The sequence below is a fragment of the Apus apus genome, chromosome 6 (genome assembly GCF_020740795.1).
Source record: "Apus apus isolate bApuApu2 chromosome 6, bApuApu2.pri.cur, whole genome shotgun sequence".
Taxonomy (NCBI): domain Eukaryota; kingdom Metazoa; phylum Chordata; class Aves; order Apodiformes; family Apodidae; genus Apus; species Apus apus.
This window is the reverse complement of record NC_067287.1, coordinates 34,360,960-34,421,907: the sequence shown is the minus strand read 5'-3', so window position 1 is coordinate 34,421,907 and position 60,948 is coordinate 34,360,960. Positions and strand designations below refer to the sequence as shown.

Sequence of the window (60,948 nt, the reverse complement as noted above, 5' to 3'; positions counted from 1 at the left end):
CAGAGCTCTCTGGCATGGTAATACAGCTGTGCCTTTGGGTATTCAGGTTTTGTTTGAAATTACTTTTAAAACCTGTCAGATGGTAATTGTTTAGAGGAATAAAATGAAGAAATCACAATGATGCTCTTGATCTCCTTCAGGCAACAAAACATTTTGGCTCCCATCTCTGAGGGAAAATTGGAAAGTTTGAAAACTTCATTTTCAAATGAATAGTTTGAATTTTTCTGTTGGCATTGATGCTAACATATGCACTGTGTGGATGCCAAGTATTCTGCATGTCAGGGTATCAGCACTAATTTTGGGAAACAGGACTCTTCCAAAGGAGGACCCTAGGGAGTTAGTTGTAATTTAAAACTTCTCTTTATTTCAGCGGTGTTGGGTATGACATGGAAGGCCAACGATGACAGAGGCAATGCTGCAGGATGGAATGAATTGTCTGGCCCACAGGACTATTGGAGGAAGCACCATGCTCCAGCCTGTGAAGGTATGACTGACAAAAATTCTTGACCTTGGGAAATACCTGAAGTGAGTTCCGTGAATGAGATGCCATTGGCAGCGCTTCGTTCCTTCCATGACCTCATTGCATGGAAAAGGCTGACCTAGGGTAGGTAAAACTGGAAAACAGTTGTTGATGGTGTTGGATCTGTGTTGGAGTATTTGCTGAATTTGTTGTTCAGTTTTTTTGCTGGGCAGTAGAGGTACAAAGTAGGTTATGTGAGCCTAAGGGAACAGTTCCTGATGCTTGATGCAGGGACAGCGAAGAAGTCAGGGAAAACTGACTCTTAAAATCTCCTATTTTGAAATCCAAGCAGGTTTTGCTAACCTGCTGTATTTGATCTCAGTATCTGCTCTGTCATTCAAGTTCTGATTTCTTCTTCTATAGTGAAAAATACACTGTTTTCATGGAAACTTATATTGCTTCTGAAGAAGACCATAGCTAGTCTTCTAAACCTTTGTAAGTGGGTATTAATGGCATTACAGGACTCAAATGGAAAATAAATAGAGACATGCCACAGTTTGGCACAGGAAATGAACTGAAGCTTACAATTATTTAGTTCCCAAAATTTGCTCAGGAAATTGAACTTTGTTATGACGTCTGTTTTTTTCGAAGCCCATTTTGCGAAACAAGCATAGCACACAGAGAAGACTAGTGACTATTTTGGTCAGGAATGCTTGAAAAAAACATCTGTTTTCACAGGCTTTTATTAGAGCTGGTATACCAAGAGCCTGGATTTGTGTGGCTGAGGAGACATCTTTCAGCTATATTTTCTGAGGCAAGCATGGGATATAGTTCTGTTTTTGCCAGAGTGGGTGTTATGAATTCATGGAACTTAAAGGTAGAGCGAGATCTGGAAAAGCATTTTTATAATGGCTGTCATTCAGGCACCTAAAAATAAGATATCCAGGTTCAGTCTACAGCCTATTGTTTGTGTGTTTTCTTTTTACTTCTTTCTTGAATGAACTAGGAATGTCTTTGTTTGGTAAGGCTATTATTTCACTGTAACTCTGTACACAAAGAAGTACTTAGAAATATCTGCTCTGAATTAGCTTTTTATTTAACAATTAAATGCCTATTTTTTTAATGATGAACATAGCAACTTCAGTTAACCTTACGATTTCTATAGCAGAGTTGAAGTACTTGAATTACATCACTGCCTTCCTCCTTAGATCATTTCAAGTTGACGTTTCCATTTGTATAGTCTCTCCTCGTATTTATTTTTTATCTGAGCTTCCAGTTTATTAACATCTGTACCACTTCACAGTGCCACAGGGTGCTATTAGACAACCAGGTTACAAGGATGGAATCTAGCAGACAGATTTCAAATTCCTCACCCTTAGAAACAGAGCTCCAGGTACCAGGGAGACACATTCCTCCTCATTCTTCCAGACTCCTAAGTCTTTTATACTTGGTACCTCATCTTTATTCCAGACACCAGCACAGCAGACAAGCAAAGGAATTGTGAACTCTTTTCATACACGGCTTATCTTCCCTCACCGGTGTCTGCTGTTTATATCATACATAAATTTGTTGTTATAGCCTCATGGAATGGTTTGGGTTGGATGGGACCATTAAGATCACTGAGCACCAACCCCCCTGCATGGCAGGGACACCTCCCACTAGACCAGGTTGCTTCAAGCCCTATCCAACGTGGCCTTGAAGGCTTCCAGGGATGGGGCAGCCACAGCTTCCCAACCTGTGCTGGTGCCTTGCCACCCTCACTGAAAATGATTTCTTCCTAAGGACATAATGGTGCAGTGTTGTAATCCTGCAATGTACAAACCAACAGTTTTCCTCTGAAAGAAAATACAATCCTGGCTTGGCTCAGAGCAGGGCTCGAGCACATCTCCTAGGGTGATCAGCACCAGGCAGCCTGTGTCTGACAGGATGTTGTTTTGCCCTTCCTGCATTTAGAGTGGGGTGTGATGTACCAGAAGGGGATTCAGGTTGTCACCACCTCACAGTGACACTGTGACACTTGTGCACAGAGGGTGACAGCTGTCAAGCACAGGAACTGCTTCACTCCCCTGGCAGCTGAGCCCAGCCAGCACCTGCCCTGCTTGTCCTGGCGAATGCACTGAGCTGTTCACAGCAAGTTCCTCAGTTACTCCAGAGGAGCTGAAGAGCCCTTGTTCCACCTACTTGCTTCCTCATCCTCAAGTGCCTTGAGCTACAATGCCTGGAAATCTAGACAGGGAGCTTCACGTCTTGTAGGAGATGAGATTGAAGATTTATAGTGTGAGCTATCAAATGATGAAAGAGGTGGTAGAGTGGTTCCTCCTCCTGCTATTTTGTAAAATCTCGTCTTACACTTCAGACTGTGAGAGCAGTCTGTTTTGTTCCAGATCAGCCACAACATTTCGTGTGCAAATGACCTTTTTGCTTAAGTGAGGTAAATGGATCATATATATCTGTTTAAGATTCAACTGATTTAATTTTTGGTTTAGTTTTTGAACTGACCTTGTAGTCCTGAGGACATGAAATTTTATTAAACTTAAAATATGAAGCAGTGCAGCAAAGAAGGTTACACTGTAGTTATCATTAATGCCTGGTACACATTAATTGGCATCAAATACTGGTACGACGAATCACAAACATGTCATGGTTGGAAAGGACCTCTGAGATCACCGAGTCCAAACACTAACAACAACAAAAGAACAAAAAAACCCCAACCCTCCCAGAAAAAAACCTTCAACCACCCACAAAAAACTCCCATAACCTCAGTCATTAGAGCTTGCCGTGAAGTGCCACACGTGCAACGTTTCTTGAACACCTCCAGGGATGGTGACTCCACCACCGCCCTGGGCAGCTGTTTCAGTGCCTGACCACTCTTTCAGAATAGAAATTCTTCCTAATATCCAGTCTAAATCTCTCCTGGCACAACTTGAGACTATTTCCTCTGGTCCTGTCATTATTTACTTGGGACAAGAGGCCAACACCCTCGTCCCTACACCCTCCTTTCAGGTAGTTGTAGGGGGCAATGAGGTCGCCCCTCAGCTTCTTTTTCTTCAGATTAAACATTTCCAGTTTCCTCAGCCTGTCCTCATATAACTTGCTCTCCAGACCCTTCTCCAGCCTCATTGCTCTGCTCTGGACATGCTCCAGCACCTCAATGTCCCTCTTACAGTGAGGGGCCCAGAACTGAACACAGCACTCGAGGTGCTGCCTCACCAGTGCAGAGCAGAGGGGCACAACCACTTCCGTGCTCCTGCTGGCCACGCTGTTCCTGATGCAGGCCAGGATGATGTTGGCCTTCTTGGCCACCTGGGCTACTGATGGCTTATGTTATGCCAGGTGTCAACCCGCACCTTCAGGTCCTTTCTGCTGAAGTGTTAGGGACTGGACACATTTCTCATGACTTTCTGAGTCATTAATTCCATGTGCTGTGGGCATCTCTGGGTCTCCCAATGTGTGAGGAGCTGGCTTCGTTCCTTGTCCCATACTTTTTAGGTGCATCATGAAATTGAATTTCTAACAAAAGAGCTTGGGAATGTATTTTTGAGTATCAGAAAATACAGCCTCAGTAGCAAGCTCTTCTGGGAGTATTTCTTGATGTATCATTAAGGTCTGCACCCTGTGTGTGTTATGTGGTGATTGCTTGTAGGGAAAAAAAGATGTTCATAAATAATGTTGTGCACAGTTCATACGAGTAGATAATGCTGGAAATTAAACCATGATATAATTTCTTTATATGATTCTCAGTGGTGCACTGGGAATATATGGTTTCCTAAATCATACCTGAGCATCTCCAAAGGGTACATTATTCAATGTTTCATATTTCTCTGGCTGTGCAAAAACCCAGGACATGTCCTTACAAATGCAGCCTCAGTGAATTATTTTTATTTTTTTTAATATCCATAGTTTTATGCTGCATTATTTTCAATTTGTTTTCAGTATAAATAATAATAAAGAAAACACTGTTTTCTTTATTATCACTTTCCTTTTGTTAGCTTCCTTGTTCAGACAAACAACTGAGCCAGCATCATGGGAACAGTAGTAAACAAATAATAATATTAATAATAATAAAGCCTCTGTTCTTGTCAGCACACTAGTTAGCTCTGTACAATACCTTCAGCAGGCTTGGCTAGAAGGAAAGTTGATTATACATTTGCTAGCAGAATTTTCTTCTTTTTCAGGCTGAATGTTATTTTTCATTTAAGACAAGTGAGTTTCAAAAAAGGTTTTATTTCCACTCGTTTGCCCAGTATTGATTTAGGAAAAGAAAGCCCTGTTACGAAAGAAATGCAAATGGCTGAAGAAAGTCTCTCAGTATTTTGCCAAAGAATTACAAGTGTGCCAGACTGACACCTTGGAGACCAGATGTGACACACTGCATGAGCCAAAGCAGTGTGAGATACCTGCCTGTTCAGCTGCTTCAAGTAGGACCAGCAGTGATGGCTTCGAACGTGTCATCTCAAATCATCCATCAGACCCACCTGGCCCACCCATGACCTCCCACCAAGACATCTTTCCCTGCTGCCATCAAAGGAGATGTTGTGATGTGAATACATTTTTACTTACAACTGAGAGGAGGTAAACTTGGGTGGTTTTTTTGGTGTTTTTTTTTTTTCCCCTCTAAATTTAAATTTAATTTCTGTTCCTGCTTTTGCTTTTCCTTTTTAACACAGAATTATGACATAATAATTAGTAAAATGCTCAGGGCTGTCTCTAGCTCTCTAGCTTCCTCTCAGAACACCACCACAGGACATCAGAGGGATAAAATGAAATCATTTTAGCTGCAGTATTCCTGTATCTGACCAGAATATAAAGAAAAGATTATTTCTGATGAAGATGAATAGAATCATAGGATTGTGGGTTGGGTTGGAAATGACCTTAGAGATCTGACCCCGTCAGTGTCCCACAGGTACAGACCACTAAAGGAACAGGATGTGCAGTGGATGGCAAGTTTTCCAATCATCTTTCTCTTTGCTTCTTTTTGCTTGCACCAGTGGTCTCTCTCCTGTCAGGTGCGTGCTGGTAGGCACTGAAATGTGCTGTTTCAGTGGGATTGTGGTGAGAGTGACAATGTGTGGTCCTGATTCTAAGGGAGGACAGCCAGCCTTAATGCCATCTGAGGTCTAGGGGTGCTGCTGACACCTGTGCAAGCTCAGAAGAGAAGGCAAATCACTCTCTACTTGTACCTTTCACTTTTTTTGAGTAGTTGCATGGATTCTATGACTCAAGTCACAGAATCACAGAATTATGGAGGCTGGAAAAGACCTCCGAGATCATCAAGTCCAGCCTATGACCTAACCCCACCACATCAGCTAGACCATGGCACTAAGTGCCACATCCAGTCAATGCCAAGTTTCCAACCATCTTTTTTTCCTTCTATGAATAAACAGCCTTTTAAGAACAGTGTTTTTTTTTCCTTGGAAAATAACTGTCTTTGTTCCAGGTATGTGTTTGCACAGCCATCACTGCTGCACTCGCTGGACTAAATAGGAAATTTTTCATAGTTCAGTGGAAAGCAATTTCAAATGCAGTCCTGCTTCCATAGATGCTCTAAACATCCATTTTGATCAGTTAAAAAACATGGTTGCTTTTACTAAAAGCAGTGTCTGGGATGATTTTGTTTGGATTGTTCAACACGGTTGGTGTTGAAAACAGGAATGTCAGCATTCGAAAGATGGGCCTTAGGCACTAAGATTTTTTTAATAGCAAGCACAATTCTCATTAACAGGCAATTTTAAAAAGCAGTAACATTCATTTTTTGGACTATTAAGCATATAGAGTGTTTATATTTCCAGCAAAGAATGAACTAATGGAAAATAAAATTCTGTCATGCACTAGTGCCACAGCATTGCAACATAATGTATGTGAGGCTGATTACAATTCAGCCTTTCGACAGGATTATACATGATCAAAGCCTCTGGAGTAAGAACTATGTAGCTTAAATGACTGAAAACAATTTTAATGTTTAAGTTAGTCTTCTCTCTTGTTGTTTCAAAGCAAAGCTTGTTTCTTGTTCATGATGTGTTAAACTAAAAAAGCCTGTTTATCCCTTCCTAATTCCAGGCAGATGTGTTGACTGTCACATCCATTCCGTACGCAGCCAACTTAGGTGTGAGTTGCCAGTAGGATTAACCAGAGCAGCCTAAAATTATCATCCCTTTTTGATGTCTCAGTAGCAGATCAGTGCCAGGGCACAGAAAGGCAAAATGCTGTTCCTTGAAGCCAAGTCCCAGACAGGACCATCTCCCACAGGCAGCTGGAGCTTCCCTAAGGAGGAGGGATGAACACGTCCATGCAGACTTGGCTTTCCATGCTCACCTTCCCCTGACCATGAGAGAGTGACAATCACTCCAGAAGGCCTGGTGTGTGGTTATCCACCAAGGTCAGCACATCTCAAACAGTCAAACACCTCCTGTAGGACTCTTTCAGATGTTATCTTGATGATTTTAAGTCAGTAAAATGTCTTCTGAATTTTTATGACCGTGGGCACAATGCCAAACAAAAGTCTGTCCTCTTGAAAAAACTATTAATGAGGTAATGAGGTAACACTGAACCTTTGATTTAATTGTTTATCAGTATCCAAGGAAGACCTAGGAAATCACGAGCAGTCTTTTGGTTTTGGTACAGAACTCATGAAAGCAATCTCGCTCTCTTGCTTTTCCTAGGACCTAATATAAATTAGATATTGCTGTAGCCATGTTCAATATCTAAGAACTTTCTGGAGGGCCTGGTACAGAATGTTGCTTAATGCTCTGAACTCAAATGAGGGGCTTCACGAGGGTCAGAACATGTTCCTTTCTGCAACTACTTTCACCATTACATTGATTAATTTTTTTTCAAGAAACCATGTTCTGTTTTTTTTGGCAAACTAAACATGTTACTTGCTGCTGCTTCTTTGACTCCTACCAAAGGCAGCAGAGCAGAGCCCCAGTTTTCTCTTAGCTTTCTATTGCAGACACAGATGTGCAGGAGTTCTGACTTGACAGGTGCAGCACTGAGCTCTGGCCTCCATCCTGCCCTCCCTTCAAAGAGACATGGAAAGGAGCAGGGTCACTGCTCCACTGTACCTCGTGCTTACAGCTCGGCCATGGAGAGAATTACTGCAGTGCCAGGTCACTGCCTGCCCTCAGTGCCCCTCATCCTGCACATCTGCTTTTGCACCATCAGCAGATGTGGCCGAGGAAAGACACAGAACCCAACCCAGCAGGAAACCTGTTTGGAAGTGATAGTAGTAGAAAAAAACAACACACAGAGGGACTGGTGAATAACTTGACTTCCTTGAAGAGCTAATACTGCCTTCAGGAAAAATTTCAAAAGCAAAATGAATAGTATCACTAGACATACCAAAAAATGGTGTGTCCTCTCCTTTTGTCCCCTTCCTTTTTTTTCCCCTCCCAATTTCTTCCAACACTGGATGGGGGCAAATACAAAGTATTCTGGCCATAATATCCATTAATTGTCTTGTCAACGCTTTTAGAAATAGACAACTTTTGTTTGTTTGTTTGTTTTCCTTGTTAGGAAATTATTTGTTGTCAGAGGCCCCCAAGTCTTCCTAAAAATAAATTTGTTCTATATATAGTTACCCAAAAATAGAATAGAAAAGGACTGTTCTGTTTTAGAACTGTTATAAAATACCTGATCTCAAAAATCTACCACCATCAGAGTACTTTAGCTGCCTTTTAGCAAGAAATTATGCTTAAACTTAGGGAGTAGAGAGACCAGCTCTCTAAATTAACACTTCAAAGGTGTTAGCTGATGTAAAAAGGCACAGAATTTGCACAACACTTAACCCGCGTGTTTTCCTGCCTTCTTTCTTTGGAAAGCATTAGAGGAAAGTGTTGAACAAGCAACTTTTGACACTGAGTGTTGCAAAATATCTCTGCAGAACATTCAACTCCGAAAAGCTTCCAGCCCATTGATATGCATCACTTGGAAACTGTGGACTGCCCTGGAGGCAACTGCACAACATCTGCTGTGAACACATGAAATCCTGCTCCCACTGAAAAGTCAGCTCGACACTTGGTTTAATGGAGCCCAGATCTCAATTTGGTCAGTGGGGTCAGGTACAGCCTGGACAATCAACAGCATAAAAATCAGCAAGTCAGCAAACTTCTGGTATGAGAAACATGAAAGATTCAGGCACAGAAATGAATGCTACAATTAAAAAAAAAGTAAATTAAAAAACCTGGCCCTCAGTGTTGTCACAGCAACAGAGTATTTACAGCTAATCAGGCCATACACCCCAAAATAACTTTAATGAGCCTGCCAATGCTTGCAACATGCACTAAGTTTAAAAAAATGCATTTAAAATTGTCTAATTTCTTTTTCTGAAGACCCCCAAGATCCTGAATAAAAAACCAATTTAGTGAATGCCTGAATAAAACAGTTAAATTTTCTAGCTGAAGACAGGCAACACTACTGAGCAGCCTTTCTTCAGCTTCTTGTACAATAGCAATGAACCTTCAGATGGGAGTGCTAGTGTGCCTTCTTTTTACCTCCCTTAAACAATTTCTTATGTCAGTGCACTGATAAAACCCTCGTTTGGTTCATTTCTACTTAAAATTAGTAACAGTTCTAGACTGATGATTGTTTGCTAGTGTAGGAACTAGTAATGTGGAAGAACATCCCAGTTCTCTCTGTGCTTTTGTTTACCAGTTCTGTTCTTTTCCAGGTGTGGGTGCAGTTTGACAGGCTGCCTGAGAAGTTCAGTAGGACCAGTGCAGTTACCTTGTGCTAATGACCCTCTGGAGCTCACCACAGGGAAGCACAATTTAGGGCCAGGCTTACAGCTGACCCATAATGGAAATTTGGTCCTACTACTGCTAATGGCAAATTACACTCTGGAACCAGGCAATGACCTTAATTGCATCAGAAGCTACTTCTGGTTTTAAGCTAATTTGAAAAACAAAACCCACCACCTCCAACCCTCAGGATCTGTAAGCTAACCGTATGGGTTTTTTAAGTAATTATGGATGTATTTATTTATTTTTTACTGATTACTATAAGCTACCATATGAACATGGTGGAACTAATCTGAATGTGGGAGCAAAAGGAGTGTTTAAAGGGAGGCCAGCTCATAGCAGCTCAGCCGCATCTGAACTCCAGAAACATCTCTGTTTTAATCAAGCTAATTTTCTTCTCCAAACTAATCATTGTCTCCCCATGACAAAAGACAGGCTGTGCCAGTCTGCCCTCTGTGTGCCGGTCCCTCCTCTTGGTTACTTGTCTGGGTGCCCTTGTGCCACAGCACCTTCTCCCTTTTCTCTGGACATACTGGTCAACAGCATTCCCAGCCATAAAATCAAGGACAGAGAAAATCACTCGGTACTTCTTAGGTCCAAGGCACCCATCAGCAAGGAAATGTCAAGAGGATTGAGGAGGTTTTTTGCCGTGCTGTGATACAGCCTTTCCTTCTGGTGTCTCCTGGAGCTGCTCGTCAGAGCTGCCGTTAACAAGCCATTCTTCAGCATACTGGGATTTTTACGTGGCTTTTTATTTTCCAGAGTTTATCAGGAGGCTGGTGGATGGAACAGTTATAGGTCTTCATGGCAAGAAAGGGTGTTAGAAGAGTCACACTGCAAGCAACGCCCCACGGGGAAAAAAGCAGTACAGGAAACCTGTTTCGTTCTGGATGTTCCAGTGGAGACATAGTCACAATTACTTAAGGAGGGTTAACATCACGCACTAAGTAAGATTAATTATTTGGATCATCTTCTGCTTTAGACAGATTGTGACAATCTTTCATAAACACTGGCACCAAGTGTTAGGGCAGTCTGATTCTTGACCCAGATCTGATGATTTTGCAGCACACACAACTGTGCTTCCAGGGGAAGATTCCCCCATGTCAGGTTTCTAAACGTGGTAAATAAAGCCATCTGCTGTGGAAGCTGGATTTTTAAATTATATGCCCTGTTAACCATGGCTTTGCACACTGAGCTGTTCATGTCTAAAGAAACAACTGTACACCTTTCTAAAGGCGTTTTGCTCTTCTGACTGTACACATTTCTGGGCCAGATACCAGATTATTAAAATAACCTTTATTCTTCTTACATTTTCTTGTATCAGGCTGATTTCAGTCTTTCCCTTTCCATTGACCTCTCATGTTTCTTTCTACTTCCTACTTTCCCTTGATCTCTAATGTAAATACAAATGCAATAAAAGTTTTATGAAAAGCTTAGTTAATGAAACAGGTTAATATTTGAAAATGTTAAACGTTATCTACAGTAATCAAAATATCTCATGAAAGAGACCTCATCAGTCTCATGTAGAGATGTCCCATGTAGCATCTTCTCTGTTGAGATGAGTGAGAGGCATTTAAAGGAAGTAAAGAGGGGACTTCCACACTACAAATATACACTATTTTTTTCCAGACCTTCCAGTGTGTCGTAGAAAAAGAAGAGTATGTTTTTTTCCATTGATAACTGAAGACCCCATTTGTTTAGCTGAATTGGTTTTTGAGTCAGCAAGTGGTTAAATTACTATTTCCAGGACTATTCTGCTCCATTCACTCTCATCAGTCATAAACATGACTAGTTTTGGTAAGAAAAGTGAGGACTGAACAGAAATTTATGCTGTCAATTAGCATATGGAAGGAACACTCTGCTGCTTCATCAACCACTTTATCATTTATGGGGTCCATATGGGTTCCTTGATCAGGGTTTAATATTCATCCTCTTCTTATTCTTAGGAGAACAGAGACAACAGACTAGACACTGATGTCTCCTAAAGGAAACTGGGACACCATCTGGATTCACACCAGTTCAGATTCTGCTCAGTTGGCTCACTTTTTATCTAAGCCCTAGAGAAGTTAAAAAGAAAAAAATACATGTGGTTTAAGTTTTAATTTCTTTAGCATGGCTTATTGCTTGTGAAGCAATGGTGCAGTATTTCCTGTGCTGGTGCCTTGCCCTGTCAGTCCACTGCAAGGCCTCCTGGAGCTTGGTGATTTGGGGATGATGATCTCTGCCAGTGCTCGAGGTCAAATCTACAGACCAGCAGCGTGGGTAACACTTAGAAGTTTATGTCCATTTGAATAATATCTGTATTTTGCTAATGTAGAAGGCAATGCTGCCTTGCACACTCCTCTTCAGCAGGTTGGTGTGACTGAAGCATTTGCCTTGATGATTTTAAAATGTCATGTGTCTGTGCAGATGGACAAGAGGCAGAGACCATCCTGTTCTACCTTCCAGTGAAGCACAGGCTTCCAGCTCTGGGTTAGAATTGAGCCTAATTGAGGCTGGACAGCCTGGTTTATGTTTTTTTTCATAGTTATTATTCTCATAATGCACATCTTTCAGCATTGCTTTGAAGATAAAGATATGAACACTCCACAGTTTATTTGAGCTTGTTTGAATGGTCAATTACCCCTGTTATTAAAAATCTGTGCTTGCTATCTACACTTACTTTATTTAAACTTTCACTTTATGTCACAGCTATTAACGAAAATAGAGTTTTATGTAGAAAATGAGAAACTGGAAAAGCTACAAGAAATAATGAAGAAATGGACTGGAAGAGAGACCTGGGGCAAGGCTGAGATATTTCTGAATCTCAGAAATGGCAAGAAACAAACCTGCACTCCTCCTTTGAGCCAAGGAAGTTCAAGCGTGCTTACATTTTTCAAGCAGATGAATTAAAAGGCCACAAGTCGGTATCTTTAAAGTGGATTGGTTTATGTTGCAGCTACCCTCACTGACTTCTGTCTTAACTTGAAGATCATTTCAAGATGAAATACATATTTTTTTGGTCCAGTCAAAAAAAATTGTTTGAAATTGGTCATTTCAGAGAGGGCAGCTAAAAAAAATCAGTGCCTCGAGATAAAATAGAGATGTCCTGATTTAATCAAATACAAAGAATTGGTTGAAATGCAATTAGAAAAGTGGCTTAATTATTTGTCAGCTTCATTTTTTATTCCTTCTTATATTTTTTTCTTTTTTTTTTCTTTTTTTTTTTTTGGCTAAAGGCTTAATCCTACTACTTTAAATATAGTACATTACCCCCAAGATCAAATGAGACCCTGAGGGAAGCATTTAAAAAGAAGAAAAATAGGAATGTTTATAGCTCTTGCCATTTGGCAACTAACTGCTATTTCTCAATTAGAAGAACAGTTTCCCTCAGTTTTACCATATGACTAACAGAGGATGTTCCAGCAGACAATCCAAAAAGCCAAAAAAGGATAATTATTATAATTATAAAAAAATAATGCTTTAAATTTTGGTGATATTAACAGCCCTGAAAAGTACTGGTAGGCTCCTGAACACATCAATACCATCTGATAGCAAACAGAACACCATTACAACATGTGAACAGTTAATCTAGGACTACTGAGGATCTCTTATGCTGGGTCTTGATAAATAAACTCATCAGAAGTGGATGTGATTCAACACAACCATTTGTAGGAATGTAACACTTGGAAAAAAAAAAAAAAAGGGCACTGAAAGGGTAATGAACATTTGCCAATCAATTACCACAGTCTCAATTCTGGGGTTTTTTTCTGCATATTCTTTTTTTTTATTGACATACAATTTGTCCTCTGCAGGTGAGATTGGAAGCATCCCAAAAAAAGGTCTCACTTCCATAGAGCTGAGATGGTCTAAATTTAATGAGATTTTCTGTTTGTTTTCCTTTCTTTTCCCCTCCTCTTTCCTCTTTCTTTTCTTTCTTTCTTTCTTTCTTTCTTTCTTTCTTTCTTTCTTTCTTTCTTTCTTTCTTTCTTTCTTTCTTTCTTTCTTTCTTTCTCTTTCTTTCTTTCTTTCTTTCTTTCTTTCTTTCTTTCTTTCTTTCTTTCTTTTTTCTTTCTTTCTTTCTTTCTTTCTTTCTTTCTTTCTTTCTTTCTTTCTTTCTTTCTTTCTTTCTTTTCTTTCTCTTTTCCTTTTCTTTTCTTTCTTGTTTTTTTCTTTTTTCTTTCTCCCTTCCCTTCCCTTCCCTTCCCTTCCCTTCCCTTCCCTTCCCTTCCCTTCCCTTCCCTTCCCTTCCCTTCCCTTCCCTTCCCTTCCCTTCCCTTCCCTTCCCTTCCCTTCCCTTCCCTTCCCTTCCCTTCTTTTTCTTCCCTTCCCTTCCCTTCCCTTCCCTTCCCTTCCCTTCCCTTCCCTTCCCTTCCCTTCCCTTCCCTTCCCTTCCCTTCTTTCTCTTTTCTTTTCTTTTCTTTCTTTTCTTTCTTTTCTTTCTTTTCTTTCTTTTCTTTTCTCTTTTCTTTTCTTTTCTTTTCTTTTCTCCTTTTCTTTTCTTTCTTTTCCTCTTTTATTTTCTTTTCCTTTTTCTTTCTTTTTGCCTTCTCTCTGTTTCTAAGTCACCACTAAGTTGAGACTATTCCTGAGCTTTAGGATGAAATACTGAATCTTGTCCTTAGGGTTCTTTTCAGCTGTTTCTTGCCCATCAGAGGCCATGGTTTTACTGTGGCCCTGAAAGCTGCCCAGTGACCATTCTAGGGCAGATCTTCCTTTTCATGCCATGAGCAGCAAAGCGGCCACAGCGGGAGCCAGAGCAGCAGCTCCCAGCTCTGCACAAGCTGTCACACTCAAGGTTTTCCTTTGCACACTTGTATCAGGAAACTCATGGTTTAGAGCCTTTAGGCCTTCAACTTTGTATCTATACTTAAAAGTATTGATTTGCCTTGTTCCCAGTCTTTTCATTTTTATTTTTGATAGGACTCTGCTGAATTTCTGCTTCATGACCCATGTGCTGCAAACCCAGCAAAGTGACTCAGACAATAGAACAAAGACATCAGGCTTCCAGCTCTACAATGGTGGGCTCACAGGAGACCAGATGTTACTCCCCATTGAAGCAGTTTTCTAAATACTAGGGAGAGAGGTGTAATGCCAGATAACATTAACTGTTTATTTTTCCCTGCAGGGCAGTAATGAACTTCCTGTTGTTTCTTCATATACTCTTGACCACAATGATCACAGGCCTAAAGCTCCTCGGTGAAACTGCATCAAGTAATAGTTTTCAGGTGGATATTTCACACTGATTCCTGCTCTCTATACTCAAATCTTGGAAATCATGTACAACAGCATGCAGGCCCAAGAGGAGATTTTTCGGGAGCAACTCTAAGAGGTTTTTAACCTCTCCCTTCATTCCCTATTTTCTTGTCATGGTGCTGAAACCTTCCACAATACTTTGAAAGCTCCATCACTTCTCTTCCAGTTACATGTGGTACTGGAGCAGGAATAAAACTGGTGTACAACACAACAGGCAGGGGAATGGGTGCATCTCTCTGCTAGAATCTACCTGTACCATCTTGGGGGGGCAAGAGGGGAAATTATCTCCTCCAGTATTATGGAAGACATTCATCCTTTTCCTGTAAGGCTGTGTCCATTTTGAAGGAACAGTCTGAGCTCATGCATTTTTCATCACTGAAAGCACTTTTCTATGGCAGCAGCAAATCCATTTTGAGAACATCTTTTGCACTAGGCTAGAGAGAGAAACCAAAGCAGGGGCTGAATTACAGTTTCTGCTTTGGAAAGACAGATGAAAATCTTGGTTAAAGTATTCATGAAGCCGGTGGCATATTAAATATTCAAGCAGTCATGGCTGACACTCGTTTGCCAAACTCCTGGACACTCAGACCAGCAAATGAATAATCTCAGTAAATGTTTCCTTCAGACTTGTGGAGCTGTGTTATTTTCAGTTTAACTAGGCTTTCCTCTTAGTAATTTCCTACCATTTTCAAAACTGCACAAGAACGAGGTCTGTTTCTCACTTAACTTACAAGGTTTCTTGTCTCTCACCCTTCAGGCAAGACCTAGTTTTGCATAATTTACCCATTTTTCCAAGTCAGAAACTTTCTGAATGGTGTTCCACCCTGATGTTCAGCTCTCTTGTTGTAAAGAGAGCTTGTTACTATTTGACACAAACACCAACAGAATCCCATAAGCATGAAGGACTGTCACTTTTGTGTTCCACAAATCCAGTTGTGACTGTAAAAAATAAAACATACTATGGGTGTCAAGAGTGAGAATACAGACAGGGCAAGAATGATGAATTAGAAAAATAAGTTTCATGGTGCCCTACTTCTTATTAGAAATATTTCAGCTCATATTAGGTATATTTAAAGGAATCCAAGTTCAAACAGAAAAACAGTCAAGCTAACATTAGCTATAAAGCTAATATAGCAGAATGTGTTGATATAAAGACTAGCTGATGATATAACTCCTGATTCTCCTTATCATATCACTATGTCATATCATCTTATCTGATTTTAAGTGTGATTTTTATGAAAAATGCAAGATATGTCATACAGGAGACACAGACGTATATCCACGTCCTACATGAAACATTTAACTTTGCTTTGTGGTCACATACAATACAGCAAGATGTATATTGTTCCTGTCCTCCCACTAGATGAATCTGTTCTGTTCCTTCTCCCATATGTATTCACATCTGCCACAGTGGGAGATAACCAATTTAGAAATGGGGAACAGAACCTTGGACTCAATTCTGATCTCATTTGCATCACACGGTAATGGAGTTACCAGCCCTCCATGCTGAAAATCCATTATAATTGCTATTTCTAACCTGCCCTCCCTCAATCAGGATTTATTCTAGTTGGAGGATCCACATTATAATATAGCATCTATATGTAAGCACAGAGACAGTCAGTTAATCTCCTGTAGCATTATGAGATGCATGGAAATATTTGAAATATTTTTGTTTTCAAAATACTGCCTTCTGTGTCTCCTGTAGAATGTAAAGAAATCCCACCTTTTACATTTCAAATGACAGCCTTTTCTGTCTTTATCACTTTTTGTGGCCTAACTTTTCTGATACTGATCAATATTGAGAACCTGTTGAGATCAATATTGCTGCAACTAAATGCATTATAAATCCTACCAACATTAGTCTCCTTCTTTATACATCTTAGTATCTTGCTCCCCTTTTTGCTTTCATTGAGCAGAGAACTTGACTGAACATGACAATTTTGTCCAATTTCAGAGTTGCTGCAGTTAAACGAGAATCCTTTTAGATCTGAAGAACCCTGAGAATGGTAGGAAATAAGAGTGCAGGGACTGGGCAGGCTGGTCCTAAGTACTGGCTTGTTTGGTCCCCATTGGATAGTTTTAACAGCATTGCTCTTTATTCCAGCCTTAATTGTAACTGGAATATTTGCAGGGGAAAAAAAAAAAAAAAGTAAAATTGGAGTAATCATATAAAAGGAAAAATTGCTTCACCAGAAAATGTACAAAAGATCTGTGTGAAGATCCCTTATTATTAAAGAGAGAAGGAAGGGGAACTTGATGTGCAAGTCACCTTGTACAGAACCTGGATATTGACAGCAGCAGAACACTGGAAGCCAGAAATAGGGAGCCTACCAAAAAAAAAAATTAATTTTCAGTGGAAAGGTGATTTTCTCCAAAGAACAACCTTTATACTTGCTGTGAAGTTAAAGAAGAGCACACAGCAGAAAATGACACCTGATAGCGACCACATCTTTGCTGCTCATAAAACTGTTAACTAAGCACACACAGTATTTGCAGCTTAGAAATGTGCAACTGTCCATAAAAATTTCAATCTGTGGGAAACTATGTATATTGAAATTCATAGAAATGCTTACTCACTGCAAAAGTGTTCCATGTCCAAATTAGATGCCTTTCAAGAGGCAGTAAAATATTACAAATTCAGTATTTTTACACGCCCACGTGCAAGTTGACTTTACCCCGCACTTGCCATAGGATCATAGAATCATTTTGGTTGGAAAAGGCCTTTAAGATCATCCAGTCCTAGCCCTGGCAAGTCCACCATGAAGCCACGTCCCTCAGCACCACATCTACTCATCTTTTGAATATCTCCAGGGATGGTGACTCCACCACTCCCTTGGGCAGCCTGGTCCAGGGCCTGACAAGCCTTTCAGTAAAAAAACTGTTCCTAGTATCCAGTCTAAACCTCTCTTGGCACAACTTGAGGCCATTTCCTTTTGTTCCATCACACGTTACTTGGGAGAAAAGACCGACCCATCCCTCACTCCAACCACCTTTCAGGGAGTTGCAGAGCGAGGTTGTCTCCCCTCAGCCTCCTTTCTCCATGCTAAACCACCCCAGTTCCCTCAGCCATTCTTCATGTGGCTTGTGCTCTAGACCCTTCACCAGCTTCACTGCCCTTCCCTGGACTTGCTCCACCACCTCAACGTCCCTCTTGTTGTGAAGGGTCTGACACTTGGCCTCGCTGACTCGCATACATTTGGCTGACCTCTACCACTAAAATAGTATACAAATACTGAAGCCCATTTTTAAGTTCATGGAGTCAGTCACAGATGAGTTTTGAAGAACATCTTTTTGTTGACTGTTCTTCCTCAACGAGGCTTTATCTTTAGGGAACACACGACAGAGGAGTGGGGTTTTTTTTTCCACATCCCACGCAGGGAGCTGGTGAAGATCCGGCTCTGGGGAGAATCCCAGAGGCTTTGTAAGATCCCTACTGCTCCCACAAAGCATATTGCTTCTGAAAAGGGTAAGAAAGGCAGGAAAAAATGGGTGATTTTTCCTTCGGACCACCCTCATCCAGAACTAGGCTTTAATCCCTAACACCTGATGTGGTGGGATCGTTAGGCGAGCACTAATTGCACGGCTGGGAACACCTGAGCTTGAGATGTCCTTCTAGCACCTTCCGCAAGGTTCTCCCACCACATCCCCTCCTCTGCCCGCACCTGGGGCTGGCTCGCTCCCCTCCAGCTGCCCCCAATTAATTAACCACGCTAACGACCAGGGGCTGCTGCGGCACACGGGAGCGGGCTCCCAGCCTACAAAAGCTGGGCTGGGGAAAGGGTCTCTTCTCCTCCTCAGTCAGGACTGGCCCCCGCGGAGGAGAAGAGGGGTTTTTCCTCTCGGCAAGAAGGCCGGCAGCTCACCCAGGAGCCAGGTAGGGCCGTGGCTGCGGCTCAGGCTGCCGCTGACGGCAGCGGGAAGGCGAAGGGGGCAGGTTCAGAGCCTCCGGGGCTGCCCGGGAGCTGGGGGAGGCCTGAGCGGGCCCTGCCAGCCCGGACCGGGCGCAGGAGCAACATCCCCGGCCCTGTCCCGCCGCTCCCGCCCGCCCTGCCGCGCCCGACGAGACGCGGGGCCGCGCTGTGCGGATGCGCGGGCGACGCCTCCCGCGCTGCCATTGGCTGCCGGGCCCGGGTTGCTGGGCAGATTAGCGCAGCCGGGCAACGGGGCGCGCGGGGCGGGGGCTCCAGGGGCCGCCTTGGGGATTGTTAAAAACGCAGAAAACAACCCCCAAAAAAACCCGTTGCAAACCGCCAAGCCCCGCTTGTGCGTGCCTCGGGGCCGGGGAGCTGCGGCACAGGGGCTTGTCTCGCCGTGAGGGGCCCTGCTCAGCGTGGGGTGGGAGCGGGGCCTGCCGGCCCGGCCCGGGGGCGTTATTTTTCTGAGTAACGGTGTAAAATGCCGGGTTTTGTCTCCATCGGGGCCTTCAGCTGCTGGCGGGCAAGTTTTTGGGGCTTGAAATTTTGATGGAATAATGAAACCGAGGCTTAAAAGTGTAGCTGTAACTGCGTTTCCTCCCGAAGGAGTTCAGGAGAGCGCCCGAGTCTTTGCTCCTAAAAATCTCCCCTTCGGGAAGAGGCTTTTGTGGTTCATAAAATAACTGGCTGCTCCAGCTCGGAGCGCCAGAACCTTTTATTTCTCTGCCCATGACTAAGCAAAGTTTAAAAGTTGCTTCTTCTCCTTTTGCCAGCATAAAAATTGAATAAAAGGATGCATTTGGGCTCCAGAGCGGGGTTACTGCGTGTTTGTTTTGCCATGTGCGAGGGGTTGCAAGTGCAGGTCTCTCTAGGAGCTCACTCAGTGTGTGTTTCTCAGGAGGGGCGATACTGGGGGGCCTGGGGTGACCAGTGGCAGGGCTGAAGCTCCAGCCTGGCTGGTGACCTGTATTTTCCTAAATGTTGCATGCAAATGTGTTTAATTGCTGTGCTGTGATGTACAGAGCTGGCTCAGATGACCTTTTATCATGGCACTTGGTGTTATCAGACTGGGAGCTAGTTCTGGCTGGATTCAAGAAGCCTGTACGTTGTGCTGCAGGATAATTTAGGTTGGGAGAGTTTTTAGAGCCTTGTCTACTCCAGGTTTGGGCTCAAAGCAGGACCATTTTCAGGGTTGAACCATGCTGTGTTGACCCAGGTGGCCAGTGAATCCCCACTCAGCTGCTGCTGTGCTTCCACTTGCCCCCAGTGGGATGGGGGAAGGAGAAAGGAAAGGGGGGGAAAAAAGGAGAAAATGAAGGATTTTGAATTAAAAAAAAAAGTGGGAGACTAGAAGAAAAAAAAAAAGCTATGTGGGGACAATCAGTTGCCACCTCCTGTGGGTAGACTGAAGCCAACCAGTTTCTGCACAGGAGACAGCTAACCATCCTGAAACCCCCTCTTCTCTTGTATTCCTGAGCGTGCATTTGCATGTTATGGAGTATCTGTTTAGTTAGTTGGGGTCACAGGTCTGGTTGTCCCTTCCCAGCTTATTGTCTGCTCCTCAGTCTAGTCCCTGGTGAGACAGTGAGAAGCAGAGTGCTGTGATGCTGGGAAATGCTGTTCAGCCAAAGCTACTCTTTCACTGTTGTTAGTACAGCTTTGGTAAAAAATCTAAGCGCAGCACACTGTGAGTTGCTATGAGGAAAGCTAACTATCCTAGCTGGGCCCAGTATTTCAGGGCTTTGCTCATTTGAGTTTTGGTGGCAGTTCCTCTCTGGGTGATGCCAGTGCCTGCCCACTCCTGCTTTGAAATCCCCCTTTTCTTTCATGTAATTGGAGTTTCCTTAGCTGCAAGCTGGGATTGTTGATGCCTGTCCTTTCACTGGCTGTCTTGGGAAAGAGTATGAGTTGAGTCATGTCTTCCCTATAACTATGCATTAGGCTCTTGAGGTCAGAAGGAAGATCCACCTCTTAAAAATCTGCCTATCTTCCAGGGTGAATAAAACCTGTTTCTTCTATCTCTTTCTACACTTCATGAGCTCTAGCCTCTATTTCTGTGAGGAGTTAGGGGGCCAGTCCATTTTGGCCTCCACTGGGGACCATTTTAGTGGCATACTCACTACTGCTTGTGTGTGGAGGCTCGAAACTAGGCTGTGTGTTCCAGGTACGGCCTCACAGCTGTCAGGTGGGGGGATGCAGTCACTCTGCTTTGACCTTGCTGTGCTCTTGCTGATCTACACATGGACTTCGGTGAAAATCCCTGCCTAGATGGGACCCCAATATGGTTTTTAGCAAAGCTGCTACATAGTCTTGTCTCCAGCCTGTACTGCTTCATGGGGAAATTCTGCCCGTGGCACAGGGCTTGGCAGCTGTCTGCTTATTTTATCACGGTCTATCTTTTTACTACTTCAAAGTAATAAAGTAGAGCAGCAGTGCAGAACAAGAGCCTCCTATCTTGATATTGGATATTATGACTTCCTTACTCTCCAGTGAGAGATGCATCCAGACCATGTGAGGTAGCTTGGAAGTTTTTTTGCCTCTTAAAAAGGAGAGATGTCCCTCTCTCAAGTGTCTTTCAGATTACTTTGCAAACTACAAGAAACTACAATGCAAGATCTGAAATACCTGGTTGTACAAGTTGGGGATAATGTGCTAGTCACTGTTAGCTGCTGTGATGAGTGAAACTGGAGGCACAGCAGCCTGGCACAGGCAATGATTCCCTTGCATCTGTTTTGCTGAGGTACTTGGAACATCCACCCTAGTTTCAAAAGACTGTAAAATCTTAAAATTTGCAGGTTTACGTTCTGAATTTTTATCTCTTCCCAGGGCATGCCAGCTATATTGAAATGATATTGTATTATGTATGGGGAAATAGAAAGCTATCATCTCAAAATAGACCATAATATTGCACCTTATTAAAAAATACAAGTGGATTTTCTGCCAGCAACTATGACTTATGGTAATGACTGTTATCAATATGCAATTACTTCTGTTACCCTAGAACATATTGACATTCATTTATTTAAAGATAATGTATCACATTTGTATTCATTGAGGTAATCTATGGATATGATTAAATGTGAATGCCCATCTTACACGAAATAGTGAAATGAAAAAAATTGTAATCAGAGCCTCTGCTCTGCTAAAAATAGGCTGTGTTAAGTTCTGAAAATTGCATCTGGGCTTATTTGAAAGGCAGTGGCAAACAACCATGAAGAAGCAAAAGCATAACTTGGGGGATGACTAACTCAAACGTTAATTCTTCCTCATGATATTGGGTGAAACTGGTAATAAAAAAGAAAACAGAACTGTAATCCTGTGTCGGTGGAATGGGCTCTGGGGTTAATGATTGATGTGGAGCGGAAGTTCATTTCAATGGTGCATCTTAATGGAGACAGAAGTCTGTCTTAATAAGCTGTGTAGATCTGTTCTGAAGAGGCAGAGGTTTGATGTAGCAGTACACAGGTGTTTAAACATTCTATTTTGGTTTTGAATTATTTTATTGCACAAATGCTTCTGTTACGTACAGAATCCAGGGGTTTCATGCTTCTGAAACACGTGTTCAGATACAGCATGTGCTGTGTGTGGGAGTGGTTCTCCAGTGACATGTTGGTATCAACTGAGGTTGACTTCAAGGATCCTAAGCAAAGCAGTCTCTACGTTCTGAGCTTGCAGGCACTTCTCTTGGTGATGTTTGAGACAGTGAAGCTTGGCATGTTTGGTTGTCCTGTTGTGTGGTACAAAATGCTGCATGTGTTTCTGCAACTAACTACTTATTGTCTGCTATTTGTCCAAAATATCTTGGGTTTATTGAACTTCGGAAGAAAAACAACTAACCCACCATTTTCTGTGATACTGGCTTCTTGCTTGAAAAGGAGGGGTAACCAAGAGAACTGCTGGCTGCTTCATAGAATCGTAGGTTGGTTTGGGTTGGAAGGGACCTTTAAAGATACCTAGTCCAGTGCCCTTGCCATGGGCAGGAATGTCTTTGACTTGACTGGATTGTTCCAAATCCCATTAAGCTTGACCTTCAACGCTTTGAGTGATGGAACATCTGTAACCTCTATGGGTAACCTGTCCTGGTGTTTCATCACCCTCACTTCTGTAAACCCAAACCCACAAAAAACCCAAACCCACAAAAAACCCAAACCCACAAAAAACCCAAACCCACAAAAAACCCAAACCCACAAAAAACCCAAACCCACAAAAAACCCAAACCCACAAAAAACCCAAACCCACAAAAAACCCAAACCCACAAAAAACCCAAACCCACAAAAAACCCAAACCCACAAAAAACCCAAACCCACAAAAAACCCAAACCCACAAAAAACCCAAACCCACAAAAAACCCAAACCCACAAAAAACCCAAACCCACAAAAAACCCAAACCCACAAAAAACCCAAACCCACAAAAAACCCAAACCCACAAAAAACCCAAACCCACAAAAAACCCAAACCCACAAAAAACCCAAACCCACAAAAAACCCAAACCCACAAAAAACCCAAACCCACAAAAAACCCAAACCCACAAAAAACCCAAACCCACAAAAAACCCAAACCCACAAAAAACCCAAACCCACAAAAAACCCAAACCCACAAAAAACCCAAACCCACAAAAAACCCAAACCCACAAAAAACCCAAACCCACAAAAAACCCAAACCCACAAAAAACCCAAACCCACAAAAAACCCAAACCCACAAAAAACCCAAACCCACAAAAAACCCAAACCCACAAAAAACCCAAACCCACAAAAAACCCAAACCCACAAAAAACCCAAACCCACAAAAAACCCAAACCCACAAAAAACCCAAACCCACAAAAAACCCAAACCCACAAAAAACCCAAACCCACAAAAAACCCAAACCCACAAAAAACCCAAACCCACAAAAAACCCAAACCCACAAAAAACCCAAACCCACAAAAAACCCAAACCCTGGACTTTTTTCAGTGTGAGTTGGATATATTACAATCTGAAGCTGTTGCCTCTTGTCCTGTCTCCAGACCTTGGTCATAAGTCCCTCTCAGTCTTTCTTAAAAGCCTGACCCTATTTGCTGAATGGCTGCAATCAGGTCTCCCTGGAGTTCTTTATCCAGGCTGAACATCCCCCAACTCTGTCTTCATTCACAGGAGGGGTGTTCCAGCCCTATTAATAAGTTCTTCCCTCCTCCGAACCTGCTCCAACAGGTCCGTGTTGGTCTTGTACTGGTGACCCCAGAGCTGGATGCATTACTCCACGTGGGGTGTCGTGAGGGTGGAGCAGAGTGGGACACCCACCTCCCCCCACCTGCTGTCCATGCTTATCTTGACGCAGCCCAGGAGAACATTGGTTTTCTGGGCTGCAAGTGCAGGTGGCTGGCTCGTGTCCTCCTTGCTTTGTCCACCCTTTGCAAGGCTGCTCTCAATCAGTCTGCAGTGATACTGGGGGTGGCCCTGTGCCAAATGACAGAGCAAATGCAGTTTTCCTTCCCAGTGCCAAAGCAGCCCTCGTGTCAGGTGTTGCCCGAAGCTGCAGTGCATTGCTTGGCTTTCTCTTGAAGGTGTGTGATGCAGGTGTGCAGCTGTGCACTCTGGTTTGCAGAAGGACCCGCTGCTTCCATTTGCATTGTGTAGCTTGGTATGGTTACAGAGGCATGTCTTAATTCCTTCGTGGATTCTGGGAGTTGCTGCAAAACAAACCAGCCATTTCTGCAGCCTGTGTCCCGAAGGGGATTCTCTGAAGTGAAGAAAAAATGAAGTGATGTTTCTCAGAATCACATTTCTTATAACCCAGACTTACTGGAAGGCAGCAATGAATTCTCATGGGTGCACTATTTCCAAACACTTATCAATCAAACTAGGCTTTTTAAGTGAAGTTAAGTATCTGTTGCTTTGACTGGGGCCTCATTGCAGTATTACTAATACTGTCAATTGTTTCTCTTGCAATTAATCTAAATAACAGTTGATCTCTAGCCTTGTGCTGCAGTTTGTGTAGTCACTGCGAACTCTTCTCAGCTGGGAGGGAGCTAGCAACCAGTGTATCCAACTTAGAAGGCTTCCGTGTTATTAGGGGTCATGGTTTGTTCATCTGTTCCTGCAGGAATGCTTGCTCCTCTTGTGCATATTTCCCTTGGAACTTGCATTCCTTTATCTGTGCTGAGATCTCCTGCTGGAGCTTGCAAATGCTTTTGAAATTGTTTCATCTGTCACGTTTTGTATGTAGTTTTGTGTAGGTTGGGATGTGCTCTGCTCTGTGACCTGACTGTAATCTGAAGAGAACGTGCTCTCTATTGGGGAGAGCTGATGCAGAGGCTTTAATCCTCTGGAGCAGCCTTCACAGTTTCTTAACACCAGGCTTGTGGTGTTCCCCCACATGGCCTTCTGGAGTTCTGCTTTTCTAACCTACATCCCTGTGTGCTATGGAACTGTGGTGTTTCCAACAGAGAGTAGTTCTGATCTGTTGGATAGTGTTGACTTTCATCTGCTGCTTAGGCCCTCACTCAGTTTAAAAAAAAAAAATTAAAAAATTTAGTTGTATTACCTGGGTGTAGAGGTAGTAAACTGAAGTGACGAGACTACACCAGATAAACCTTTAGCATTTCTGAGCCTTAATCCTTCAAATAAATCAAGTTCTACAAGGTTTGTTTTCTGTGGAGCTTTGCTGACTGCTGCCTCACAAGAGCTTGCTCTGGCCCCTTGGGGCATTTTCAACATGCAGACATCTAGGGGGCAACACAAGAGTGTGTAAGCAATTCAGGGCTTTCTAGACTTGTCTTAGTCAAAACATCAAAACCAAGGTTGAGAATTGATCTCAAGACTTGACTATGGCTCTGATTTTGGTGTTAGCCCTGAGCTGACTTCCTGCAGCTTCTTATGAACCTTTTTCATAATGGATCTTGTGGTTCCTTCCTCTCTAGAGCCTTTTAAGTCTAACCCTTGTTAGTGCTGCTAAAATGGTCTAATGTAAAGTTAATTAACCTCTGCCATGAGGGAAGTGGGGTAGCAGGTTAGGCTTCCTCAGGAGTGAATGACACATGCCCCGTACACTTCCCAGGTGGTATGTGATTTCTGGGCAATTATGTTGTTCACTCTTCAGAAGCTCTTGCAGTAATGGTAGGAAATGATCGAGTTTAAATTAATGCCTGTCTTGTGTAATTTAGTAATTAGGTAATTAAATATTGTAGGTGGTCCAAATCATGCTCTGGGGTGGGAGGTTGTGGGGGGGGGGCAGGGGAGGGGGGTGGGGGGTGGTAAAGGGTTACATTAAACTTCCACATGGCAGAAATGGAGGCTTTTAAAGCAAACCTAGTAACAGTGTCTTGTGCCAGAAACTCTTAAGAAAGGCTGGAGTGCTGTTATTTGTTTTAAAGTGGCCAGATTTTGATGTATAATTTTTCATCAATTATTGTATAAAACATGTCAGATTTTGAAAAATGGTAGTAGGTTTGACAAGCACTTGACTGACCTGTTGATTAAATATCATTTCCTTGGACAATCCCATGGGACTTCGTACAGTAAATGCAGGACCTAATTGATGCCTTTTTTAAAAAGCTGTTCTTCCATTTCAAGCTATGGAAGTGACACCAGACTCCTCCCACAGCTCAAATATATACCTTTCTGCTGGATCCTTTTGGTGTGCCACTTGGGTCAAGTCAGTGCTTTTATAAATGCATTGGGATCTTTCTACTGGCTTCTGAATAAGAAATAGGGTAACAGAGGTTTGAGTTTGGTTTTTGGGTGGGGAAATGTTGGGTTCAAGCACAACACCATTAATTTACTGTTTTGTGGGTGATAGAAAAGCTCATTCAGTATTCTTGCAGGCACCTTCTCGAAATCTCTTAAGTACCTGATACCAGATGCTACTAAGTGTTGCTTCTGATGCCTAAATATCTTTTATCCCATATGGATGTAGCTAGAGTAAAACCAAATGTTTTCCTGTGGGCTATATTGACACAGTCTGGTTCCGTTAAGACTATAGATGCTATAATTCATTCTGATAACTATATATTGTTTCCCACTGAGTTATATATCAGCCATTCCACTCTATTTCCCTGGGTCCTGTCATCCTGTTCTCCTGGTTTTAATGTGGAATGTGGTACAGGGACTGCCTGGTAGGCAGCCCTGTAAAGCCTTGCAGGTCAGTTCTGATGATTGGGTCAGTTATCGACCAACTCTCTGCAAATTGTCAAATGGAAGTTCTCAAGTTATTGATGTTTTGAAGGTGTTCGGTGGCTTCTAAACAGCCTCCTTGGCTAATTTTGGAACTAAGACTAGTACTGAGTCTGGTCATGTAAAAGAGCTCTGCATGTTGCAGAAAAAGGGGGATAAAGGGATTTTGATGGTTCCTTCCTCTTATTATAAAGCTCAAGCATAACCATGTAATAGTGTCAATATTTTGGAAATTTGTGGCAGAGCATTTCTTTTTATTTCCTTCAGTTTTGCTATTTGTGGACTTCTCTCAGTATGCTTTGAGAAATGTGTTTTACCCTCTTCAATGTCTCTTTATCATATGTAGCTTGAGACTTCCATTTGATATTAATAGCTATGATCTTGTCTTTCATTTGTTCTATATACAGATAGTTTCCTTTGGAAACTGAGATCAAGTTCTCTACTTTGCATTATCCCCTTCCCCATGTGCCTTACACGGCAAATCAGCAGATGTGGCTTCCATGTTTTGCTTGTTTGACTTGACAGTTTGAACTACCTCTTTTAGCTTTTCCATAGCATCATGAATGAGATGTTGAGATCAAAAACATACTGGATTAGTTTGCTATAAAGTATGACTTGAAATGTTTCAATAGATATGGTCTGTGGTTCAGATGTCATTGTGTGTCTTAGACAATATGGTATTAAAACTATTCATTAAAAGCATGACAAAGAAATTTGAGTAAATGTAATGAAGATGTGTATCATTTATAGTCCTGTCTGAGGTGTTCACTTGTTGTCTTTGAAGGGAAACATTTGTTAAAGCAGGATGCATTTGTCATGTAGGTGTGCTACATAAGTTCTCATAATAAGAAACCCCAACAAGCCTCAGACATCCAACTTCCTGCTTCCTCTCCCCAAACTAATGGATTTTGGAGAAGAAGATTTTTGTGTAGCAACTTCATTTGCTGCTACTTCCAGAAGGATAATTCCAGCTGTACCAACTTGGAAAACAGGCCAGAATATCAGGCAAGCACCAATTAAAAAAACCCCAAACAAGAACAAAAACCACAGAAAAGAAACAAACAAAACCAAACCAAAAAAAAAACCCAACCAAAAAAACCCAAACCAAAATGACAAAAAAATGACAGTGAACTGCTGAATCTGGCCAGCTAAGGTGGATGTTATGTATAAATTCCCTGGATATGTTAAATTTGGTATTAATCTGGTGGACAAGAAGTTATTGTGCTGTGTCTTGTGTGTTCTGAAAGGGAGCACGTGTCTGAATGGAATGGGAGGGCATTGAAAGTCCAGTGTTTGGGAGACCTGGCTGGTGGTGCTTTTGGTAATCAAGATGGTATTAATTGTTAATACAAATGCTGTTGATTCAAGCAAGTTTTGCATCTGTAGTTACAAAGCTTTCCATGTCTTCTGGTGACTTACATGTGTTGGTGCTTGAGGACATGATGAAAACCAGCAAGGTTGTTGAAAATGCAGCAGGAGGGATGCTGCTGGGCATGGGTGCTGCATGGGGTTCAGGGTGGGTGAGCTGTCCTGGGGGTCTCTTGAGGGCCTTTTTTAAGGGCACCCCTCTATTAAAGAAGATAATGGGGTTTAAGAGCCTTGGGTTTAGGTTGTTAGGCTGCCAAGCAGCTCTGAAGTAATGGAACCACTGCAATGCCTTCCACTATAGAAGATGCACCCGAGGAGGAGAAGTGGTGCATGTGCTGTGTAAGACCACAGGACCTGCTCTGGATTTGTGCTTCCTACAGAAATAGCTCTGTCATCACTTTAATACATTACAGCATATTAAATAGAATGTTTAAGAAAGGTACATCTTTCTGTTCCAGCTGTGATGATTATAAATTAATTTGATTTCCAGCCACACTTACGAGTTTATTAACTGAATGTTAATTGTTCTCTGGGGAATAACTAATTGTTGGAAGAGAGGAGGGTGATTTTCCTCCATTGGCATGGGTGTGACACTGAAAGAATTATTTTACTCTTTATATGTTCTGACATAAAACTGTTTGGCAAGTAACAGTAAATAAATAAAAAATATATTATCTGTGAGTCTGCCAATTTCCAGTTTGCTCCCCCAGGAGAAACTGGCATAAACTGCTTTACCAACCTTCCAAGGAAAAAATCCAACCGTGTCCTTCACTGTGAGAAGATTCACACATTGAGATGTGTTGTTTAGAGCCTGAATGAGTAATTCATAATAGCAGATTATTTGTAATGTGTAAGGAATGGAGTCATGGGCATACCCTTTTATTCACAGAATCTGTAAGCAGGGTTCAGGGAGTGCAGAGTGAGTGATGAGCAGCTTTCAGTTGGTGTTGGGAGTGCACATGGTCTGCATCTTCTGAAATCCTTTCTGAGCCTTGATGTGTTGTGTCAAGAGAAGTTTGTCTTTTGTAACGTGGCAAGAGATGTCCAAGTTGTGAGGCAACCAAAATAAGCCCCACCAAGGCTCAATGCCTTCTGAAGATGACTTATGTCTACTGCCATCAAGTCTGTGCTTCCTGCTCTTTGAAGGAGGACCTTAAGGATCTTCTTAGAAGGGTTCAGCCAACTGGATCATTGCTGCACTAAACCCACTATGTAAAGTAGTTCTAACCTCGACCTAACCTTTACAAATGGCTGGTCAAAACATTGGAATACCTCAGAAGTTTCTAAAAATGGATTTTTCTAGCATTTATAAATTCAGGTGTTTTTTTCCCCCTTAATATTATTCCACTCTTCCTTAAAGTTGCTGATGTGTCTGTATTAATCTGCTAATATTCAGAAAGCACTGGCACTTTTTTCCTGAGGTTATGCTTAGCTCCAGAGTTCAACATTTTTTAGAGCAGACTGTTTCTGGAAATAGCTTTCTACTAAGAGACAATGGGGATAGAAACTATTTACAAGCAAGGTTAAATCTGATTTTTTTATGTGTTAGTCTTTTTTTTCTTCACTTTTTTTGAGCATTTGGCTGCAAAAGCTGGCTCACCTCTGAGTTTTCCCCTCTGCTTGCAAGTAAAATCCAGAATAATCATTAAGTGTCTCCAGTTGAAAGTTGTATTTTAGACTCTACTGTGAATTTCAAAATCCCTTCCAATTGGAAATGAAGTCCATGCACATAAAAACGCAGAGGTAGTAATCACAATGAGAGATGAAATGTAACCATTTCACGATAAGAAAAATACAGTTGTAAAAATCATCCTTCTCTGATGTTGTTTCATGGCTTCTCTGGATTTCAGCAGATCCTTGATGGAGCTGGTCAGTGTGTGAGCTGTCTTGATACAGCAGTTATGAAGAACAGGGAGGACAAGGATGTTATGTGGCAATATTGGGGTGGAGCAGAGAAAGTGGCATGTGCTAAGACCAGCTCTGCAGGAGAACAAGATTGTACCAGGCTGGTTGGGATCCCCAGTCAAATTCTAGGGAGGTGATGAACGGCAGTGCACTTGTGTACACAGAAGCAGTTGCAGACCATTTCAAATCTTAGTCTCCTGGTTTCTCTCGGAGGAGTTGAAGAAACACATTGGTCTTCACTGGAAGCAAGAGCAAAAGTGAAAACTACATTTGTCCTGAGCATATAAGGGACTTCCTGGGAGCAAGCTGTCTCAGAAAAATGCCAGATGGAACAGATGGGTGACCTCTTGCTTTCTGTGTTAAAATATGTTGCTTGATGTCCTGTAGGACTCAGTAATTTCTGATGGGTATTTCCAGCAAATTAGCAGAAGCCTCTCTAGCTCTTTTCTTCATGTTACAAACAAAGGCTTGCAGTATGCTCAAGAACAGCTCAAGATGGTTACCCATAAAGGGTGTTTGATATGGGGGTTATGGGAACATGAAAAACTAGCCTTGAAATAGCCAAATAGTCTTGCTTAGTACAAAAACTGATGTGCAGGCAACTGCCTTGTGCTCACCAGAAAGCCCTGGCCTGTCAAGCTGGTGGCCTTACAGAGCAGATGGGGATTAAGTAGTGGCCATGGCATGTGTCTGGACTCTGTTTGTCAAGACACAAGTGTCATCTTACCAACTCTTTGGCCCAAAAAAAGGGTTCAGTTGGAAAACTTCTGAAGGCTTGTTTCAGTCCTTTTCAGAAAACAGAAATGCAAATTCTGAGCTCATGTCAGGTTTGCAAAGGTGATTTATAAGTAAACTAATGGTTTGAATGCTGGAAGGAGGAGAATGTATCCATCTGTTTGAGGGAGGGTGTTGGGGCTGGGGAGGTGTGGGTGGGGTAAACCAGTCCTTCTTGAGGCAAATCTCCTCACTTCCAGCCCAAGCTGTATCCATATCCTGATCATGCAAATATTTGTAGACGTGCGTAGTTAGGTAGATCTGGGATCAAATAAAACTGATTTAGTCCATGAAAGAGCCTACAGAACTCAATCTACAGGCTCACTTCTGGAGAAGTACTCAGCATCTGTACCAAAGTAATTTCTTCCTTACAGAAAAGCCAAAATACACCTGTACTTTTAAAGACTAGAACCAAGATTCTGAGGTCACTAGCTAGAAAAATCTGATACTTTGCTATCGAGAAAATGGAGGCAAATTGTTCACTGTTGCACTCAGTATAATGTTTTATTATGCCAAGCTGACCTGAAATTTGCTGTCCCAAACCACTCCAATGAAACCATCTCCTTTGTGTCCTGACAGCTCAGCTGGCATCTTTCTCCTGTAGGTGAGCACTGCAGGAATATGCCTTCGGTCCCCACGTGCTGGAGCTTTAAATGTGCCTAAATTCTACCTGATAAATCTGTTGGTCATCTCTGTACCAAGGCATAAAATTTGAATGGCTCTAAGAGATAGAGGTATGAAATGGAAAAGCTTCACTGTACCATTTTCTGTGGACTTGGAAGCAAGTTTTCAGATCAGTGCACTGAAACACTTAATTTTTTGGAATTTTACATGGTTTATTTTTGAGATAGTTTGATGTTTTCAGATAGATATTTCTGATTGTACTGTGAGCAAGCTTTCTTCAGAAGGGACATGCAGTGTTTTGTTGCAAAAGATTTTGGGGTATTTTCAGAGGAGAAAGCTATCAGGAAATCCTAAAAGATGTTGAACAAGGCTTGAAAAAAATGTGTACATGTAGCAGATGTAGTTCTAAATGAGAGAATTGTCTCTGTCAGTTTTTTAGTTGTATTCAACTTATTTTTTAACATGAGTGACTCTTACCTATGGATCATGTCTTCTATGTTTAGGGAATTTGTATTGTAATTGAAGTGAAGCTTTATGAACATGGCTTCAAAGTTTTAGTTGGGTAGTCATAGAGTTTTTGTCCTTAGGCTTTGTGGAAAGGAGAGACTGGTTGAGTAAATGAATTTTAATTAAGGCAGTAATGACTGTCATTGCTAGTATAATTACTGTGTATTTCTATTCTATCTATATTGAAGAAATAATAGAGTTGAAAGGCTAAATGTAGAAGGCATAAGTTATCTAGAAATTCCCCAAACTTGCAATGAGAAGAGATAAAATCAGTGTTCTAGTCTGCTTCGGCTTCCCTCAGCGTAGGTCCTCCTATTTATTTTTCACCTTTTAACTTATTTATTCTTCCTGTCTGTCCTTTCCTTCAAACAAAAATCTGATTCATTGATGAAAATTACTCAAAAGATTGCTACGGGTTTTGAACAGCTCAGAGTTACTGTTTTGTCTCTGTGGACCTTATCCCTGAGTGGAACCTCCTGCTGGACCTTTACACTTAGTACATCTTGTGGGGTTTTGGTTTTTTTTTTAAACTTTGTTTGCTGTTGGTTTTGGCTCCCATCACTGGAACATAGGGGCTTGCCTTCAAGTCATGTACCTGAGGGATTGAATGAAAGTAGAGGTTTCTTGGAAGCACGGAACCTGTCTTGACTTCATGCTGCCAGGATGATGTGTTTCACCTCACCATCATAGGAAACACTTGCTTTTGTAGTCTGCCTGCTTGCATTGTTACCTGCACTCTTCTGCTTCAGAGTAGCAGTGTCCTTGCCCTCCACCCCAACCTTTCCTTATCACTTATCTGGTCTAGCATGTGATCCATGAGTATTGCCTGGCTGTTTTAGTTTTTGGTGCTTTATCTTCTAATGCAGTAACTGCTGTTGGTTATTTTGTGTGGCAGTGGTGGTGTAGCAGTTGGATCAACCATGACTGGGACCACTGCAGATGGCCATGCCATGACTAGAACCTCTGGGTTTGCACTGTGCACTCTTGAATTGAAAAAATAACTTCCTTGTCTAAAGAGATGGCAAGTTAAGACAGTGATGAATAAGGGAAGCAGGGGAGAGTGGTCAGTGAACTGGCTTGCAACAGGGCACTTGCTGCTAATATGAATAACAATAACTGGGGAAAAAGGGACTGAGTGGAAATATTAACAAGGGAGTGGGTGAAGGTGTTTGCTCCATGGGGTTATATAAGCAAGGTCATAGTGTGGGCTTGGAATGACCAGTAATAAGTGCTGTGTGTTGGGGCTTGTGTGTAGCACCTGGTTCTAAATGAGAGGTAGTGAAGGCTTGTGGAAGGTAACACGTGGATCACTATCCAAAGAATAAATCAGGAATGTGGTCTTTACAGAAGCGTTTTAAGTGGAAGTGAAGCCAAGACAGTGTTTTTCTAGACCAGTTTGAGTGTATTACAGGAGTGAGTGGTAATCGTGGCTGTGAAAATTTGTCGTGTGGCTGGATATTGTTGCTAACAGTTGCTAACAATAGGAAAGCCCAACTGGAAAGATGGAATAATAATGGAGTTTTAACCAGGTGTAGGGTGGGAGGGAAAGAACTGAAGGTGGCATGTGAGTGACAGGGAGCAGAGTACTGCCTTGCATGACTAGGAAAAGAGTTAACTTGAGTGGGAAGCTCAGGATTTCCATTTCTGCCATGTTGAGCTGTAGCTGGAATAGCAACAGCCATAAGGATGTGTCAGAATAGAAAGGTGAGAGATGAATCATTCTCTTGGAAATAATGGTTGTATTTGTTTTTCTTGAGAAGAACAGCCAGAGGCACTGTACTGAGGGAGAAGATAATAAGAACAGGTGGAAAGTCCTGTAGCGTTCCTGGGATCCTGACTCTCCCTTTGGGTAAATCTGGAAGGGAGTTTGATACTGAATAGCGAAGATGAAAAACCCAAACAATGAAATTTCATTAGACTGATTTATGTTGATCCTTTACACTGCTTGCTTCCTCAATTTGTACCTTTCTGGTTTCTGCAAGCATGTTTGTGTTGAGGTCTTTTGAAGATTTAAATGTGTCCTGTCAGCATGCATCCATTCTGCTTTTAAAGCCTTGAGACAATATTCTGTTCCAGCTATCACCATTATCAAGAATTCAAACTGAATGTGTTGATGGTGCTGGAATTATTAGAGGAAATTGCTGTAAAGGATTCAGGAGTTCTGCTCTTGTGGTTGTACAAGCAGCCACATTGACATAGAACAGAGCTGTAGATAACGTGCTGACTGATGGTTTTCCATTTATGTCTGAATGAGAGAAGGGGATTTCTATGAAATACACAGTTAGGAACTTTATGGAAGGTACTCAGTACTTAAATACAGTGGGGTTTTTTTTTCCTCTACTGCTTTGAAGCAGAAATTGCCAAGTGAAAGGAGGCTACAACTGCTTCCCCATTCTCCCACAGGGGGAAACATTGAGTTCAGCCCTACAGGCTGCTTCTGGTTTCATGTCAGTCTGCAGTAATTAACTGGGATGACAAATAGGCTTCTCTTCCTTGGCAAATTGTTTGCCTTAGTTAGATAAAAGATGAAGCTTTCCACTTGTGTAGCTTTGTCTTAGTTGATAGCAGCGGTATTAGCATAGTCCTGAAATATTTGAAGGAGGAAGCTTTAATACAGAATGGGCATTGAGTGTCTTGCTCCTGATAAATGATTTAGTGTTAAATACACATCCTGAGTTGTACTAGTTTCTTCACTATTCTATAGCTTGTCTTACCTCTCAGCCACTCCCAGAAAGACTCTTGAAAGCCTCTGTATCCCAAGAAACATGTATTTCATGTGCAGATATGGAATCTCTCCACAGATCTTATAGCCATTTTCTGTTGACAGCTCAGCTCCCAAGTCTAACCCTGGCAGAAGGGAAGACACCAGGGGGTTCCTTTAACACCCAGGTCACAAATAAATAGGGTATTTGTGCTATTTGCTCGTCCTGCATTCACACTTTTTCACATTGAGAGGGACTGACAGGTGGACCTTTCTGTGCTTAAAAATGGGGTTTGCAAAAGCAAGTTCCAAGTAGGAAACCAAGATACTAGATTTTTTTAGCTGTCTTAGCTTAATAAAATAGTTTCTGATGGTTTAACTGGGTTGAGGCTTTCTGTGTTAGTTTTGGGGACAGGAAGGCTTTTAAACTCCACTTTCTCTATGCAGTTTTTAATATTTAGCAAGTTTCTCTGAAAAAGGCAGAGTTCTTGCTTTATTTAGACATATGTTCAATCACAGCAACTGGTCTCAGTGCATGTGGGCACAGTATTGTCCAAGTCTGACTCCTAATTCCAGCACTGTGCCTGGTGTTTGGATGCTTTGTCTGTGGGACAACAGGGCAACCTTGAAATCACTTTTCACCTGCAGCTGTGCTGTGCTACAGACAAATTGTTGCTGTTTTTGTCAGTAGCTAAAACAGCTCTCAGCTCTGTGAGCAGCGTGTCATGTAGGACTGGAAATCCTGCCCACTGAGGGCTCTTGGAAGGTGAATAAGTGGAGATGTAAATAAATTCCTGGTGCACTGCTTCAGGTCATGGCCTGTGTTGGTGTAGCAGTGTTTGTCATCCTATGCAGTGACACAGAGGGGAAGTGGGCTCTCTTAAAGACTGATGTGCTGATCCACTGGAGACATAGTTATGTGAGCTTTTGATTACTGTTAAAGTGAATTTAAATGAATTTGATAGTGTCATTTATCATGTCTGTCTAAAAATCTACATTGTTAGCATGCTTGCAAGGAGCAAAATTACTTAATCTGAGCTGTAAGCAGACTAGCTTGCAACAGTGTTTAGTGTAGTAAGTTTGTCCTTTTGACACTCTTGTGAAATTAAATATCTTCAAAGACATTGATATACTGTAAATAACTTGAGCTTTGAAGAGCAGAAGTGCCTGTTTAGGGAAAGTGACTCATTTTTTTATTAATTTCCTCAGTCCAGATGTATTCATCAGCAGCCTCTTCAGTGTGTAAAATATTTATGTACTGCAGAGAACTCCAGTCAGGCTCACTTGTTTTCTCCAGGGAAACAATATTAAAACAGTCTGTTTAATGATAGAAGTCTTTTGATAGTGTTGGTTGGAAATAGCTCAATGGATGACTTGTTGCCATTAGGCAATATGCCAAAATATTAGCTCAAAACTACTTTGCTAATAGTACCTCAAAGTGATAATCTTTACTAGGGGATGGGTATTTGAAAATAGAAAAGGATGGACTGCTGGTATCTTTGTGAGAAAATCTATATACCTTTTTAGACTCCTAAAATCATAAACTAATGAAGAAACAAGAAGTCTGTACAGCATGAGAGCAGCCAGGACCACCTCATTACTCTTGAAGAGGTAAATGGGACAATTATATAAATGATCAATGAGTATAAATATTTAAGCAAGTTGAGTTCAATAGATAATGGAAGACTAGATGCTACTGTTATCTATCATTGGAGTGAATCACATGAGGAATTGTAAATGAAAGCAAACAAGGAAAAGTGTTTTTTTAAAAAAATACATGCTGCCACCCCCAGTTGGGTTCCTGTTTTGTTGACCAGCACTGATTAATTGTAAATGCCTGACTTCTTTGGATTACTGAGCAATGACTTGAAGTAAAATGCAAGAAGGATTTAGCAAGCACACCAGCATGCCAGAGGCAGGTGGACATCTACATGTTTGTTCTCAGGACACTTAGAAGTCTAGCACAGGACAGTAGGGTGTCTCAACACCTTGCTTAACTGAGAAGTGTGCATTGTTGCTTTGCAGTAAAGATCACTGCTGGAAAGAGCTGTGACATCCTTTTCCTGTGTGTGCATATATATACACACATTTAAAGAGAGCGGTGAGAGAGGAGTCATGCATTGGTTTAATGACACACATGCCATCTATTGACAAAAACAGGAGAATTGATCTTTTCGGTGCAAAGCTTCTTGCCTGTCTATTCCTGTCTGTCTGGCACCTACAGGCACAAAGGGTCAGAACCAAACTGTAACTGTGCAGCTGACACAGTGCAGGTTGTTCTTGGGTAGCAGGGAGATACCTTCATCATGTTGGATTACAGAGAAAGAAGCATTAGAAACCTAGTGTTTGCAGCAGGAGCTGAGCCAAGCACTGGAACTGTGTAGACAGTTTGGGTGTTAAGTGAAGCAGTAGCTGCAGAAGGGCTCACAAGGACTGGTGGCCTCTGGGCAAAGCTCTTGGGTTTGTTTTTCAGTATCCTGAGATGCCAGTAGTGGCCAAGTTGGTCAATGCCTGCAGATTTGGTTTGGGAGATCTGATTTAGATGGTGTAATTTGTCTTCAGCTAAGGATTGGCTTCAAGGAGCCAAAATAAAAGTGGAAATAGCATTTCTACTGGCTACACTAAATGGAACTGGTCAGCACATACTGCTGCTAGTCAGGTACTATTGAGTGTGCTTAAATGCTAAGAAAAACACTGAAGCACTGAAATAGCATTAACTTGTGGCTCATGAGTGTTCTGGTGGAACATCTGCAAGTAGTTGGGATGGGTACTGAGTTACTTAACCTCATTTTTCTGTGTTTTACTTGCTGCTCATGCCTGTGCATCATAGATCACAACAAAAAAGAAATACAGTGAATTTTGGTCAAGACAGACTTTATATTACTTGTATCTTAAAAAAAGTCATGTACACAGGTGTTTTCCTTATGCAGCAGAACATCATGCCTACTTCTTGCCTTGGGTTGTGTGCATACCTTCCTGATCTTAGCTTCCCCATGTGGCTTCAGAGGTCAACTATAGAAATGATACTTCAACACTTCTTTTGTAGGAATGGATGTTTAAATCTCACAGTTGAATGCATGGCTCAGATGTGTGATGTCTGTTACAGCAGACCACTAGCAAAGCTACAGCTGGAAAAGAAGTGCATCTAATTAGCTGAAAACGCCATTGAACAAGAAAATTAAAGAGTGTCCAAAAAAATCCCCACCACCAAACAACTACCCAGGAAAATTACTTGAGTACTATGTCTACATTTGCAGAGGTATCTGTTTTTAATAAGGCTTCCAAAAAGCATTTGAATTGGGTAACTGTGGTCATGGAGAAGTGTTTAGTAGCTGATGTGTTTAAAGTTCTTAGGACCTTCAGTTGAGCTAAGAAATCCCTCCTGAAGGGGCTGCTGAAGATGGGGAACTTCAGATGAGAAAAGGAAGGCTCTAGTTAATAATTTAAAGCAAAACCAAAACATATATCCCCCCTTGAAAAAAAGACACCCTCCCCCCCCCCCCCCCCGCCCCCCATCCTTCTATAACAACATCAAACAAAAAAAACGCCCAACAATACCCCAAACTGAAACTCAATCAAAAGGAACCCACAAATGTGAAGCTAAGCATGTGTATGTAAGATTTGGGATAAAAATAATGACTTAGGCAGTATTGTACTGCTAAATAAAATACCTGTGGAAAAGAGTCCTACAAAGTTGGAGGCACCAAGGTACATAAGAAGTGAGTCTATGTATTAGAGAATGCTGTACCCACTTAATTCTTTGGTTAGGTGTCATGGTTTTGCTCAGGATGGACAAATGAACCAGTGACAACAATGCTCTCAATCCCTTCTCCCTCCCAGCTGGGTAGGGAAGGAGAGATAGAATGGAGAGAGAGACTTTCTGGCTGGAAAACTAAACTAGGTAGCTTCAAATAAATACTAATGATAAAAGAAAATCAGTATAAATGTCTACAAGTGTGTGAGGGAATGTGCAAAACCCCATCACCTCCAGCAGCTCCCCCAGCATCTGTGAGCTGTGAGCAGTTCTGAAATGTCCTGGAGCTGCTGGAGGGAAGGGCAGAGCAGACAGGAGCTGAGGGTAGAGTTAGGAGGGTCAGGAACACAGGCCTAGGGATCAATAGTGATGGATAGATGGGAGTCCTCCCTGGATTCCACCCATTGATTGAAGAGAAGGTAAAGGAGGAAGGTGCTTGATTTCTGTGATCTCTGACTTTATGAATGGGATGTTAATACTCTCTTTGGTCACTTTTGCCATCTGTCTAGTCCGCTCCTCCCTATGGGCAGGTTGTAGATATGACTCTTCTGCTCCTTTAGTATCCAAAGCAGCAGATTCAACAAGCAGAACAAAGTGTCCTTGTCCCTGGGCACTAACTATAAATGTTCAGGTGTTATTAGTCCACTAGCTGGAAAGCTTGCATGATGATTAAAAAGAAAGTTCACTGAAGAAAAAAACACCATCAAAACAGTAAAAGGAAGATTGCTTTCATTCTGGCTCAAACCTGGACATTAGTCCAACAAGTTAGCTTCTTAGTACTAATGACCTGGGCAGTAAACAGCTCTGTCCTGGCAGGAGAGCTGTGTGGAGCTTATTAGCATGCTGGAAGTGTGGTGGTTCCCTGGTGCTGCAGTGCTGGTGCTCAGAAATTGCTGGTTGGTGCATGATGATGGGGCGATGCTGCCCATCAGTCTCTGCTGCCTTGGCATTCCTTCTCCTTCAGGTGCTCTTCTGTATCCATGTGTAAGAAAAATGAAAAAAAAAGTCAGTAGCCTATGCAATTCACACAGACTCCTAAAATCCCTTTGTTTTCTCTCTAAATTTTCGGATTGACCAGATGTATCAGGATGGGTTAATAGTGATGAGTAATGGCCCATGGTTGAAACAGATGAGGGAAGCAGAGCTTTGGAAGGAGTTCATGGTCAGACAGGCAAGAGAAGAAAGAGAGCCTTGGGAGGCACCTGCATTTGCAGAAGCTCTCCAAGCTGGGGATTGTTCAGTTGCCACGCTCAGAGCAGGGACAGCGGCTGCACAGCAAGGGCAGCCCAAGGACAGGGCAGGGAGCGGAAGACACAGGAGGTGAGACCTGAGGGGGTGTCACGGGCCCCGGAGCCAGGTGTGTGGGCAGGTGTGTTTGCCTCGTGTGGTGCAGCCCGGGCGGGACGCCTTGCGGCACAGGCTGGCCCCCTGTGCCGGAACTCCGTCCCCCTGCTCCCGGTAGAAGCCGGGGTTTTCCTGAGGGCACTGGGCTGGTGCCCCGCTGAGGTCACCGTTGCCTCCGTGGGGACGCCCACGTCAAGCGCCGCACCTGCCGACTGCCTCTTGCACCACACGATGCTGCACTCGGGCTGTGGGGCTGCCTCTCTGTAGGGTCAGGATGTGTGAGCTGTGCTGTGTGATGCTGCCTGCAGCTGGGAATGAGGAGCTTCAGGAATTGCACGTGCTCTGCTCGTTTTTGGGTGCCTGTGTCTCCCCGTTTGAGCTGTGCAAGGAATCCCTGACCCCACTCTAAACCACCAGGCACCGTAATTTACAGGGAACTTCACTATAACCTTAATCCCATTTGGCACTTTCTTGCAGGCAACCCCCAAACCGTTTAGTGATGATGCAATCAAAGATGCTTTCAAAATACATGAGAAACACACAGCAATGGGAAATGTAATGAGCAGCAACAGATAGGTTTTTCTTTGGAGCTGCTACGGAGCAGTCATTATAGACAGAAATAGAACCTTCCAGCACAGGAGAGTTGTATCGGGAAGTTTTCAGAAGTGGAGCAGGGGAGTAAAAGCAAAAAAAGACTTTAAACCACTGAAGAATTAAATGGATAAGAAGTAGTTATTTCAGGAGTGAGAAAATGGTATATGGAAGCACAGTATAGCTTTTGTGATGGCTGGTCATTCTGTGACCAAATAAGCTGTTTCTTGGCTGCTTTTCAGTGTAGGGTAATAATAAGTGATGCTTGAGAGGTAATAATGGCTGTGCAACTCCAAGGAAAATTAAAAAATCCCCAACCAAGAGACACCCAAAAGAACTTGTAAGCAAAATGTGGTTCTTTCTTTTTTATGCTTCTGAAGATGAGTAATGGATAGATAGGTTTCATCCCTGTTTCTTCTGTTCTTCATCTGTGGGTTTTAGTGTGGTATGAAATTTTAAATTCATCTTCTATTTTTCTCTCATTTCTGAAATCCCTATAACTACTGCAGAGTTTAATAAATGATCCATATTCTTTTACCCTTTGTTAAATTACTATAAATTTGTGTGAAAGTTAAGGGTACTATAAATAAGTACAGACTTGTACAGATTTCTCTACGCTTCTGCATTTGATCAGCTGATGCTGTTCCATGGTTTACTGATGCAGGAATGCTAAAGTACCATGCAAGGGCAAATGTGGATTTTGGGAAAATTAAGTGTAAAACTCTTCTACTGTGGCACATCTGAGAAACCTGGACCAACTTTGGAGTGTTCAGTATGAAAGCTAACAATCTGGTGTTTTTAGTATAGAAGTCATGAACAGGACAGCAGATAGTGATTTGATCCTGTAACACTACTTAAAGGTTTGTCTTGCAAGGCATATGAAATATTTCATTACTTCAAGTACTTAATGACCACATTAAACCTAGATGTGCAAGAATTAATGGATTTTATGGATTGAAATACCAATACTTAACTGGATGACAGCAGTCAGTCCTAATTGGATTCCTAGGAATGGAGGAGTTAAGAGCCTCCTGTTGGAATTCCTGGTTGCACCACTGGGCCGTTGTATCTCTTGTGTTATCCAGCATGAGAGCTTATGCTACTGGTATTTGTTCATTGATTAGTGTCACAGTGGATAGGTATTAGTTTTTTCCTCTTCTGGGTCAGATGCCAACAAAATGTTGTGCGAGAGGTTAAAGAACAAAGTCATTTAAACTTTCCACCTCTGAAGCCTGAATGCTTTGCCCATTCCACATGTGGATAACGATCTGCAAGTCCCTAGGTCTACTTAATTTCCATGCCACATTGCCATATAGTTTCCCAATGAGTGGAGGGACTTGCATGGTGCAAACCCCTTTGTGTTGCAGATGCAGTGAGGCACACAATTACATCTGATATGTAATCCTGACATCCTGAGTGTCACTCTGAAAAGAATTGCAAGTGAGATTATAGTTCAGTGTATCTTGCATAGACACGTACGAAATAAAATATATTGTAGTGAGCTGAAGCCATCTCTTGGGCAAGAGATGACTTTTTTCCGTATGTTACTTAAATAAATGTTTAAATGAGTAAAAGGTAGACAGAAGTTAGGGGTCTATGCTAGGAAGCACATTGTTTTATATTGCAGCTTAAGGAAATAGCCATTCAACAGTTGTGATGTTAACAATGATGGTACTTGAAGCCTAACATTTTAATGTTCCAATAAGAAGAAAGTTTAGATCAGGGGACTTTTAAAAGATGATAAAATCATATAATAGAATCATAGAATGGTTTGAGTTGGAAGCAACCTTAAAGATAATCTAGTTACAACCCCCCTGCATGGGAAGGAGCACATCACAGTAGATCAGGTTGCTTAGGGCCCCATCCAACCTGGCCTTGAACAGTTCCAGGGACGGGGCATCCACAGCTTCTCTGGGCAGTCTGTGCCAGTGTCTCACCAACCTCACACTAAAGAATTTTCCTCCTCATGTCTAGTCCAAATCTACCCTCTTCCAGTTCCAGTCTATTACCTCTTGTCTTCTCACTACAAGCCCTTGGAAAAAGTCCCCTGCCCCCAGCTTTCCTGTAGGCCCACTTCAGGCACTGGAAGGTGCTCTAAGGTCTCCCTGGAGCCTTGTCTTCTCCAGGCTGAACAGCCCTAATTCTCAGCTCACCTGGGCCAACTCTTGTGCTATGTGTAGGATTGTCTTTCACTAGACAAATTTGCTCCTAGCCCCATCCAGCCTGTCCTTGATCGTATCCAGAGATGGGGCAGCCACAACTCCTGTGTGCAGCCTGTGCCAGTGTCTCACCACCCCCAGTGTGTGTCTGTGTAAATTCCTTATAGTTAGTTTAAATCTACCTTCTTGCAGTCTGAAACTCCCCTCCACCTACCACCTTGGTGCCTGTGTCCCATCACCGTGCCCTCTTGTACTGTTATTATAGAAGCTAATCTAAGCTCTTCTGGTTTGCAAATAAAAATTCAGCTTTTAAAAGATAATAATGGTATCACTGTTTAGAGGCAGTGAAGCAAATAAAGCAACTGACTCATAGCAAATAACTTTGAGCTACAGAATCAAAATTATCAAAATGGAACTAGAGAAAGCAAAGGCTATAAGAAGTTGGAGCCTGGAACTGTTGAATTGGTTATTAAAACAAAAATGAAACATCTGTGCTCAAACATCTAATCCTGAGGTCACAGCTCTGTATCTGTACAAATGTTGGTGTTTGTTGCCTTGGTCCTTGTAACAGAGGTTGTCCTTGTAATAGAAACCCTAGAATTGAATATTCTGTTATAACTGGTTTTCCTAAAACAAAAAGAAACCTCTAAGGTGTTACACAAATAATATTTCATTACTCTTATTCTTAGACTTCTTATGTCATATTTGTTCGAAGACTTAAGGGTTTGTAAAGTGAAAAACAGTGTTGAGGGAAATGACTGTACAGGCTCATGGAAACTCATGGGTCCTTCCAGTAACATGGGCTTGGTTGTTTTCCCTGCAATTAGCTGTTGAGTAACTATTCATAGCAGACAACTTACATAACATTAGCAGTGTGCTTGCTTCTGTTAGGTATCCCTGTAGTGATCTGGTAAGTAGTAAAAACTGCATGCTTTGTGATCCATCACATGCAGTTTGGTGGATCTTGGCATCCACCTCAAGAACCCAGTTGAGGTAGTGCCATCAGAGCTGAACCACAACCCTTAACTGAACTTGATGAGTGACAGGACAAGAGGAAACGGCGTCCAGTTGTAATGGAGAGGCTTTGATTGGCTGTTGGGGAAAAAAATCTCGACGGAAAGGGTTGACAGGCCAGGGAAGTGGTGAGATCACCGTCTCAGGAGATACTTAAAAGACATCAAGATGTAGTGCTGAGGGTCATGGTGTAGTAGTGGACTTGGCAGTGCTGGGTTGACAGTTGGACTTAATGATCTTAAAGGTCTTTTCCAACTGAAACGGTTCTATGATTCTATAAATGAAGGAGGTATAAAGCAGAGATACCAGAAACAATCTGGATTTACTGTTCCCTCCAAGCTCTGTTTGCTGCTTGACTGCAGTCCTGTCTGAAGGGTATAAAAGTTGTTACTTCTCAGATGGGAACTTGATACCTGTACTCCAAGCAATCCATGTGCTTGTATTATAAGATCAGCAGTTGTTGCTGAAGGTGGCGGCACTTCATTTAGAGCTAGTTTAGCTTTTTCAGCAGAAGTGGTAGGAGAGTAATGGCTCTCTGATGCTTTGATGACTCAGCCAGCTCTTGGAGTGGTGTCTTGCATTATCTCAGCTTGCAGATCCAATACTGAACAGGTTGAAAAGGCTGGAAGCTGCTCTTCACAGAGCACCCGAGTGGAAATTGCCGCATTCCTGGTCATTACCACCTAAGTGGTGGTTTGATTTTTCTGAAAACATCTATTCATCAAGACCCAGTTTGAAAAAAGATGTTCCCAGTCAGACTTCTACTGAAAACTAACTCTTCATTTTGAATAGCCTGTGTTTTTTAACAGGGTCAAAACTTGATCGCATCACAGAAGAGAATAAAACTAGCAGGAACTGTAAAAAATACTATTGACTCTTCAGCACCCAAGTTTTGTTAAGAAAAATGTTAGTGGTAGATTACTCCATGTCACACTTGCTTATTGGATATCATTCCCCTTGCCATTTTTCTAGATGTACTTAGCAGTGAGTATTTTTATATTGCTTCTGGTTCTTTATGCAATAGATTTATGTCAGTAAGTTGTAATCAGCTCGGAGGCTTTAAAAAAGCTTTACTGGTTCTTGACCTCATTTTCTTCTCTTTATGTTTCAAGTTTATTCTTTTCTTGTTTTTCACTGTAACCAATATCTTAATTGGAAGAATAGTGCAAGATGAATAGTGAATTTACATCTGACTGTTTGAAACAGCAACAGAATATTCTGAGTAGTCACAGAGGTCGTCACAGTCTTAGTGTTCAAGCCTAACAGACTAATTTTTTGCTAAAACTATCTGATACCTTTTAGCTAGAAATGACCCTCAGCACTTAGCAAAGATTGTCAGAAAACCTAGTAGTGCAATAATTAGTTAAGGGTTAGATGACAAAGAGACCAAAAATAAGATGGAACGAAATAGCAGAGCAATAGATAGACCTAATTACTTCAAAAAGAGTTTACTTCACATGATTTTTCCTATCATACTTACAGGGGGGAAATTCTTAGAAAAAGAACCTGTAAGTTGTCTGTCTATGAATAGTTAATAGATGAAGTGTTAAATGATGTTTTACTTCCAGCTCAAACAGTAACATGTTAGTCTCTAAAGGACTGCTTATTTTTTTGCTTTAATATTTTTTCATTCAAATTGTTCTTTAATACCAGAGAATGTGTAATATGGCTTCTTATATTTGTTGCTCTCTTTACCTTTTCATCCCTGATAGTCAGTGGCCTGCTGTAAGACTGACTCTTAGATGATGAGGAGAAAAAAATTAACCACAGCAACTTGTCATTTAGCATGCAATGCAAAACCAGGTTTGCAGCATAGATGTCTGAGCTCTGTGTGAGGAAAAAATAGTGGATGGGCAGCAGTGCTGCAGAGGGGGATGGAGGGCTCTGGGGCTGAGAAACAGCAAGCAGGTGGCACGTGGGAATTACCAGGGAGCAAAAAGTGGGGAGAAAAGCAAGTCGGAACTGCTGAGTGAATAAAAGTCTTGTCAACTTAGGAGGCTTTTAAAATAATAATGCTTAACAAAAGGTAAAAAATTTCTGCTCCAGACTGTGTTTTCTCCGGAGCTTTCTTGGAGGGAAGGTATTCAGATAGTTTTCTCATAATTTTAATATTCAGTTAGGGATGTCTTCCATTTGGTGGATAGTCAATACAGGGAAATGTGATGCAAAACAGTTAAGGGATTTAGATCAAATTCAAACAGGAAACAAGGCCACCAATGTAGGATTATAAATGAACACTTGAATCTTAAGTAGGTCAAGTCTTAAAAGAATCATCCAGTATTTGAGTGAGCAATTGACTTTCTTTCACTGCCCTAGAACCTGAAGATGCTTTTAGGAGAATTTATTATGCCCACTCTTCTGTGGGTCATATTTTCTGAAGTCCTGTTTGTTAATTCTCAACTTTATGTGAATATTCATGCAGGGATAGAAACTAAATGGTAGGTAGTCTGGTTCCAGTGTCTCTTCCAGTTGTGATGAATGGATAGGGTTTTTTTGCTATCCTGAAGATAGGACGGGGGTTAGTTTGGGGGATTGTTTCTCGGCTTCCTTAGGTTTAGTGTGTTGAGAGTTATTCTAAGTATATCTGTTCCATGCCTTGAGTAGTATTTGTTAGTCTTTTATGGAGATGGAAATCCCATAAAGCTGGGGAGACAAGGAAGGAGAATTGACAGCCTCTTTCTTGGTGTAGACGATAAAACTGGTGTAGCCAGCTTTGTTCTTCAGGGCTCAGTGTTGGGACCGTTTCCATTTAACATCTTTATGGATTATCTCGATAAGGACAGAGTGTATGAGCAGTAAGTTTGCAGATGACACCAAGCTGGGCGGGAGTCTTGATCTGCATGAGGACAGGGAGGCTCTACAGAGAGACTTGGATAGATCAGATCCTTGGGCTCATGTCAATGGTCTGGGCTTCAACAAGGCCAAGTGTCGGGTCCCGCACTAGGGCCACAACAACCCCGGGCAGCGCTCCAGGCCTGGGGAAACGCGGCCGGAAAGTGTCTGGCAGGAAAGGACCTGGGGGTTCTCATTGACAAGCGGCTGAAGATGAGCCAGCAGTGTGCCCCGGTGGCCAAGAAAGCCAGTGGCACCCTGGCTTGTATCAGAAATAGCATGACCAGCAGAAGCAGAGAGGCGATTGTCCCCCTGTGCTCAGCACTGGTGAGGCCACACCTGGAGTGTTGGGTCCAGTTTTGGGCACTTCAATTGAAGAGACAGCTCGAGGTGCTGGAGCGAGGACAGAGGAGGGGAGGGCAAGGAAGCTGGTGAAGGGCCTAGAGAATCAATCTTGGGAAGAAGGCTTGAAGGAGCTGGGAATGTTTAGTTTGAGGAAGAGGGGCCGGAGGGGAGAGATCATCAGTCTCTACAACTACCTGAAAGGTCATTGTGGAGAGGCTGGTGCTGGTCTCTTCTCACAGGTCATTAGGGACAGAACAAGAGGGAAGGGCTTCAAGCTGCAACAGGGGAGGTTTAGTCTGGACATCAGGAAAAAGATTTTCACAGAAAGAGTGGTTAGACACTGGAACAGCTGCCCAGGGAGGTGGCAGAGTCGCCACCCCTGGATGTGTTGAAGGGTCGTTTGGATGCGGTGTTGGTTGATACGATTTAGGGGAGAACTTTGGAGAGCAGGGATGGTGGTTGGACTCGGTGATCCCAAGGGGCTTTTCCAACCTGAATGGTTCTCTTATTCTATGAGAAGGCCTTGGGACTTCTGAATTTCAACAAGTAGCCCCTTACATCTCTTGGCATACTTTAGGTTGTGTGCTAGTCAACAATTGCAGGTATTATGTAGTGGATATATCATATTTTATATTGATTGTTTTGGGCATGGGGTATTCTGCCATTTTGGGGGCTGTTTAAAATTCACTACTGATCATTTTTTTTCTGAGCTGTCTTCCTCTCTCTCCTAATTGAGCTGATCGTGGGAGAGAGGTTGGTCTTCATTTGTCACATCTTCCAAGTCATTAGCTATGCAAACACAAAGCAAATACTTGGAGAGCAGATAAATACCATACAGGAAAAAAAACAACAACTATTATGTTTGTGAAGACACTGTTGTCACCTGCCTTTACCGGAATTGGATGTACACATGGGTTAGGTTTTTAGGGGCCTTTTGAAACATGAAGGAAATCCTTTAACTTCCAGTTTGTCATGATTTGTTCACTAGCTTACATTTACACTATTAACTCCCACTGCCAAGGAAGCAAATGGGGAATAACGTGTTTATAATGGTAGAGAAGTACTTTTCAACAGCCAATTATTAGCTAGTTTGTAGCTTCATTTTTTTGTGTTGTATACTGTATCACAGAGTCATCTGCAAACTTGGTATGTTGATGTGTACTCAGTGAACTCTAGAAATGCACTTACGAGTGCAGTATATGCTGTTCTCTTTAAGTACAGTTGTAAGACCTATAAAAAGTTGAATTTTCTTGCCCTATTGATTGCACTGAAGAAGGGTCTCTAGGCTGGCTAATATAATTGTATTTACACACTTGCCTTAGGTTCTAGTTCACTGAAAAATAAGGTCAAACTGACTAATATTTGGGAAGCCAGACAGTTGGAAAGACAAACAAAGAACAGTTTGTGTAGACTGGTGCATTAAGGCTTTCTGTTCTCACCTCATGAGAAGATGAGGCTATGAATAATTAAAACTAGGTAGAAGGGCTGCAGAAATAGCTATTTATATTAAGAATATTTTGTGCCTTTTATACAAGAGACCAAGTAATATACAAAATAGGTTAAGGTTTTTTGAAAGTAAAATATGGTTTCCTCACATTTTATTAGGTATTCACTTCCAGTCAATATTCAGGTGGTCAAATTTTACTAATAGACTTCACTGGTAAAAGTCTCCACTCAAGAGTTGTAAACTTGAATTTCTGGCCTTCAGTGTAGGTCATGTTGGTCTTAAACTTAGAACTGAACCTTAATTCAGATGCTAGGCTGTTGATTCTGGGAGTGTGTGTTTACTTGAGGAGGGACTGGAGATTGGAGTTTTAGATGATGAAAATCAGATCTGTAAATGCACTGTCCTGAATCCTTCTATATTCAGCCTTGCACATAATTGGATGGTAGGAAAAGTCTGTATTTTTAATAAGTATCTTTGTTTACAAGGAATGTTTCTGTTTCTAGGGAAGTACACAGGGATATGAATTAGATCTTCAGTTCATTTATCATTATATGTATAATTTGTGGATAGAAACTATGATATCCTTCCTAATATTTATTCAACGTGCAACTTGACAGGGTGACATAGCGTCATCTTGGTGATTTTTCTGTGCTCAGGGTGATAGTCAAAGCTCTAAAGAATGTAATGGATGACTTTACAGAACCTGGTAAAGTCAAATGACATGGTCACAGTTGATCTAAGTCTCAAAGAAACTGAATTGCAGTAGTCAGGTGTTTTGTGACAGCTGAGATATTTGGGTGATTACCTCTTCTCCAGAAGGAAAAAAACCCTTCAACCTGATGGAGATGAGACTTGCATTGCTTTTATGTCAATCGGAGTTTTATCTCATCCTGGGCACCAATTTCCTGCTTAACCTTATCCAAACAGCCTTTGCTATTGGGGAGTATTTTTTTTTTCTGAAATAGGTGACCACTTGTCAGTATCTTCAGTGATACATCAGGAGATCCATTAGCAATTGGAAAAGACCAGTTAAAATCAGCTTTGTGCAGCTTTCAGCTACAGATGATAGTAGAAAATTGTTATGAGAGCAAATAACTTGTAAGCATGACTCTTAGCAGACATTTTCAGTCATTTCCCTCAACATGTTTGGAATCCAGTATGGTTTCACTGAAGTTTTGTGATTATACCAAAACAGTTGTGTGGTTTTTTTTAGATGCAAAGTAAATGTCCCTGTCTTGGGTCCTTGCTCCAACAGGGAAGAAAGGCAAATTTGAGGAATCTTCCCATATAAACGTGGTCAGCCCTAAGGAAAAAAATCAGGCAGATTTTCGAGAGCCTTAATTTAGTCCGTTGGCGAAATTCTGCCAGAAAGTTTATTTGTAGTGGGTGACCTAATAGAATATTCACATTTGCACATTGACTTACTGGCTCTTTTGCTAAAAATAAAAAAAAAAGTTGGAGAACCAGCAGTTCTGGCACTCCTGTTCTTCATGTGAAAATAGTGTAGCAAATAGAGGTCACTTCCTTGGGGTTTTTTATGGGGTAATAAAACAGTAATTAGCATGTGTTAAAAGTAGCTATTTCCATATTTTGGCTTGTTCTTAATTTCCTTGAAATTGCTTGAACATGTCTTAGAAAAACAATCTTTACCCTTAAATGCATGTTTGATTTTTACAGTAATGGTAGGACAAAATTTTGTTATGAAAAAAATTACTGAAAATCAATTTCACTTCCCTAAATCAGGAGTAAGTGGAAGAAGCAACATTAGGATCACTATTTCCAGTCAGAGAGACTTCAGGCACAAAAAATGCAGCACTGCTGGCTCTGCATACAGTTCTGCAAATGAAACAGGTCCTTCTGCCCCCTTTGAAAATCAAGTATTGTTTGAAAATGAATTGCTGTATAAAGCCTTTAAACTTAAGGATATTAAGACATGAATTGCATGGGTGGTTTATCGTGTAGGAATATTGTTAAGGACCTGTGTAGCTCTTGTTTAAACCAATGCAGCATCCAGTCTTTGTTGGAAGGCAGTAGTAGAGGGCTTTGTCTTTGCTCACTTACTACTAGTTTAATAAAGACAGACACAGATTAAGAGTAAGGTAGCATGGGAAATGGACCATTAGCTGCAATAAAGTGCCAGTAATGTATGGAGACATATTAATAGTGACAATGACAATGTCAACGATGATGAAAAATGCAACTTCTGCAATTCATGCAAGTTACCTTTTTTCAGGAATTGCTGTTAATTCCCTTTTCCCAGATCTCCGTTTATAGCTTGGTTTCTCCTTTTTCTGACTGGGTTACTTTGTTGGAGATTAACACAAAATAACTAAACCTAAAATGGAATAGAAACAGCAGCAACTATGATGAAGCATCTGGTGTGTACTGCAAGCATATAGGCCATAGGCAGTATTAAATCCATTAATGAAAAGCTTTCTGGGGTATAAGAACATAAATGGTTTAGAGACATAAACCTCAGAAATTGTGTATGAAGGAAATTAATGTTTAGATGAATTATAAATCCCTGCAGAAGTGTACCTTCTCAGCAGCCAGTTTAGTACATGAGTGCCTGAAAATCTATGACTCTGAGGATAGAGAGGGATGGCACAAAGCCTGTGCAGAAGATAAATCTGCAGTTAAAGGTGAATTCTGCCCCTGAAGAAGTGTTTTTTGAATTCAAACCTTACACCCTTGCTTTTTGCATTAAAATCCCCACCAATCACCTATTTATGGTCTATAATGCAAGGTTTAGCTTCAATACAGATGACAATTAGAAGTACACATGGAATGTCACTTATTATTGTGTTCATTGTTAATGTTCAGCTTGAGTAGGTATTCATTCCTACATCAGCATTTCATTAGTGAAAAATGGATCTCTAGTTATAGGAAACTGTTGCTAAAAACATTCTAGCTATGCTTTCTGAAACGCTTCTAGAACTGTCAAGTATTCCTTGCTGAGATGCAAGTGAAGGGGGCTGTGTGCTGTAGGGTAAGTACTGCCAGGATGTTGTGGAGCAATATCCTGGAGGGAGCAGTGCTAAATTGGGGTGAATATTTTAAAAGGAGACCTGGCTAGTTGAAAATAGATGACAAATTTAAAACCAGCTTAATCCTTATCTGGAAAAAGCAAGGGCTTCCCACAGCCTTGTTCCTTCACCAAATCTCATAACTTTCAAAAAAACATTGAAACACAGTGAGCATTAATGCAGCCTTAGGTAATCTTGTTGGGTCACTATGAAGAGACCTAAGGATAAAAACAGCTCTTTTTCAGGTAGATTATAAGCTACATGACTTGAGAGCAACACAGAAATCTTGCTTTCACCTGCACACCAGGGAAGGCTTCTGTTCCCACCAGGAGTCTGGGAAGAAGGCAAAGCCAACAGTTCTATGGTAATAACTCCTGATCTGTTCTAGACAATGCACAAGTGAAGCTTTCTTCATTTATCTTCTCAGAAGAGCTTTTTTGTACCTCAGTTATTGCCTTAGGCCTGGCCTTGCTGCAGGTAGCAACATGAATGGTAAGCACACTTGCCCTGCTACTGGTGTTCATCTAGACAGTTAACTTATTAACCACTAACCTCAGAGGTTGGTCATCCAACCATTTAACCTGCCTGACCATGTAGGATGTAACATCACAACTTGGATACAAGACTGAAAGTCTTGCTCGAGACCAAGAGAATGTTACCTGTTGCTCTCCCCATGTTCACAAATCTGGTCATTTTAGTATAGAAGGTGGCCAGGTTGGTCAAGTGTTGTTTCCCTGTAGTAAATCGTTGTTGACTGCTCCTAATTGCTTTTGTCTTTTTTGCATGTCCAGATAAGTGTTTCAAGACTTGCTCCTTGTTTTGTTTTAGTGAAGCTAAGTGTATAATCTAAAAGCATGTGACTTCAGAAAACAATGACAACATGGTAAATAGTTTGCCTGGTGTTGTATATCTGTAGACCTGCAGGGGTAGTTTCTCATGTGCTTAAAGATGACTATAAGCTTTTTACCTAAGTTTTCTCCTTTTTGAGTAATTTCACATTTTGACTCCTAGTGAATTGAGTGTGTTTACTAGCATGGCACCGAGCTGAGAGAATGAGGGTATGAGAACATCTTGGTTCAGTTCTTGCAAGGTTCCTTACAGACTTAGTACCTGTAAGAATATTAATTGACATAGTTTTTGGAATAATAGTGAAGTAATAGGACTGTTAGGCTCTTCACAAATAAGAAAAAACAGAATACAAATTGTTTCTCCAGGGTTACTTACAATGAAAGTCATGACATCAATTGTTTTAATCTCTTCCCTGTGTGCATTGGCCTTTTTCTGTAATGGGACTTAAGTTAAAACTGTCTGTCTTGGAAATGGAGGGTACCATATGTTTCCTTAAAATAATCAGGGTTGGATTTTTGACTTGCTAAATGCTGGCAGCCTCATACTAGCTAAAGGTGATAGATCCAAGATTGCCTGCCTTGCAGAGTTGTCTGAAAAGGGTGGAGAAGGGCATGAGGATGTAAACCAAGGAATAGCTTTTGTTCCTTCACTGATTCTGGGTTGAGACCATGTCTGAAGCTGCAGCACTAGCTGTAGGTGAAGAGCAGAGGGCAGTGGTCAGTTGGGTTCAGTAGCAGCATCCACAGATGCAGAGTTAAGTTTGAGTTGTGTATAACAGGCTGGTGATAACCCTGCCAAGCTGTTGCTTCAGAGTTGTGTGTTCTGCAGCTGGTGGTGGAAGAGGCTGCCCTTGAAAAGGGGCTCTTAAGATCGAAGTTATGGAACCAATCATACTTGTTAGGTGACAAGACTCTGACCACATTTGTGTTGATTTAAAGTAGTTGTTGAGACACAAAAAAGGCATGGGAACAGTCATATACATCTCATATAGAAAGAGAGGTGAGAGTGTCTTGAAAGTGATAATGCAAGAAAAAAAAGACAACCCAAAAAAACTGCCAAGAGCAAAACAACCTCAATGTGGGCAAATACCTGCAGAGTTCTTAATGAGGGTTTTCTGAAGAACAAAATGGAAGGGCATCACAAAGATCTAGAATTGCATTGTCTTTGTTTTGCCACTACAGTTAGTTTGCATGTTCTTACATGAATTTTTACTGGAAGAGGATACTTTAAGTAATTGCAGTAGCTTCCTAGTAAAATAAGTATTTGCCAAAAATATATTTGAATTTGTGGTGCTGCATTGTCCTCACATATCATATGTGTGGACATAAAACTTAGGCTGATATGGAGGAAGAGGAAGAAACACAAGACACTCTTCACTGGACCATTCTTTCTGCTTCATCACTTTTTAATGCCTCTACCTCAGTTGTTCTGTCTTTTCAGGCCAATTGCTTTTAGCTTCCATTAGGCTTTTACAAGCCCGTAAGTTCTTTTTAAGTGTTCTCTGACTTCATTTAACATCCAAAATATCTGAGGTGTAATGAAAATTTCTCCTACTTGTGCTTAGTGTGCCAGTTAAGAGCACTGCTCAGTTCAGTCCTCCTTAGCCACAAGAATTAGACTGAATGCTTTGAACAGTTTTAGGTAAAGAGTGAGCCTGTGACTACTAGAGGATTTTGTGCTGATCATGTTGGTCAGTCTGTCTATGTTGTTTGAGTCCTGATCTCTGCCTTGCCTCAAGTACCAACGCTTGCTCAGCTGTCCAAGTCCCATCTGGCTAGGATTACTTGAGAGCTAAATGAAAATAGACATGTATTTCCTTGAGTGTCTGCAGCAGTTAGAGCTCTGGCTCAAGTGCACTGCTGGGAAATGGGATGGTTCATGTCCTGTGGCCTCCAAGATGTTGAGCACTGGGTAGAGGGCTGCCAGGGAAGCTCCAGAGTAGTGCATGCAAGGAGCTGTATGTCCTAAAGCAGTAAAAGAGGATGCTAATGCTGTGTTCCTGTTGTTCTGATGTATAATTGACAAACTTTGAAAAAAGCATTTATGTTGTGGTTGTTTACTTGCAATATGAGAAGTACATGAATAATATATAAGCATATGACAATAATACATAGTGGTAACTGAATTAATGGTAATTATGTGCAGGATGCTTCCTTGGGTTTTAAGCAAGATTAAACTGCAGATGCCTAAAATGATTAAAGATAAATTATGGCATCACTTAATAATCTACGCTTCTCGAATAGGACAAATTCTTATCTGCATTAAACACTTATGTTTTACTGTTAAGGCAGGTTGTAAATTTATCCTTGAAATGGATGTTGCTGCTATACATTCCCTTACATTTCAAACTGAGTAACAGTCTTCTCCACAAAAGGGAAGTACTGTGTTTTGGTAAGGCAAGAGAATTGACATGAGATTCAGATTTTATGGGTTTTGAGGGGACTCTTCGGGTTGTCTGTCTGTGGAGGTAGTCACGGTGTTCAGTTCTGTGGGTTCAGTTCTGATTTCTCTGGAAGGAAAGGATGATTTAGCTGGTCTGCTGCCAGAGGAAATCTCGGAAAACTCTTGTGGCTCAGTAACACAACTCATGTCTTGATCTGTCTTGGGATTCTCAGAAGTTAGTTTCCGGTTCTCTGTCCCTAAGTTGAAGCCAGGTCTATGCACCCTGGTGTTACTAAAGTAGCTGGCAATGTGGAAGAGGACATAAAAACCTAGACTCTTAACTTCCTCAAATCCAGAAGCCCTAGTCTTACCTCACAGGAGTGGGAAGGTGATTCTAGCCCCCTGTGTACAAAGTACTGGGTTGCAGGCATGAATGTTGCTGATGTGTCTGATCAAGAACACACACCTAAACTCTACTGGTGTGAGCTTTCTTCTGAACTTGAAAACGGTCCTCTGTAAACGTCTGGTTGGTAGAAACATGGAGTTGGAGGTTTTATAAGCAGTTTAAGGGTTTATAAGCAGAAGGTGAAAGACTGTTGCTTAAAGTAGTTATGAAAAATGGAAGGCATTTTGTCACTTGCTTTAGCTGCAGGCAATTCTCTTAATCCCTGGTGATTTGGGACATTCTTCACTGAAAGCTCTTTAGTTCTGATCTTAGAATTCTATTTCTGTATTCCTATGTCCCTTCTCTAGAGACATGTTCTCATCTACTTCCAAAAGGAGTCCATAGGCAGTTTTCTGCATGTTGTCTTCACCCTTCAATGTGCCAAAGCCTCAGGAAGAGCAGACTGCTTTAGTATTGCCTGTTACAGGATCAGAGTATTTTGCTGTGAGCAGTTGGTGTGAAAGATCTGGGTTATGGCAGAAATCCTGGGGTTTACATGATGTAGTTTGTGCTAAGTGTGTATTTGGTGTTTTGCAGTACTTTGCAGATGTAAGTGAACAAAAAGGTGTGACTTCTTCCGTAAGCCATGGGAATATGTCTTAGCTTCACTTTTATTGATTTATAGATGAAATGTAAGGGAAACATATGAAAGAGGGATGGTGCCTAGTTTGGATTTCTTGAGAACATGATACTATCAAGCATGAGACATGATGCTACAGGAAATATTACAGATGACGCTACAACAACTTAATTTCCATCTGAGTCTCAGACTTGTGATGCAGATGTTTAATGAAGTGAGCTGGTTCCCCACTGACTTTGCGTTATCATTTTGAGTTGAAGTCTTTTGTACAAGATCTTAAAAGTAAGGATAACTGATGTGTTGTCTTGAGCTTTTCCTGTGTTGTATTATGGGGAAAGATTTTAGTTCATACCAACAAGTACATAAGAGTGAATTGGTGGGGGCTGAACTTGAAAACAGACATCAGGGCTATTAATGATGTGAGAACATCCTGCTTGAAAGATTTCAGTATGCAACAAACTGGAAAAGTTTTCTTAAACTATAGTTGATTTTTCTGTGGGATAATAGAAGTGTTTTTCAGAAGATACCGAGGGACTGGTTTTACTCTATGTATAATGACTCAAGATTTCACGTATAGAAGAAGTAAATTTCAGAAATCCCTAATCCCAATCCAGTATTTAAGTAGTTATTACTGTAGCTAATCCTGTTAGTATTTTGTGTAAGTGTTGTTAATATAATACACAAGCCATTTGTGGAGTTGATGCAAGAAGGGGAAAACAGTAATTCCAAGGAAATGGGATAGAAAGGACAAATGACATTCTGTTAAAGTAAAACAAGGACTTAGAGCAGGACTTACAAATACTGGGCTGAATTTCTGAGACAGTGCAGGCAGTTGCCGCTGTTTCTTGTTATGTGTAGGTGCAGAGCAGGTAGCAGGAGAGCTGCTCTTCTGGATGTGACCCATCAGCATCTGGAGAATGGTGCCTCTAGGGGTGGACCCTGTAGCTTGGGCTGTAATGGTATGTAGACCAGCCTGATGAAAATGATGCTCTGGGTCTGCTATTAGGAGCTTTATTAATTCAAAGGATTAAGAGCCATGCTATACAGAAGACACTGCTGAAGACTGAAGCTTGAATGTAGGGCTTTCCTAGTACTTTGTAGATACTTTTTCCAATTAATTTTTTGCATTGCTAAAAATAGCTTTCAGCATACTAATGCTGGAATATTCCACATTGCTTACATAAAGGTTTGATGTCAAGCATTTGCTGCAGTTTTCCTGTCAACCCTGTTTCATGTAAAAGTATCTTCAGTAAAACAAAAGCAGTAGCAAAATGTTCACTTAGTCACTCCCAGCTGTACTCGGGCAGCTCATGGCCTTGCTCCTAGAAAAATGTACTGCTTGCTGTGACTTGCATTATCCAGCTTCATTAAAGCTATTTCTTGCATATTGGATAACTACTTCATCCTTTGCAGCTTCAGTGAGTGGGAGGGAGTGCAAGCAGCATTGACCACAGCGGTAAAGATGCTTTTAGCAGATGAAAAAAAACCCCACCTCTGAGATTGTGCTAAAGGCTTGAAAATAAGAAAATAACTGGACTGAATAGCCTACATGAAGAAAAAAAATGGCTCTCGAAGAGATAGTTGAGAGAAGTTGCTGGAATTCCCATCTCCTGGGAGCTAGTTATTGCTGTGTCTTCTGTTTGATTTACGTAAGAATTTTGTGGTTGGTAGATAGTACAGACTTGAAGCCTTCAAGAAATACAAAGGTACACTGTTTATTTACCTGATGTTTGTCAGTCCTTCATTCTCTCAATACCATGACCCACACTTGGTAAAACTTCTAAGTTTGCAAAAGGTAGAATTTACTTTTTACCATTTGAACTGTTGAAGGAAAGTGGTATGATGACAAGTTGCAATGCTTTTAGTCCCACCTCCTCATTTTTTTCATTTCACTTAATACTAAAAATGATTGATTAAATCTTCATTTACTGAAATTAAGCTGGAATCTGATATTTGGCCTTTGCAAAAACAAACAAAACCACACCAAAACAAACAAACCCCCAAACTACTACAGAAGGTAGCCAAACTTTGTGGTTTTGTGGGTTTGGGTTTTTGTTTTAATACAAGTGCCTAGCTGAGTTTGAGTTCTGTCCTTTATTCTTTTGGCAAAACCCAAACCCTCTAAACTGTTGGTGCCTAGTTAACCATCAAGGGAACATTGGGCTAACTTGCTGCCATCATAAACATGTTTGCTAGGTTGTGTTTTCCTATGCGTAAGAAGAACCTGAAAATTCAACTTGTAAGCTGGTATTCTCTCCCCTGGAAAGATGAAAATCTTATAGGTCTTGAAAGTATATTCTGTAATATTTTTTCCACACGTTTTTGGCTTGGAGACTCCTTGGATGTGTCCAGTGGTGTGCTTGCTGACAAGCAGCTGTACACAGTCTGGTGTTTTGTTTTTCTGTGATTATGCTTTGTGTGAATCAGAGGTATCAGAGCAAAACTGAGATGTCCCAGCTTGCCTGCAAGGCCACAAAATTGTCTTCCTTATTTCAAGTTATATGATAAAAATGAGAGAACTTATACTGGTATAAATGTCTTCTGCTGGGGAAAGTCAAAGCTCATGTAACCTGTAGTTGGACTGCTATGTTGTTACCTGCAGGCAGACACCACAAATATGTTGTTCTCTGGGCAAACAAGTGTTGAAATTAGTTAAGCCAGGAGAAACCAATGATTCATGGAGAAACATTCTGTGCAAAGCAATTGACGAAATTGAAAAACTGTTTTGATTAAAATAAATCTATTCTGGGCTGAAAAATAGTCTTGATATGCAGAAGCATATATATAAAAAAACCTACTTGATTGCATTTCAAGTGCTTTGTAAGAGACCTGAGTTTCCCTGGAGTAGAGAAAGTCTTGAGCAGGATGTGATCAGCTAAAACTCAGCTTCTCTGAGCTCCAGGACTGGCAACCTGTCATCTGCAATCCTTTTCTGCCCACAAAATCAGATGGGGTCTGACACTAGGATGGGTAGTCTTGCTCCTCTAAGGAAAGTAGACTAATCTCTTTAGGTTGGAGGCTACACTTCAATGAATCTGCAAAATAATTTCTTGGTGTAATCATCTGCTACTGCCTCAAATGTAAGATGGTCTCAGACTTCTCTAAACAATATCAGTTCTCTATTGACTTACATACACAATATAATTTGTGTTTCTACTCTGTAGCTTTTATTTTGTGACCATTCCCTGCACTCACTTCTTCTCTTTGGAGTTAGAAATATGTTAAGGTAGAAGTGTTTTGGAACTCACCCTTTCACTCCATTCATCTGTTGGCTTGCTTGTTCTGTCTTTTTTTCCAGTAACAAAATAACTTGTCAACCATATTCAGATAAAAACTTGGTTCCAATTAAGTTAGATTTTTGGTATTTCATTGTATAGAAAACAGTGTTCCAGGGCCAAAAGGAAAATGATATGCTAGGTTGAAGACTTAGGGGAAGGCAGCTGGGTGCTGCTCTGGCAGGAAATCTGTGCTTTTTTTCAAGTAACTAGGTAGTTCATTAAGGTGCTTTTCAGTCTCTTAAATTACTTGTTCTCCAAAATGAAATAACACTTCTTGTAGTTTCACTAACACTGAGGATGTTTGATCATGATGGTCAAAAATGTGATTTCAAAGTAGACATTGCCAAGTTATAGCTCTGAACTTGCTTTTGCTGTTCACTTGTACTAGTCACATTGGGTTACTTTAAGGGGTGGTCATTGGTCTTGGTTTAAATGCAGCTTTATTGTAGAGCTCTGAAGAAATTTTTACTAGTCATTGTCTGGGAATCATCGTAAACACTCAATATTGGATGTAACATAGAAAAAAAGAGAAGGGAATGAACATAAATTCCAGTAGGTTGGTTCTAATTTTAATCAACAAAAAAAGTTCCACTGTGATCCAGGCTGTCTGAGGAGAGAGCTGAGCCACCATCCCTGGAGACATGTCAGAGACAGATGTGGTGCCAGGGGACAGGGTTTAGTGGTGGATGCTGCAGAGTTAGGGTAGTGTTTGGACCCGATGATCTTGAAGGTCTTTTCCAACCAGAATGATGGTGTGATGCTGTGAAATCAGTGATTTTGCTGTCACGTTGCAGACACAAAGGTATTTCCTGGTTCAACCTAATGCCCATTGGAAAATGCAGGCTCTGAGAGAGGCACAGGAGGGATGAGGATCAGATGTGAAGACAATGTGGCTGTCCCAAGCCATTTGCTCCATCGCTTTGATGGATATTTCTGTCCCTGAGGCAGAAATGTCTGCTCAGCTCATGAATCAGGCCCTGAAGAGCAGCAGTTCTCAGTCTGGTGTACTATGATAACTAACTTCTTCAGTTTGCCTTATTGCAGAGGGATAAATGCATAATACGAAGTGATGTGAGAGTGAATTTGCAAGCAGATTAGGTGTGGTGTCTCTGGGACAGCAACAGCCAGCACTGAGATGGACCATGGAGGGGGGGGCAAAGGCAGTCTTCATTCCAGACTGTTGCTGGAAATCCCTTAGAGTATTTAAATGATTGTAAAGCAACTGACGAGATTACAGTTAAATACTTAAAGATAAAAACAACTGCTAAAACTCTTGTGTGATTTATGAAGGGAAGAATTGGACAGTGAATCAGACAGCCTTTGTCTGCAAGAGGAATCAACTTACTCTTGTCTTCCTTTGGAAGACAGGCTAGCACCTGAAACTCATGCAGCCAGCAAGATTTTAAGCTTGCACAAGTATCCTGGAGTTCTTCACAGCTGTAACTATTGATAACAAAATAGGTTATGAAATGGTATATATTAAATGTCTCCTTGTACTCCTACAAATTAACCTGGTTAATTACTTGAAGTATCTAAAACAGACTTGAAATGGAGTTGCTTTGTTCAAGCACTTCTTATATATACCTTTTGCTTTCCATGTACAAATGTCTGTAAATGTAGTATGTAATTAGGAGTTCATATACCTTCCTGTAAAGGAGGACCAAGTGGAACATAAGGATACACCACAAATAGGACATAAGCTTCTGAAACTTACTACAAAGACATAGAACACATCCAGAACCTTTTTGAGGGTGTTAGATGGTGTCAGGGAGTAGAATAGTAATGGGGGAGAAGAGGACACTGGCAGCTGCTGATGTTCTTAGCCTTTTATGCTTTCTCAAGATTTAAAAGGTACCCCCCTGGAAGAAGCACAAGAAAGTGCAGTTGTCTGAGCTGCAACGCAGTGGGACAGGGTCAGAAGAACAGTGACACTGTGCTGAGCCCTTCTGCTCTGAATACAGTAGAAACTAGCTGTGAACTCCCTGGACTTCTTTAGAGCTTAGACCTGAAGCTGATTATTCAAAATAGAATGTGAATGGTGTGGTTTGTAACACACATGATGTCTTCCAAGTAGGATTTATTGCACTTACAAATGAGGCATGTCTTCAAGTAAAGCTTAGTGTTTCCCTCCTTATTTGCATGCTCTTTAGCTAGACAGCATTCAAATAATCCTAAATGCCTTTAATAGTTTTCTTAGGTCCTAAGACTCAATGGGAAAATAATGGTTAAGGTAAAAGCAGAATATTAATTTAGGTAGGTATTTTTCTTGTCTGGGAATGACTAATTAATTGGAAATAATTTCATTCACATTTGCTGCTTTTCTGTGTATGTAATTTTTCTCATTAGCTTTTCTTAAAAGCATGAGTAATTGTGCAAAATAATTCCAAATACAAATCAGACCTATCAGAGTAGTCTTATTCCTAATTGAAGATGATTTAATGAACACTTCTGCCCTTCTGTTCTTGCTCTTATGTAAGCAAACCTGAATTATACTTCTAGCATTCTACAAAGTTTTAAAGTTCTGAACATTTTC

At 41.4% G+C, this 60,948-nt stretch overlaps 1 long non-coding RNA gene across 1 annotated transcript; it reads left to right on the top strand.

The window, feature by feature from the left end:
- The first annotated feature begins 393 nt into the window (after positions 1-393).
- LOC127386738 (uncharacterized) lies at positions 394-8,744 on the top strand. Its single transcript, XR_007889961.1, has 3 exons — positions 394-484; positions 4,705-5,032; positions 8,340-8,744. It is a non-coding gene; the product is annotated as an uncharacterized LOC127386738 (long non-coding RNA).
- Positions 8,745-60,948: the final 52,204 nt, after the last annotated feature.